At 48.0% G+C, this 71,513-nt stretch overlaps 1 protein-coding gene across 2 annotated transcripts; it reads right to left on the reverse strand.

Moving 5' to 3' along the window:
* Positions 1 to 6,950: 6,950 nt before the first annotated feature.
* LEP (leptin) lies at positions 6,951 to 20,971 on the reverse strand. Of its 2 annotated transcripts, XM_010378726.2 has the most exons (3): positions 20,950 to 20,971; positions 9,657 to 9,828; positions 6,951 to 7,413 (listed from the first exon to the last, which is right to left on the reverse strand). In XM_010378726.2, exons 2-3 carry the CDS (start codon positions 9,798 to 9,800, stop codon positions 7,054 to 7,056), a joined length of 504 nt encoding a protein of 167 aa, XP_010377028.1. In that variant the 5' UTR covers positions 9,801 to 9,828; positions 20,950 to 20,971; the 3' UTR covers positions 6,951 to 7,053. The 2 variants fall into 2 exon arrangements, with proteins under 2 accessions (XP_010377028.1, NP_001289857.1); NM_001302928.1 differs by lacking the exon at positions 20,950 to 20,971 and having other exon boundaries at positions 7,054 to 7,413; positions 9,657 to 9,800.
* Between the last annotated feature and the right edge of the window lie 50,542 nt (positions 20,972 to 71,513).

Below are 71,513 nucleotides of genomic sequence, written 5' to 3' on the forward strand. Positions count from 1 at the left end.
ATTACTTCCTCCCCTTCCCCAGATCTAGCACGAGGCCTAGAACGTTGCCATTTTGATCCCCTGCCCTGTTACCACTGGAGGGTTTGAGGGCTTCAAGAATTTCCTCTTTAAATAAATCATCCTCGAAGTAACTCTCCATCAGCCACTAATACTGTAAAAGGATTATGGCACTTGCGGGGATGAGGAGCATGGAGGAGGGAGTGGCAGGGGCACCAGGACCCCAAAGATCACCTCCACGTGTTTCCCACAGCTCAGGGAGCTTCTGTGTCCCGCTGTGCCACTGTCTGCCCATGAAGCTAGGAGCTCCTCTATTTGTTCAGTTTTGTTTCTCTGGAGCCTGGCACAGCATTGGGCACATAGTAAGCACTCAGAAATATTTGCTCATCTCCTCAATTACCATCATTTAATCTGCATGACCCAGGACCTGCCAGAATTGGCCAAAGGGCTGCCATTTGCACTCCTCCCCCCAGCATCCCCAACCTTGGCAGCACAAGAATGAGCATGGCGGCAGGGGAGGCCACAGGATTCCTCTAGAATCCTGTTTTTCACAATCTATCCAGCAAGGGATTTGGTAATTCCTTAAACAGCCAGTGTGCATTTGTGCATACACAGTTAGCCTGCAAACTCCCCAACATGTCATGAAAGGCATCCACCAAGCAACCCTCCTGGCCAGACTGGGCTGGGCAGCCCCAGACCTGGGATGTCTGAACCCCTTAGGGCTCTCTGTTCTGTGCCAGTGCCTCATTCCTCATCCCCGGACCCCCTGGCAGCAGCAGCTGGGCCCCGAGACAGCAGCTGCCTGCCTTCCCTTCTAGGCTGGGGACTCATCTGCATTTGGCAGTGCTCAGATTAATCCCAATTACCTTCCCTGCTGACTGAGCAGGAGCTGAAGAATTTCTCTGGCCCCCGCCCCCATCCCCTGGGAAAACACAGCTGAATGTTCCTGCAGCCAATGTCCTCACCAACCAAGAAGATTATGGCCGTGTCGGGTTCTAGGAAGAGCAAGGCCAGAGTGTGTTCTTAGGAGGGCAGGAGGCACCGAGGGATCTCACAGCTCCCTAAATGGGGCAAACGGAGTGAGGCTGTGAGTAGGAGTGACGCAATACAAACAGGCGGAGACTGGGGAGATGATTAGAGAGGGAATGCAGAGGGAGGAGGATGACAGCCTCTTGCAGGAGCTTTTATTTATTTCTATTCTCTTTGAAGTTAGACATCAAGTGGAATCGGGAGGGGAAAAGCAGTAAAGAAGCAGGGAAAGAAAAAATCAAGAGTCGGGCAGCTGGTATGCGCTTCAGAGACCTGTGGGGGGACTTACTTCATGCCCAACCCCGTGCCTGGGCAGAAGGCCAGGAACCATCCCACCTTCAGGGATGCAAACATGTGACCATCAGAGAGAGGCTGCCAGGGCAACATTTTCCTAGGAGACAGTACGATCCTGGAGGGCAAGGACCATGGCTTTCGATCACTTCTGTATCTGCAGTGCCTGGGACACAGCGTGGTATACAGTAGTTGCTGAAGAAATAATAGCTATGTGCTAGGAGCTATTGAAAGGCCTTTGAATGTTAATTCATCATGTCCTTTCACAAGGCTGTGAGACAGATACTACTATCTTCATGGTACAGAAGAGAAAATGGAAGCACAGAGAGGTTAAGTTACTTGCTCAGGGTCACACAGTTTGAAAGCAGCTGGGTTGGGATTCAAACCTGCTCAGGCTAATTTGAAAGACTGCTCTTATTCACCATTCTCTACCCTCTTGAAAAAAAGAGGGATCTTTTTCTACCCTTTTCTACAGACTCTTGAAAGAGTGAAAAGAGGCCGGGCGCGGTGGCTCAAGCCTGTAATCCCAGCACTTTGGGAGGCCAAGATGGGCGGATCACGAGGTCAGGAGATCGAGACCATCCTGGCGAACACGGTGAAACCCCGTCTCTACTAAAAAAATACAAAAAACTAGCTGGGTGAGGTGGTGGGCGCCTGTAGTCCCAGCTACTCGGGAGGCTGAGGCAGGAGAATGGCATAAACCCGGGAGGCGGAGCTTGATCGCGCCACTGCACTCCAGCCTGGGCGACAGAGCGAGACTCTGTCTCAAAAAAAAAAAAAGAAAAAAAAAAGAGTGAAAAGAAAAAAATTATGTTGGTTGTAGAATCAAAAGAGAGCATTTAAATCCAGTTTCTTATTTTATCAACTAAGGACTAGAGAGGAGAAGGGATTTGTCCAAGACCTTTGGCGCTAGCAGTTACTAGTGGAGCTAGGGTTAGAACCCAGGTCTCCCAGTGTCTACTCTCAGGAGCTTCCTACCTCACCAGTTTGTCTTGGAAGAGAGCAATCAGTGCCCTCCATGGTTTGTAAACTGACTTTTTAATGACATCAGTGTCTGCTGGGCTTGGGATCTGGTGGAAAGCAGACCTCTTCTTTACCTCCCCAGCCTTTCCTTAACCTGGTCAGGCTGGCTCCATAGGGCAGACCTGAGTTCTTCAGGCCTCGGCAGCCTGGCCCAGCAGGAAGACATTGAAGCTCACCAGGAGGCGAGCAGGGAGTGTCCCTGGGGGAAGCTGCTGAGGCCAGTGCTCAGGAACCAGGGCTCTGTCTGAGGACCAATTCCACCGGGGCCTGGTAAGGGCCATGTAGGTGTCCAGTGTGAATGTTCTGTGCTTGTATTTCCACCTAAATTCCCAGTTCTTTGGCAACCTGAATACTGAACATTTTCAGAGTAGTTTTTCTCCCAAGGCATTTGTTCTGGATCACTAATGTCTGGTATATATCATTTTTGATTCAACATATTTAAAACTCATTTTCCCCCCAGACAAGACAAATAGAATTTGTAGCTTTCCATATGGGCTTTTCAAAAAGATTGGCTACTGGGACACACTGGCTTCCCAGAGTGGTGTCATTTGATTAGCCCTGGTGTTCTTCCACTTATGGGGAGTGGGTAATTGCAGTTATTTCAAGTGGGAGATGGTGTGATTGGGTTTTTCTCCTATGGGGGAAAAACAAATGCTATCAGGTAGATGAGTTTCTGGCATTTCCTATTCTTCTTTGCTGCAGGATCTTCCAGAATAGAAGTCTTCCAGCAGTGCACATCCAGGAAGCATCCAGGCCGGGTCAGGCAGGGTTTAATAAGCACTGGGCCTTTCACCTGGATGCTGGGAAGGTGCTTGGACCTGTGAAAACCCCAGGGTGGTGTCAGGGTCCAATGCAGAGGTTTCCCAGAGAGCTCTGGGGCTGGGTCACTTCCCTGCTGGCCAGTCTGTCATGCTGAATGCCCAGGACTTCCACAATGAGTCCCAGAGGCGGGATGACAGGGTTGGAGTCAGGGCCCACTTCTGCAGGGGTTGCCATTTACCCTGTTTGTTAGGACACAGGCAGAGTGTTCGAATAGAGAGGACTGCCTGGAGGTCCCTAGGATCACAGCAAGGAGTGTTAGAGGGGTGGATTCTCGGCTTCCCAGAGGCCCTTCCATGACAGGAGGGACAGTGGAGATAGCACCTATACTGGTGACCTTGCTCTCTGCTTTTGTCCGGTAATGAGTAGACTTTATGGGTCACGTGGAAACCAAAGAAAACCACCAACCATCTCTTTAATCAGGATTTTCTGTGCGGGGTTCAGGCACGGAGAGAAAAGGCAAGAATGTGGAGGGAGAGGAGAGTCCCTGGAAGGAATGCCCGCAGCATATCAGCCTGGAGTTTCCATTCAGGAAATTTCCCCAGCCCCCCAGGCCCTACCAAACTTGCCTCCTCCCTCCTGACAAAGCCCCAGCCCTACCTGTAGCCCCAGCCACCAGCCCCTTTGAGGAGAGAAGGTGATGGGTGGGGTGAGGAGCTCCGTGGGAGGACTGAACCAAGGTGTGGGCTCCTGGGCACCTACCCATGGTCCAGGCCTGCAACTCCCAGACCTGCCTGTGGGTGAGCCTGCATGCTGACATGCTTGGCTGGGCTCTAGCCTTGGCTATTGGTGGCCCAGGGTATGTGTCTGTGTGTGTGTCCCTTTGGAGCTATGTAGTTTGTGTACCAAGATAAGAAGGGAGCTGGGGAGTTAGCCCTGATGAGCTTTGTAACAAGAAAGCCTTGTCTTGTTAAATAAATCAAGCCTTGAATAAATGCCTGCTTATTCCTTGCCAATATTTTCCTGCTACCTAAGGCAACATAGCTCTATACCTTTAACTAGTCACTTAACCTCTCTGGGCCTATTTCCATATCTATAGAAAGTGGATATAATACTATTTGTTCTCCTCAACGCTGCTTATTGTAGAGATCAAATATAATAACATGTGTGAAAGTGCTTTATAGATGGCAAGGTGCTGTTCTGCTGTAAGGAACCTTCTGATCATTATGCTTATTGTAAAGCAATCAGAACAGCCATCCCTACAACATAAGGTGTCAGCAACATGACTTCCATTATGAGGGAAGAAAAAAAGAACAAATTTCTCAGTGGAAAATAGTGACCCAGACAAAGCAGAAAGACCAGTAAAATAACCCCAATGAGAGGAATAACAATTTGGATGACTTAATATCAAGTCCCAATCCACTATAACCAATAACAAAAATGTTCTTCATTCTTATCAGAAGCAGTTGTCAGAGCCAAGGACAATCACTCCACCCTTTTCTACGTCCAGGGTCAAACATTATTTTTTATTTGATGCCGTGTGGTTGAAGTTAAGAGCCAGTCAGAGTTGGTTTTGGTTCTCAGTACAAAAGTAAAGGGTCAAAGGGAGTGAGTCTCTTCCTTCTCTCAGAAAGAAATCCAGACTGGGACGAGGTTCCAGAAAGCTGTCAGGAATCAGACAGGCCAGGAAAGAAAGGCTCAGAGCATTCCTGGAGGGAATCTGTTGTTTCTCCCTTCCCAAGACTCATTTCTCCTGCTTTTTGGTAACAGACCCTCTTTTCCTTTGGGAAACTACCCTATCCCCATTCTCATTCCAAGCACAATTGACCCCTTCCTTGCTTTGACTCAAATCTAACCAATCAGAGTACTGCATTTTCCTGGCCCCAGTGATTGCTTCAGCAATAGACATGTGATTCAAGCCAGACCAATTGAAGTCAGCTCTGGGACTTTTGCTGTAACAATTAGGAAGGAGCGCTCTTTTTCCTGGGGAGTTGCCAACCTGGAAGGTATAGGCCTGGAGTTTTTGAGGGTCGCCTTTGCCACTGTCTAAGAATAAAGCCAATGTCAAAGGAAGCAAAGCTGAGATGGAGAATTATTCCTGTTGACATGGTTTGAACACTGGTTCAACTGCATAGGAAAAGCAAGGCAAGTGAGGGTAAGCAGGTTTAGGATTGGCTAGTTTGAGTAATTTCAGTGGGCTCTGGAGCATAGAGGCTGGCTCTAGTTGTCTGGTACCTGGCCCTGGGAAGATTAGGGCAGGGGATAGTGGCCCTGAGAATGGCAGCCCAATAGAGGAGGTGGTTGGGGTGTGGGCTCTAGATTGGTTGGTCTGCATTTGAAAGATATGCACCCCTTGAGCTGTTTGGTATCTCTGGGAATTAGCTAACCCTGGGATGATTGGTCCCTGAGGTATCAGTGAGGTCCCAAGATGTCACAGCATCAGAAAATAAAGGAAAAACAAAAAAGACCAACTAATACAGCTGGGATGGCTGGGGCCTCTCTCCACAGGGTCGCTTATCCTCTTGGAGGCCAGTCTGGCTCTTTCGCATGGTGGCTGAAGACTTCCCTGCAGTGAGAGAGGACAAGCCCCCACAGGCAAGCACTTTTCCAACCTTTGCTTATGTCTTGTTTGCTGTTGTCCCACTGTGGCAAGCAGGTCACGTGGCCAAGCCCAGTGTCAGTGTTGCGGGGAGCCTACCTCGGGGGTGGACACCAGAAGGCAGGAGTCACACCTGGGCACCATTGCCACAGCCATTTGCCCACAGCCTGACCCAGTTGGCCCTTCTATCGGACAGTAGTTCTGATGGGGAGACTAAGTCAAAGCTTGCCTTCTGCCACAGTCCACCTGCTGATCCCCTAGCTCCCTTCAGTCTTGTCCACATGACAAGACTTTGGCAACCATGTCTGGCTTGCGATCCTCTAAGTCGACAGACTGCCCAGCATTCCACCTCCCCTCATACATCTTCTTTGTACCCAAATGCAAAGGGGACATGGGGCATCAGCTCTTGAGGTTAGAGACCCATTCAGCCAACAGGTTGTACCTACTTGGTGCCAGGATCTAGCCTAGGTGCTGGGGATCTAGCGGGAACAAAACAGACCAAAAGACAATCCCTGCTCGCTGGGAGCCTACATTCTTTTTTTTTTTTTTTTTTTTTTTTCCTTTTTTTTTTTTTTTGAGATGGAGTTTCGCTCTTGTTGCCCAGGCTGGAGTGCAATGGCACAATCTCGGCTCACTGCAACCTCTGCCTCCCAGGTTCAAGCGATTCTCCTGCCTCATCCTCCTGAGCAGCTGGATTACAGGCTCCCGCCAGCACGCCTGGCTAATTTTTTTGTATTTTTAGTAGAGACGGGGTTTCACCATGTTGGTCAGGCTGGTTCCGAACTCCTGACCTCGGATGATCCACCTGCCTTGGCCTCCCAAAGTGCTACGATTACAGGAGTGAGCCACTGTGCTCAGCAGAGCCTACATTCTTATTGGGGTAGATATTAATTAAACAAATGTACAAGTAAAATATATGAAAGTGAAGAAGAGTGGATGGGGTGAGGAACAGGAAAACAATGACTATGATTTTTTTTTCTTTTTTTTTTTTTTGAGATGGAGTCTCCCCGTGTCACCCAGGTTGGAGTGCAGTGGCAAGATGTTGGCTCACTATAACCTCTGCCTCCTGGGTTCAAGTGATTCTCCCACCTCAGCCTCCCAAGTAGCTGGGATTACAGGTATGCGCCACCACTCTTGGCTGATTTTTATATTTTTATTAGAGACGGGGTTTCGCCATTTGGCCAGGCTGGTCTTGAACTCCTGACCTCAGGTGATCCACCAGCCTTGCCCTCCCAAAGTGCTGAGATTACATTTGTGAGCCACCGCACCCAGCTGTCATGGTCTCCTGGAGACACCTAGAAGCCAGAGTTCCTTCCCTCAACGTAGTCCTTGCAGGAAGAGTGACCTTCAAGGCCTCAGCACCCAGGGCTGAGGTCCAGCTGCCACAGCATGTCCTGTAGAGACCCCTGCAGCCTGCTCAGGGCCACCACCTCCGTGGAGTAGAGTGAAGCTTCCAGGACACCCCCCAGGCTCTCCAAGGTCTCCAGGCCACTGGCCAAGGGCAAGTGGCAGCTCTTAGAGAAGGCCAGCAGGTGAAGAAGGTCCCGGAGGTTCTCCAAGTCGTTGGATATTTGGATCACGTTTCTGGAAGTCAGATTGATGAGGATCTGTTGGTAGATTGCCAGTGTCTGGTCCATCTGGGATAAGGTCAGGACGGGGTGGAGCCCAGGAATGAAGTCCAAACCGGTGACCCTCTGTTTGGAGGAGACCGACTGCTATGCGGGAGGAAGAGGGAGAACAAGTGCTCAGCACGCGGGAGGAATCACTCTCAGAGCCTTCCACCTTCCCGTGGGCATAGAGGGTCATTCTCTTGGCTGCCTCCTTCCACCCTCCCTCACCACTTTGGCTCAGGCCCTTGTATCCTGTGCCCAGGTGACTGCCAAGCCTCTAAGGTGGTCTCCAAGATTCCTGCTATTCCCACACCATCCTTCCCTCCGCCTCCCAACCAACTTTCTTAGGTCGTTCCTGTCTCTGCATGGCCTCTGCTGAAGAATTAGCCATGGTTTCCTGTGTCTTATTTAGTGGAGTCTGTTCCCCAGGGATCTGAGGTCCTGCATAAGCACCCCCACCCCCTGCCTTCTCTAGTCCCTTTCACCCCCAGCTGAGTCCTCTCTCCCAGTCAGCTTTTCCAGGCAGTCCCTCCTCCTTAGAGATCAAGGCTGTACCCTCAGTGAGGCCCCCAACCCTGCTCCAGTGACTCCAGTTCCGGGAGGGTTCTCCCCATCCATCTGCCCACAGCACTGAGGCTGACACCTCCGTGGTGACTACCCTGGGCTCCCGTGATATCGTGTATTGACACCACCCCAAGTTGGGGCACTCGGGAGCTATCACGTGCAGCCTTGCTGAGTGGCTAATATGCCCAGCTAATATTTTTTTTATTATTTTTGAAAGGAGACAAGAGTTTTTCTCTATAAAATGCCCAAGACTCTATCTAGTTCTGAGCCATCTTTGCTTCTGGGCACCTAACTTCTCCTTAACTGCCCAAGACCACCATGAGACACCCGCAATGACCAGGAGATGTCTCCGGAGAGCTGCATGCAGGGAGTAAGGAGGATTTACCTGCTTTAGCTAATTTAGGCCTCATAACAACTTTGTGAATAGTGTGTGATATCCCCATTATCCAGATGATGAAACCAAGGCTTAAAGGCATTAAGGAACTTGCTGAAGATCTCACAGACATCAGAAATGCAAAGATTTAAACTTAATCTTCCTAATTTCAAATACAGACCTCATCAGGAAAATGGCAGAAGGTCTAGGCCTGCTGGACCCCAGAGAAAAGACCAGGGTGGGCACTGACTGCTATTTGCAAATCAGTAGAGGGTTGAATGTGAAAAAGGGTAGACTCGCTCTTTTGGGTATCTTCGAGAGGTGGGGCCAGACATCAGCTGGAACTACAAGAACCCTAATGACAAGCACATCTAGAGATGGGATAGAAGCCCCGAGGAGACGCTGCTGGGGGTCTTGCACAGCCAATGGGCTGCAAGGAACTTCATGGCTCCCTCTAGTCATAGGCACTAAGATTTGAGGAAATGAAGTCAGGGAGGAAGGCGAGCGCAGAAGGCAGGGACAGAGGGGAGAGGAAGGAAAGAGATAGTGGCTGTGCCTGCATGTCGCTCAGCTAATCTCTGAGGCCTGGGTTTCCCCTTGGTAGAGTGAAAATAAGCACCCAAGGCCTCATGATATCAGAGAATCCTATGATTTTTTTTCTTATTTTTAATTTTTTTTTTTAAATTAAAGATAGAGGTCTTGCCATGTTGCCCAGGATGGTCTTGAACCCCTGGCCTCAACTGATCCTCCTGCCTTGGCCTCCTAAAGCTTACAGATGTGACCCATCATGCCTGATCAAATCCTAAGATTTTTATTTATTTATTTATTTTGAGACAGGGTCTTGCTCCGTCGCCCAGGCTGGAATGCGGTGGCACAATCATGGCCCACTGCAGCCTCAACCTCAGCCTCAACCTCCCAGGCTCAGGTGATCCTCCCATCTCAGCCTCCCCTAGCTGGGACCACAGGTACACACCACCATGCCCAGCTAATATTTTTTATTATTTTTGTAGAGATGGGATCTCCCTATGCTGCCCAGGCTAGTCTTGAACTCCTGGGCTCAAGTGATCCTCCTGCTTTGGCCTCCCAAAGTGCTGGGATGACAGGTACAAGCCACCACACCCAGCCCAAATCCTATGATTTTTTAAATGGAAACATGTAGCAAAGTCAAATGTTCTTGGGGTGGTTTAGAATTAGAACCACTCACCCATGGAATCCCAGCAGGCAGAGGGGCCAAAAGAAACAACCAGAAAGAGTGGAGCCCTGTGCTTTCAAATCCTACTCAACTTCCAGTAGGTGCCTGGCATTCAGGAGGCATTCAATAAATGTTTCTTGGACTATCTGGGTCCAGGCCCACCAGGAACCAGTGCTAGGCTGGCTGCAGTTCCACTTTGTCCCCGCAGACTCTCCTTACCGTGTGTGAAATGTCATTGATCCTGGTGACAATTGTCTTGATGAGGGTTTTGGTGTCACTTTGGACTTTCTGGATGGGCACAGCTTGGATGTAGAACAGATAGGGCCAAAGACACAAGAATCCACACAGGGGTCTCCAATACATTTTCCTTCCCAGGATGTGCTTCTTGGGCCTGAAAACAGAAGGAACCACACATTTCAAGGAGCTGGTATCTCAGAATACATCCATCTGACCCATTACCAACCACATTACTGGATGGGGATGAAAATCAGCTTTGCTTTTTGCCCTGGTTACCATCCCCTCAAAGTCAAAGACAATTCATTATCTACCTATGTATTAATGAAATACATCCTCTTAGGAAGAGGATTATTGTCTGGTCAATAAAACCACCATGAGGTATCCTGTAGACCACAGAGCTGTGAGGCCAGGGTGTGATCAAATGGACATGGTAGGGATGATGTAGATTTCATTGCGTGCTTCAAGGGAAAAACAACAGATTTTTAAGGCCTGGTTTGAACCCAGTCATTTACTCACTGCATAATTTTAAGCATATCACATAACCACAAAATACTCTACCTTCATCCCTGTAATATACCTATCTCTAGGCTTTTATGAGGATCAAATTAGATAATGCATGTGAAAGGGCTTGAAAGTGTTGTGAAATGTGCTCTATCATTACCCTATCATTAGCGATTATGCTACTCACCCGTCCTCTGCATTTCTCCCTCACAGCAGCCTGCTGATACTCTGTGATGTCCTTTACCACTTGCTTCCTTACTTCCTTTCTCTCCCACCCACTGGGAGCCTGAATCCCACTAGCACTTACTGACCTTCTAAATAATATGTCAGACACAGTGCTCGGCACCGAGGATGCAATATTGAACAACAGATGCTCTCTAGCCTCGAGTGGCTTACAGTTTAATAGGAGAAGCAAACAGGTCAGTGGGCCATTCTAAGCCAGGAGGAAAGAGCTTTGCCAAAAGGGCAGGTATGAGATACCACCAGAGCGCACAGGGGGCTCCCTGGAAGAAGTGTCTCCTGAGCTGGGGATTGGACTGAATATAGGCTACTAAGAGTAGAAAGTGGTTGCCATAGTAGCTGAGAAATCAGAGGGCATAAAGACATGGCAGTGGGAGAGAGCATAACACCATTCACCCAGAACGCTTGAAAATTCCAAAGTCTTGGAACTGTGAATTCTAAACTTAAAATAATACGCAGATCCTTGATTAAGCAGCAAAGTTTTAATGAGATACATGAGGCAAAAGGTAATAAAGTTAAATGTATGCAAGTCTGTGACCAGTGATCCATGCTAAGTATATGTGCATGAGCCTGAAATAATAATAAAATGTAAGTAAATATTAGGATGAAGGTTCTGGAGATGGTAGTAAAGTTAATCTCTGCTTTTCGTGTTCTTCGTCGTCTGGGTCTTGATGAAAACAGGTAATACATTTTCTGTCCATAGATGACAATATTAGTAGGTTTCATTTCTGGCAATACAATAAAAACAAGCAGTCTGTCTATATATTATTTACAATGTTTGATCAAAGCCATTTTTTTAAATCTGAATTTTAGAGAAGAGAAAAATATGGGGCTCAGGAAGAGGAGTCAACTTGCCCAAAGTCAAACAGGTCCATGACAGAGTCAGGATTCAGATCCAGAGAGCAGGAGTGCAAGCCACCCACCCCTCCAGCCCCTCAAAGATTTAAGGAAAAGCCCAAATCACACCCCAATTTCCAGTCAAGGGCATCTGCTGGGAACATGGCATTTGGAAATGAATACCCTGCTCTGGAATGAAGCTATGGTATTGTACCCCCATCTCAACTTCAAACATGAAAAGTACTATGTACCAAGTAATTTGGGAAAAGGCAAATTTATGTCTTAAAAAAGTAAAACTTCCTCTATTAACTACTTGTTACCTGAGTAATACACCAAATGTCTGTGTAACAGAGTTAAATAGTGCTCATCCCCAATACGATTTCATGAAACTCTAGCAGAGATGGGCGGGTGTAGTGATGAGGCTCCGAGGCTCCAGCTCAGGCTCCACTCTTGTTAGCTTTGTGTCTCTGGGAAAATTGCTTCCTTAAAGTGTCCTTTCCTTTCAGCAAAATGGAGCTAACACCACCACCTGGCTCAAAAGGGTAAATGAGATGAACCTGTGAAGCCCCTGGCCATCGTGTGCATGTCCAGAGCAGGGTGAGGGGAGTAAATTATTATAATTACCAGGCAGGGCTTGAAATGCTGGGCAACACTACCTGTAGCCAACTGTGAATCAAGTATTTGGCCCACTGCCTCCCACGGGCTATCTCAACAGGGCGCTGGTGTCTCTGGGTCTTCCCCATGCCGCACAAGATCAGCTTGCCTCCTTTTCTAAGATTCACATGTTGATGACACCCTCCTACTCAAGAGAATTTATTACCAGATTAACTGTGGTCATAGTCACTCTCATATAATGACCATCCTCTAATACCTAAGTGGAAAAACAGTTTTATAAGCCGCCTCTATCACCACGGATAATATGCTTCAGTGGATGCTGGAAATAAATTGTGGTTCCTTGAAAACATGGAGCTGAGAAGCTGCCGTTGAGTAAGGCTGCCTAATAGGAGAGGCCAGGTTTAGGGGAAACCCATGGGGGTCTGCAGAGAGAACTGGTAGCAGGTCCTTCTGAGAGCAAAGTGCTCGCAAGAATCTGCCCCACCAACACACAACACGTAACACAAATGCTCATACACACATCACATACACACATCAACACAGATCACCCCTTTAGTAGAGGCTGCTAGTCTTTCCCAGTATCTTGTCTTCCGTTCTTCCCCAGTCATAGAAAACTCCAAGTCTTAGGTAGGGATATGGCCATCTAGAATAACTACTTTACGTCTCAGAGTCTCCCAACTAGGTGTGGCCATGTGACTAAATTCTGGCCAGTAAAATATAAGCAGAAGTGTCCTGTGCCAGCTCTCAGGAGCCTGCCGTGTGCCTTCGTCTCTTCCTTTTTCATCCCTTGCTCCATTCTGATGCCTGGACTGTAGATATGATAGCCAACGTTCTACCACCATCTTGAACCAGGAGGATGAAGGCGTCACCTTATCAACAGCAGGGCAGAGAGCTGCAGGAGCTCGGTTCCTGAGGTTCATGGAGCTGAGATGCCATGCTGGTCTTGGACTACCTATCTCTGGACTTGTGCTGGGTGTGTGTGAGAGACATAACGTCTGCCTTCTAAAAGCCACTGTTCTTTTGGGTCTCTGCTAAATGCAGCCAAACTTAATGCTAACCGACTTAACGCATGCCAACATGGGCATCAGAAAAGAGTGGGCATTAAGTCTTCCTTGCTTCACCTGAGTCTTAGTACCTGGGTGGGGCCTGGCCATGGCCCGACAAGGGAAGGAAGAAGGATTGGGAGGAGGAGGAGCAGGGTTTAGGGACAAGGAGAGGAGGGATAATTCAAGGTAGCAAATAGTTGGTGCAAAAGTAACTGCTGTTTTTGCCATTACTCTTAAAAACCACAATTACTTTTGTACAAACCTAATACAACTTCATTGAGCATAGTGCCTGACATCCCATAATTACTCAATATAGGGTTGATGGTTGGCAGCTAACATGTATTGATCACCTACTGTGGGCCAGAAACAGACATGAAAAAGATATGGAACCACAGGAAAGTGGAATCAGGAGTGGGAAGGGATGGGGCAGAGGCTGATAGCTTTTCCAGGGAAGCCTAGGTAGCATACACAGTATTTGATTTTGTCAACTACTTACATAAGATATTTGTTTTTTTTTTTTTTTTTTTTTTTTTTTTTTTTTTTTGAGACGGAGTCTCGCTCTGTCGCCCAGGCTGGAGTGCAGTGGCCGGATCTCAGCTCACTGCAAGCTCCGCCTCCCGGGTTCACGCCATTCTCCTGCCTCAGCCTCCCTAGTAGCTGGGACTACAGGCGCCCGCCAGGTCGCCCGGCTAGTTTTTTGTATTTTTTTTAGTAGAGACGGGGTTTCAGCATGTTAGCCAGGATGGTCTTGATCTCCTGACCTCGTGATCCGCCCTGTCTCGGCCTCCCAAAGTGCTGGGATTACAGGCTTGAGCCACCACGCCCGGCCCTTACATAAGATATTTGTTAAAAATATAAGTAAAGAACAAAACTTTGCCCTTAAGCAACTGGTTTGGGAATTTACATATGTAACTTCAATGCAAGGAAGAACATTTATTTTTATTTACTTATTTTTGAGATGGAGTCTTGTTCTTTACCTAGGCTGGAGTGCAGTGGTGTGATCTCAGCTCACTGTAATCTCTGCCTTCTGCGTTCAAGCAATTCTCTTGCTTCATCCTCCTGAGTAGCTGTAATTACAGGCATGCACCACCAGGCCCGGCTAATTTTTATTTTTTTTACTATGTTTCCCTCTTGTTGCCCAGGCTGGAGTGCAGTGGTACAATCTCGGCTCACGGCAACCTCTGCCTCCCAGGTTCAAGCCATTCTCCTGCCTCAGCCTCCCAAGTAGCTGGGATTACAGGCGCCTGCAACCATGTCCAGCTAATTTTTTGTATTTTTAGTAGAGATGGGTTTTCACCATGTTGGCCAGGCTGGTCTCAAACTCCTGACCTCAGGTGATCCACCTGCCTCAGCCTCCCAAAGTGCTGGGATTACAGGTGTGAGCCACCATGCCCGGCCTCATTTTTTTGTATTTTTAATAGAGACAGGTTTCACCATGTTGGCCAGGCTGGTCTTGAACTCCTGATCTCAGATGATCTGCCCACCTCGGCCTCCCAAAGTGTTGAGATTACAGGCGTGAGCCACCGCATCGGGCCTGAGCCAATGCGCCCAGCCAAGGAAGAACATTTAAACAGAAGAAATACCTTGGGTGACTCAGCAAAGAAAGTCATGATGCTTAAACTGAGGAATGCTAGAGTTCCTCAGAGCTATGCTTGAATCAGAGCACAGGGCCCTAGGTAAGTGGCTAACCTCTCTGGGACTCAGTTTTCCTGGCTATCAGATGGGGATGATATGAATCATAATGCCACCTGTCGCTGTTATGTGGCTGAAATGAGATAAAGCAAGTAAAGTGCTAACTCCTTGCCTGGCACGTAGCCAACCCCAACGCCTTAGCTGTCATCACCATTATTTCCAGCAGAGGAATCAGGGAGGCATCATGGAGGAGGTGGCATTTGATAAGGGACCTGAGAATGGGTAGGAATTGAGTTTGTGAAGGTGGAGGAGAGGGCAGCCCTGGCAGAGGCAGAAGAACACAGGTGGGTTTAGGAGATGGTGGCTTCCAGCTGACACCAGGATGAGGAGTCGGGGAGGGCTTGGGCTGGGATCGCAGGGGCAGTGAACACCAGGTATGGAGACAAAGCTTTTCCTTCTACACCCTGAGGAGCAAGTGTTTTCAGCCTGGCTGACTAGAAGGATGGAGATGGAAACTAGGAGAGACATGAGGAGAGGTTTTGGAAAGAGGTGGCTGGGCTCCTGTTGATGTCCTAGTACTGGCTGGACATGTTGGTGAGCCTGTCCAGCTGCCGCTGGGAATTGGAAGTCTGAGCTCAGAGACAAATGGCTGCAAATGTAGGACCCAAGGGCCTGCTGCAACTGTGGCAGGAAAGCATGGGGAGAGCATAGGTTGGGGTGGAGGAAAGGCCGCGGTCAGCTGTCTGCTTGAGCTGTAAAACCTCTTTCCAGAAGTTTCCAAAGCAGTTTTGAACATTTAGGAGCTGCCATTTTCTTAGAGTTAAAAGATGAGCTGATGAAATGTTGATACAGCATCATTCTTTCCTCTGAGAGCTACTGAAGCAGATCCTGGAGAGGAGAGGGGTCTCTAGGCAGGTGGTGGGCTCGCAGTGGGCGGTGTGCTCATTTGGGACACAGCCTGCACTCTGCTGTCTCCCTCACAGCCCGCTCCTCTCTGCACTCCCTGAGCCACCTTCTCCACAGGCTGCCTTCCTTCTCCTTTAATCAAGGCCCTGCTGCCTCATCTTCTATCCTCATCCCTAGCCATGGGTGCCCTGGAGAAGAAATGAGAAAAAGTAGAACGTGGAGCCCCTGAGGCTGCATGGATGAAATGTGGCTGGGTGCGGTGGCTCAGCCTATAATCCAGGACTTTGGGAGGCCAAGGCAGGAGGATCGCTTGAGCCCAGGAGTTCAAGACCAGCCTGGGCAACACAGCAAGACCCTATCTCTAAAAAAAAAAAAATTAAAAATTAGCTGGGTGTGGTGGCAAATGCTTGTGGTCCTAGCTACTGGGGAGGCCAAGGTGGGAGGTTTGTTTGAGCCCAGGATGTCGAGGCTGCAGTGAGTTATGATCACACACTGCACTCCAGTCAGTGTGACAGAGTGAGACCCCATCTCTTAAAAACAAAAGCCAAAAAAGATAATGAAACAATCTCAGTAAACAGGGCAGCAAGAGAGGCTTATATAATGTGCCATCCACCCCACCACAAATTCTGCTGTCTGCCTCCACCTGGGTCCTCTGCACCGGCCTCACTATTACTCATCCTCAGGTGGGCCCTCAACCCCATCCCCACTTGGCGGTTGTGTGCAGGGCTTCTACCCCACCCTCCCCCTCCTGCCTCCCTAAGAAGCTGGTAGCTTCTAGATCTGAGCTCCATCACCTTCCCGCCATTGCAGGGCACAAGGCAGATAGAGGCAGACCCTCCATCCTGGGGACCTCAGTGTCAAAGTGGGAGTTGAGATGGGCAGAGATGTCTGCTGCTCTCTAGATCCAGGCTGGAGGGCCTCCTGAGCCCAAATCAGGCCTGCCCACAGCCTTCTGATAACAGCAATGGGGAGAACAAAGCGAGTCTTTGGTATGGTACTGTGAATTAAATTCAGGTAACATGGTATTTACTATTAATTATGAGGGAAAAGCTTTAGCTAGTCTGAGTCCTCTCCCTATACACATTCTCCCATGGGACCCCCTCCTGTTCTTCCCTCCTACCTTTCCTTCCTTCCTTTCTTCATAACTTCCTTTCTTCCATCTCCAAGTTGGAAGGGACTTGGGGATGAGGAAAGAACAAAGGAGGAAATAAAGACAGTAAAGTTTGGATCTTCGTTCTCCCAGTTGCTCAGAATCTGGTGGAACAGACAGAAGCTTGAACAACTCATTTTAACACAACCTGGTGGAGCTTATGAGGGAAGAAGCACAGAACCCAAAGAACAAAGGGGAAGAGGGACTTTAGGGACAGCAGAATTTGTGGTGGGGTGGATGGCATATTATATAAGCCTCTCTTGCTGCCCTGTTTACTGAGATTGTTTCATTATCTTTTTTGGCTTTTGTTTTTAAGAGATGGGGTCTCACTCTGTCACGCTGACTGGAGTGCAGTGTGTGACTTTAGGGACTTTTGAAAGGGAGGCAGTATGTGAATTGAGGCCTGAAGGACAGGCATTCCCCAGGGAAAAGAGGGGAAGCAGGGCATTCCAGTCCAAGCTCCGGAGTTGGGGAAAGCCATGGTTGGTTTGGGAGAATTCAATATGGTAGAGGGGTGGAGTGTGTGAGGCTGGAGAGCTAAAATTTGGGGGACTAAAGTCTGTTTAGTAGGGACCTGCTGGGAGATCTAACCTACCCAAGGCACACACACACAGACACACACACACACATACACAACCCTTGGTGGCTATGTTTGCATTTACACTCCAGCCCCCTTGGCTACAACTGCCAGTGGTAAGCAAGAGACGAAGAGGCTCTTCTCTCCTCCCTCTCCTCCTCCATTCCTTCTCCTGACCCTGATTGGGTCAATCAACTGCTCTCTTAGGAACTTAGAGTGGGGCTGCAGAAAGTCCAGTTCATCTCTGTTGAGGGCTCAGAAGCTCTAGGGTAGCCACATTTGGCCTCATGTGCATGGGACAGCTGAGAGATACCAGAGCCCACATAGCCACCGAGAGCCGGAGTATGGTCACCACCTGTGCTCCTTCCTAGCCTTCTTTGTGGTTCCTGGGTCCTCCTGAGGCCTGGTGGCTCTCCCTGTCCTTAGCCTTCAGGGTGAGATACTCTTTTCTTATACTCACTTGGATAGATTTCAGCTTTATAGATCTATTTTTCATTTGAGACATTAAGATACATGTAAGAGAAATAAGTGTCAGGAAATAAAATTCACCCTTACCATGGGTAATGCACTCTTGAGAGTCTCGGCTCTTTTTTCAAACGTTGATCACAATACACAATTTGAAAAACACAGGGCCAGCATGAGCGATTTTCTTTTGTTTGCAACCAAAAGCCTCATTTGAGAAATCGTGCTAACATATGTAACCCTCAGACAGGGTGTGAGTACAGGGGTTACATTCTTTCTGTTCATCAGAAAGATCTGATCTCATCAGAGATAGAGACAGGTTTCTACTCCTGTGTCAGCTCTAATCTTGTGTGTGTCTGTGTGTGTGTGTGTGTGTGTGTCAGGGTCTTGCTCTGTCATTCAGGCTGGAGTGCAGTGGTGTGATCAAGGCTCACTGGAGCCCCGACTTCCAGGGCTCAAGCAATTCTCCCACCTTTCAGCCTCCCGAGTAGCTGGGATTACAGGTGTGCACCACCACATCCAGTTAATTTTTGTTTATTTATTTTTTTATAAAGATGGGGTTTTGCCATGTTGCCCCGGCTGGTCTGGAACTCCTGGGCTCCAGTGATCCACCTGCCTTGGCCTCCCAAAGTGCTGGGATTATAGCCATGAGTCATGGTGCCTGGCCTCTGATCAGTTTTTGAGGCTCCCTCGAGCTCTGTGTGAGGGGCATCTGAAGCTCCAGCGAGACTCAGAAGGAGAGGCTGCCCTGATCAGTTAATGACATGTGTACCTGTTCCAGCATCTACCACAAGCCTGGACCACAGCAAGACTTCATTAAATATTTGTTGCATGAATAAATGAAAGATTTCCCATTCTCGATCTGCATTGGCTAACTAGGGTAACCTACCTCCTCAATGGTTCACTTGCTCCCATCTTAAAGTCACATCCTAGAATTCACTTTGACCCAGCAGGAATTCTTATGAAGTTGTCTTAATAAAGACAGAAAATGCTTCAGTGTCCAAGTCTCCCTTTCTTGGGGACCTTGGTCTGCTTCCTGCACTTCCTATGTGCCCTCTAGCACTCAGGTGGGCCAGGATTCCCTTCAGCTTCCTAAGCTCTGCTCCATCTTGACTGTCATCCCTAGGTACTCCCTCCCATGGACCCATTCGTGAGCCTGGCTCCTGCTCCTGCACTCTGGGACCCCTGCCCTTCTTAGAGACCCCTGCTCTGCCCTCCTGTCTTCTCTGCAGTTTCTCTTCTCTTCCTTGGCAACTCCCCCAGCCTGGAGCACCCCAGAGCAAATGTAATGTACACCCAGATAGAGACTAAATCTCCTATGGTATTAGTGAAATGTTGATATGGGCATTGATTATAGATTCCATTCCAGAGAGCTAAAAAACTGAGCAGGAAAGACGGTAGCATGCTGTCTGCTAAGCAACAAGGCACATCAGCCGTCACATGTGGAGTAAGTGCAAAGGAGTCTGTGAGCCCAGACACCAAGTGTGTTGTTTTCAAGCAGAAACAACCTCTCTGTTTCTCTGAGACAAGTGTGTGGACAAAGAATTTCAAGACTTTCTGCCGACTGGCCAGAATGGAGCTGCAGCTGCCAGACTCCTACCCCGGTGGGGATGGGGTAACTGCCTGCCAGAGAATTTGGCTCAATTTTCCTTTAAATCACACCAGTGCTGTTCACAGATGCACAAGACACAAGGACTCTACCTTCCTGGAGCCCCTCTTCTCTCCTTGGCTCCCACGCCCCTGGGGGTTCTAAGTGGGGGTGGGACATTGACCCAGGTTCCGTGGTGGCCACCTCCGTGCTCTGCATGGGCCACTCAGATGCGTGAGGCATCTGCCTGGGGCTGTGGGGCAGGAATTCATTGCAACTTCCCTGGCTCTGTCCTTGGCACTTGGAGCCATTTCCTGGAATGGAGGGGGAGGAAAATATTTCCCCAAATACCAAGAAGAGTTATTTTGGGCATAAAATGTACAAAATATGAGGAGGATGCTCCTTTAGCCAACATGGAAAAGTTCCCCTCAGCCCATTGTCCACAACTGCTTGGGAAGGGAAAGAACCTGAAAGCATCCGCTGTTTGTCTCTTGCTTTGTCTCCCTGCCTAAGTGAGAGAGATGATCAGTGTGGCCTTATTTCTAAGGGCATTAGAACAGGAGCACTCACGTTGCTAGAAGCCTCCATATTTGGTTCTGCAGACAATCCTAATAGGAAAGAGATTGGGAACACTCCCCAGTTCCAGCTTCCCATGGCCCAGCTCAGAATCCTACAGAACAAACACAACTCCAGCTGCCAGAGGTCATTCTGCACTGCAAAGGAAGAGCGCTTGTGTTCCTGGAACGGTATCACCAAGTCTCTGCTCTTCGCCCACCTCCCCAAAGATCACCCTTCCAACAGAAATTAATCACCTCTTCCAAGTTGCTATTCTGAAATGACAGCCAGGCTACTTGTCTCACTTGGACCTAACTGTATTTAAGGAGTCACTTTCCCAAAACACCACCATCTTTAAACTATAGAAACAGGAGTATAAAGGCGACGGTAACCACAGTGAAATCCAAACCAAGCGCAGACTGAAGGAAGGCTATAGGTGAGAGTGGTGGGCCAACAGCGCGTATTTAGTAGTCCTGGCTAGAAGTTCGCTAATAACCAGTTCTGAACCCCAGCCACACGTCATTGTATGGATTGCAAAGAAGGCAATTTGCATGGCTTTGAGGACAGATCTGGTGAGACCCTGCACAATTTCTCTGGAAGATTTTTGAGTCTTCCTGACACTTGTTTCCCCCCACCTCTACTCATCATTGCCTTCCTCCTAGGCATTGGCCTTATACAGCTTCTCCCATTCAGAAGTCAGGAACTTCCCTGGAAAATGAAGCCTGAACTCCTACTCGCAGAACAAGGCAATGCCTAGGTCTGAGACTGACCACTTGCATCTGCGTCCCTCCTACCCCCAAGTTTATCTCCTCCAGACCGGGGTGGGACATCCTGATCTTTGGGGATGTGCCCAAGGCAATTTCCAGTGCATCTTAGCTCTGCGAATGCCACGAGGTTGGTGGGTCTGACAGTCTCCCAGAGACCTGGCTGGTTCTGCAAGGTCAGAGTCCTGCCTTCTGGGCACCGGCACAGTCCAGCAGCGAATCCAACGCTCTCCCAATCCCAGTAGCCTTCTCTCTGGCTAGAACTCGGTACAAAGCTTTCATAGTCCAGAACTAAGCCATCCCTCCTGACTCAGTTTCCCCGGGATCCAGAGTGGGGTGGGGCGCTGTGGCCTGCCAAGAAAGACCAGCAGAGAAGGAGGAAGGAGCGCGCCGGGGCCTTACCTTGCAGTCGCTGGCTCCGCGATTCCTCCAGGGCTCCATGCCTGCCCGCCCCTCTTATAGCGGCCCATCACAACTTGCGCAACTGCCCTGCAGGCCCCGGGGCACTCCAAACGCCAGCTTCCGCCCCGCCCCTCAGGGTAGCGACGTGCGGGGCGGCTGCAAGCCCTGGGCCCGCAGTGTGCGCCTCGCGGGGCCTCGAGGGAGGGCCTCGGCTCGCCAGGAGCCACGCGCGCACCCTCGGGTACCTCCCAAAAATTTGGGGTTGGCTAGCAGGAGCGAGAAGTCCTCGATGTCCCGCCAGAGGCTCTGGCGCGACTATGGCGCAAGGATCGGCCCCTCGGGAAGGTGCTTCGAGCCGCGCGGTGCGCGGCCGGGGCTGGGGTGACTGTGAGGGGCTTCGCGGAGCGGGCTGGGGCATCCGGTGGCGCCCTCGCTGGCCCGGGCGCGGCTTCGGGGTGGGAGCGAACCAGGACTCAGCCCCGAGGGCCCTGGAAGCCCGGGAAGCCCAGTGTTAGAGGGAGCGGCCGGCCTGCGCCAGGTGCCCCCACCCAGAATGGGGGGTTGGGGGTTCTGCAGTCCCACCCCTTCTCTGGCACGCGGAGAATCGAGTTCCAAGCCTCAGGGCGAGTTGTCTCTGGTTGGCACCCCAGGGAGTGCGTGCTCTCTGGAGGGCTCCAGGCGGGCACTGCGGCCTTTGGGGACGCTCTGGACGCACTGTGGGTCTCCATCCTCAACCCCGTATTTCCTGTGTACAAAGTGGGGGTTGCGGGGGTGGTCCCAGATGTAGCCAGGTTTTCCTCATCATAGCCTGTGAACGGGGTGGCAGGCTTGGTTCACCTGCATCGTTTGCAGTTCCCCGCTTTACGTGATGGGTTCGTTTGTTTTGTTTTGTTTTATCCTTGGGCTTCAGGGATGAGGAAACTAAGCTCCAGGGAGGTTAAATGACTTCCCTTAGAATCTGCAGCTGGTAAGGAATAGCGATGGGCTGGGAACCCAGGCCTATTCTGGTCCCCACTGCGCAGAGCAGCTCCAAAAACAAATCTCTCCATTAAGAACCAACCCAGCAGGGCGTGGTAGCTCAGGCCAGTAATCCCAGCACTTTGGGAGGCCGAGGTGGGTGGATCACCTGAGGTCGGGAGTTCCAGACCAGCCTGGCCAACCTGGTGAAACCTCATCTCTACTAAAAATACAAAATTAGCCAGATGTGGTGGCAAGTGCCTATAGTCCCAGCTACTTGGGAGGCTGAGGCAGGAGAATGGCTTGAACCTGGGAGGAGGAGGTTGCAGTGAGCCGAGATCAGACCATTGCACTACAGCCTGAGCAACAAGAGTGAAACTCTGTCTCAAAAAAACAAACAAACAAAAAACAAAACAAAACAAAAACAAAAACAAAAGAACCAACCCATCATGTAAAGCAGGGAAGTGCAAATGATGTCGGTGAACCAAACCTGCCACTGCCGGGTTTGGTACTGCCCAGAAGCTGAGAATGGTTTTTACATTTGTAAAAGTTTGAAAACAAAAAAAATCGAAAGAAGAGGCCGGATACAGTGGCTCATGCTTGTAATCTCAGTATCCCACGTTGGGCTCCAGATATTGGGGGAACACACCCCCAATATTTCAATGTAGGTTCTATTTTCCATAAGTGTTGGCCAGCTAAGAAATAAAGAGAAAGAGTACAAAGAGGAATTTACAGCTGGGCTGCCTGGGGTGACATCACATATCGGTAGGACTGTGATGCCCACCTGAGCCTCAAACCAGCAAGTTTTTTATTAAGGATTTCAAAAGGGGAGGGAGTCTAAGAACAGGGAGTAGATCACATACTTCAAAGGGCAAAAAGGAGAATTACTGATAAGGGTCTGTGTTCAGTGGTGCATGTATTGTCTTGATAAACATCTTAAACAACAGAAAACAAAGTTCAATAGCAGAGAACTGGTCTGACCACAAATTTACCAGGGCAGAGTTTTTCCCCACCCTAAGAAGCCTGAGGGTACTGCAGGAGACCAGGGTGTATCTCAGTCCTTATCTCAACTGCATAAGACAGACGTTCTCAGAGTGGCGGTTTATAGACCTCCCCGCAGGAATGCATTCCTTTCCCAGGGTATTGATATTAATATTCCTTGCTAGGAAAAGAATTTAGTGATATCCCTCCTACTTGCACGTCCATTTGATATCTCTCCTTCTTGCACGACTCTCTGCAAGAAGAAAAATATGGCTCTTTTTGCCCGATCCCACAGGCAGTCAGACTTTATGGTTGTCTTCCCTTGTTCCCTAAAAATTGCTGTTATTCTGCTCTTTTTCAAGGTGTACTGAGTTCATATTGTTCAAACACACATGTTTTACAATCAATTTGTACAGTTAACACAATTATCACAGTGGTCCTGAGGTGACATACATCCTTAGCTTATGAAGATAACAGGATTAAGAGATTAAAGTAAAGACAGGCATATAAAATTATAAAAATATTATTTGGGAACTGACAAATGTCCATATTAAAAAGAAATCTTCACGATTCATGTTCCTCTGCCACAGCTCCAGCCAGTCCCTCTGTTTCGGGTCCCTGACTTCCTGCAACATCTCAGCACTTAGGGAGTCTGAGGCAGGAGGATTAGCACAGCCCTGTCTCAAAACAAAACAAAAGAAGAATAGTTCTCATGTGAAAATTACAGGAAATTTACATTTCTGTGTCTATAAAGTTTTGAATTCTGTCAATAAAAATTGTGGAAATTGTTTATTCTTGTTGTATAATTACCCATGTAATATCCTCGATTTTGCCTTGGCTTACAAAGCCTAAAATGTTTTCTATCTGGCCCTTTAGAGAAAGTTTGCCAGCCCTTGAACCAGGAAACACACATACATTGCACATTGGTTCCTCCAGTTCTTTTTTCTTTCCAGTCCCTCTGTGGGGATGCCCAACTACACATCCATCACTTCTCCCAGAAGAATCTCCCCATTCCACTAGGGTCTCTCCATCATTAAAGAAGCTTGTCCTGGTTACCTTTGCAGCTAATTCCTGTCTCTCAGTCTGGGTTGGGTGACCCGTTCCATCTCCTCCCTTAGGTTTTAAGAGGACAGGGATTGAGCCATCTACTATTTAAGTCCTGGTACTTTTTCAGTGCCAAGAACACAGGGGTGCCCAGGAAAAATTTGCTGAATTGAACCCCAGGAACAACACACACCATACAGATGATTTTTATGTGTTATATTCATGTGCCACTATACAGGGATTCCTCGAGATGCAAGGCCACTGGGAGAGTAAATGTTTAAAACGGGAAAATACACCTGCAGTGATGATGTGGAGGGAACAGGAAAAGCCAGGCTTACACAGGTCCTGGAGACCCCAGTCGCGTTGCATTTGAGATTTTCTAATGGAAACATATTTCCCAAAGAATGTGCATTCTTTGAGTTGGTAGGGGTCTATTGGGTCATTGCTATGCTCCTAGCTCATAACCTGGTGTCTAGCTCAAAGTTTTTCATTTTTAAAACATATTTTTAAATGAAAATTTTAAACACACAGAAAAGTGTGCAATAACATAATGAACTGCAATATACCCAACACCTAGATTTAACAGTTATTATTTTCCATATTTGCTTCATTAATTATTTTGGCAAAAATATTTTAAAGCATATTGCACACATTATGACATTTTATCCCTACTTTTGTGCTTCCCAAAAAATAAGGAAGAATTTCTCTGTAACTGTAGGGCCATTATCACACAAAAATAACTCCCTTACATCATGAAAGCTAGTCTATACCAAATTTCCCCAAATATCTCCCTCTTCCACTATAGACCTCCTTAAATAAAATAATGAAAAATAAATAAACCACAAATTTTAGTGGATGTTTTCATACCTCCATCAACACATCAATGGCAGTATTTGAGAAGTTTCAAAAGGTGGTCTTTATGGCATCTCTTCCTCCAGTCAAAAAACACACAGTCTTATATGTTTGTGAGCTACATAACACACTATGCCTAAAGCTTAGTGACTTAACCCAACACTACTTATTTAGCTCATAATTCTGTGGGTCCAGCACTATGGCCTGACTCATGCCTATGGTGGCTGGCTGGCTATCAGCTAAGATGATGAGGGTAACTGGTCTAGCCTGGGCTTGTTTAATGGTGACAGCTGCTGGATTCCCAAGAGCATCAAAAGATGGCAAGCCAGAATGAGCAAGCACTTTTCAAGTCTCTGCTAACATCCTGTTTCTTGTTGACCAAAGCAAGTCACATGGTCAAACCCAGAGTAACTGGGAGATTACCCAACCCAGCAATAGAGGGAGGCACCACCAGATTGGGACCTTATTGTAATCCGCCCATCGCGGGAAAGGGTGCCACACTGAACTTATGACAAGCTTAGCCAGCAGCAAGCACCAGCACAGGCAGCTAAGTGGCTACACAGAGAAAAAGGCAACTCAACAAGGGCAGGAAAGGATACAGAGGGGCCAGGTCAGCTGGAACGGAGCTTTGGGGAGTGGGAGATAAAATCCTTGCAAAGAAAGGTAACAAGGGGCTGGGTTTTGAAAGGCCTTTGCAGACAGTGGGAGCCATTAAAGGCACTAGAGGAGATTCATGTGATCGAGTCACCATTTTGGAAGATTCAACTGGCAGAGACATATAGGAAGGATTGCAAGGAATAAAACAAGGATTGCAAGAAATACAGGAAGGATTACAAGAAATAAAAATCAAGGTGACAAATTATTAAAACTTGCTTATTTGCCCATTTGTTCACGCATTCATTCATTGAACCAAGAGGCATACATTGAGGGCATACTGTGCAGTGGGTACTATGCTAGATCCTAGAGATTCCAAAATGAGAAAGGTACAGCTCTGGACCTCAGCGGTGGTTCAGGAGCATGAGTGAGGCGTAGTGGTGAGACAGAAAAGACAGATTCAAAAGAAATTTTGAAGAAAAGAACACCAATCCTCTTTGCCCTAGGGAAAAAGCAGTCATATTTCCATACACTTTCCCATCTACAGCTCAATGCTGCTAGTAGAGACACAGAAGGAGTGGGTGGGACTAAGATGCTTCATGTGAACATGGTTGCCGAGGACACCTGGCTGCTGGTATTCAGCAGTTAACTGGGGCTACAGTCCAGGTAAGGGACCAAGGATAGAGACACGATCCAGGCACACTCTGCAAGGACACAAAAGATGACTTCTTATGAAATCAGGCAGGCTCGGGCCAGTGAAACATTTTGTAATCTGCAAGGTTTTGAGCAGATCAGTACATAGTGAAGGGTGTGGAAAGGACAGAGTAGAGATGGGAATTTGCTGGAGTGAAGATCAGAAAGAGCTCGGTGGAAGCCACATGCAATAGAGGGCGCATTGGAGCTTAGCAGCCCATATAAGTGTGGTAAAAGAGTCCTGCAAGGGACAGAGCAAGAACAGTGACTTTCCCCTCCCTGTAATTATTTAATTGCCCAAATAATTATGTGCATTGCAGAAAATTAGAAAAGGCAGAGAAGCAAAGCCATGAGAAAAAGTCATCCCTCATCACACCACGCTGAGATAACCCCTGTTAATATGTTTGTGCTGATCTGCCCAGACTTGGTAACAGCCTCTTACATCCTCGGTTGGAAGCCAGCCTGGAAACCCTGAAGAAACAAATGACAGCCAAGAGGTCGATGGCAACCAGCTCCCCCTCTGGGCGGCATGCTCTTTCTCTCAGTTGGTTGATCTTTCCCATTGGAGCAGAAGGACTCGAGCCATGATCTTTTGTAGAGCTGGACCCTACCCAGGTACCCAGGGCTGTGCAGGCATTTGGAGAGATGTTCTGGAGAAGCAGCAAGAAGCCTCGAGCCCTGCAGAAAGCTCTGATCTGACACATCCCGAGGCATCCCAAGTCTCCAGCCCTACATTTGTCCCTAAAGAGGTGTTTTGCCAGACTGCTTGCATAAGCACCTGTAGATAAGCCTCTAGCAGCAAGATTACGGCTCAGTAGGATTCACCACTTGCACCTGCAGGTGGAGTAGGAAAGAAGAGGGGCTTAGGAGCTGAGAACACAAGCCCCTGGGAAGGCGCTGTGCACTCAATGCTCTGCTGGGCCCTGGATGGGCCCATGGAAGTGAAAGTCACAGTTCATGCCTTCGAGGAATCCATAGTCTTCCAGCAGAAATTTGGAAACAACTCAGAATCACCATGGAAATGTGACTGTGATAGCAACTGTCTGCCAGGGGGCTGCATGGTATGGTGTCTCCTGGGCTGACCCTGGGGCCGCACTGCCTGGGTTTGAATCCTGGCTCTGCGTGGGACTTTGGGTAATCGCTTGTGCTCTCTCTGCCTCCGCTGCTTCGTTTGTCACAAAAGCATCACAGTACCCCCTCATAGTGTTGTCGTGAGGATCATTTGGGTTGTTACAAGTAAAGTACTCTCCAAGTGTTCATTATGAATTAGAGCAGGGGCTTCTGAAGCACACGGCATAGTGGAGTTAGTCCGGAAGGCTGCCTGAAGAAGGCGCCTGCTTTGCATGAGCTACGCAGTCCAGCGGGGAAGGAGTTTGAATGTGCCTGCTCAACTGGGTGGAACACAGTGACCAGAAAAATCTATCCACCCTGCTTTTATGCAACCATCGGGCCTGAGGCCTGGTTTGTTCTATTATGGCCTGTAATGGAGCTGAGGAGTCAGAGGATCTATTTGCCCAGGGCCGAGGCAGCTTGTTGCATAACCAGGGTTGCTGTATGTCACTTTGCAGAGGAGGGCATGGCTGAGAAGTGTGTCCCAGCAGCCAGGAGCTCAGGGCGACTCTCCTGGCCTAAGCAGTGCAGCTCCCCAGCACCCAGCACCCACCTCCTACCCGCATGTGCCTCAGATGGGAATCATTGTCCTGTGCCAGGAGATGCCATTTTCAAAAAATAGAGTGTTTTTTTTATTCTGATTAAACAAATAATGAACATCACAGAACACATCCAGAGAAGAGAATTAAAATTTCTTATTAATCCACTACCCTGAAATCATAAATATTTTATATTTTTGATACATGACTTTTCTCTCTCCCTTATGTCTCTACATTTGTATATATATTTTTTCTATCAGAAATAGGATCATGTAGTACACACTATTTTGCAAATGCTTTAAGTTTCTTTTCATGTCATTAAATATTCTTTCATGATGTAGTTTACAATTCCTGCATTGTGTGAATATGCCATAAATTATTTAGCCAAACTCTATGATTGAAAATTTAGATAATCTTCAATGATTTTTTCCCTTTTATAAATAAGGCTCTCACGCATAATCTTGTAGATAAATCTTTGCAAATACTCATGCTTATTTCCTTAAGATCATTTCTGAAAGCTGGGTTCACAGGCATGCAAATTTTTATGGCCTTGGATGCCCACTGCAAGGGCTCTCGGATGAGACTCTCACGGATGGCTTCCTTGCTCGATGACCTGAAAAGGCACAGCCTTGCAGGAAGCTGGGCAGACCTCTTCAAGCACCTTGGAGATTCCTCCAGTGCTGAAGTTAAATAGCTGGGACAAAGAATGTGGGAGGGAGTACAGTCAGCCAATGCGCAGCCAGGAAGCTTAGATGCCTTTTGGAGAGTCAGGGAACCCAAGGATTACTGGTGAAACCCTGTGAATAATTCCACTGAGGTGAATGAGGTGCCTCAAAGAGGGAGACTCCAGAAAGGACAAACTCCTTTCAGCTCAAAAACCTGCTTGTCAGCCAGGCTCGATGACTCACACCTGCAATCCCAGGACTTTGCAAGGCTGAGGTGGGAGGATTGGTTGAGCCCAGGAGTTTGAGACCAGCTTGGACAACACAGTGAGACCTGGTCTCTAAAAAAAAAAAAAAAAAAAAAAAGCTGGGTATGGTGGCATGAGCCTATGGTTCCAGCTACTTAGAAGTGGGAGGATTGCTTGACCCTGGGACTTTGAGGCTGCAGTGATCTGTGATCTTGCCATTGCACTCTAGCCTGGGCGACAGAGGGAGGCCGTTTCTCAAAACAAACAACACCTTCCTAAAACTTTCAAGGGAGCCCTAGATTTGCCTACACTTTTGGGCTGTGGTCTATCTCTGCCAGTAGGCTGAGCTCCCTGAGGGCAGGAATGTGTCCATTCTTCATCTCTGTACACCACGCAGACAGCGTGATGAAAGACAGGTGATGAAAAATACTTGTTGAGCTAACAGGACAAACTCCACTCCAACTCACAGCTCCTGCATCTCTCCTTCCTGCATTTTCAGACCAAGGCTCCAGGCATCTTAATGCCTGGCTAAGTGTACATTGGAGCATCCTTTCTGGAGGACACTTGGGCAATGTGCAGCAAAGACCTTAAAACATGCATACCTGTTGACCAGCTATTTCACCTCTCCTAAAAATAATCCAAGATCTCCGGGAACTGCCTCCTGCCTCCTTACATCCTGGGCCTTGGCATCCTTGACATTAGGAGAAGGGCATCACCTGCCCCATTACCCACACTCTGATCCTCCTCGATGCAGTTAAAATATTCCTTCCTCTAGCAAGCCTGCCCCAACTCCCAGCCAGACCTCTTCTCTACTGTGTGTTAGAGTTAGTTACATGCATGACCTGTCTGAACTTCCAAACCTCAATCTACTTGAGGGCAGGCAGGCAGAATCCATGTCTGTTTTATCTTTATCCCTTTCTGCACCTTGCTGAGTGCAGAACCAATAGCAGTTCAGAAAGTTTAATGAAAGGGCATACTTGGAGAAAGCCTCTCAGTCACACCCTGAAGGGTTATGAAACTGCATCTTCTGCCTGCTGATGACTGACATTAGGAATGAGCTATAGAAATGCACAGTCTTCATAGCAGCAACAGGATTTTCAACCCCACTTTTCAGAATCACAGTCTAAAATTTAGTGGAGCAAATGGAGGCTGGAAGGGGTGAGGGGTGTTAGCCAAACACACACAGATGCTCTGGAATCCACATGATCTGACAGTAAGTTCCAGGCTCAGTACCTGAGCTAACTTGCCTTTTATTTATTTTGTAATACAAATGTTATTATTTCTTAAAAAAATGCATTATTTACAATAAGATGTAGCATGCAGAACTTTGGTTTTTGGGGTTTATTTATTTATTTATTTTTTGAGGTAGAGTTTTGCTCTTGTCACCCAGGCTGGAGTGCAATGGCACGATATCGGCTCACTGCAACCTCCACCTCCTGGGTTCAAGCGAGTCTGCTGCCTCAGCCTCCCGAGTAGCTGGAATTACAGGCACCCGCCACCATGCCTGGCTAATTTTTGTATTTTTAGTAGAGACAAGGTTTCACCATGCTGGCCAGGCTGGTCTCGAACTCCTAACCTCAGGTGATCCACCCACCTTGGCCTCCCAAAATGTTGGGATTACAGGCATGAGCCATCATACCCAGCCAGTTTTTCTCTTAGAAGAGGTCTGTCTCTCTGTTACCCAGGCTGGAGTGCAGTGGCAAGATCACAACTCACTGCCTCTTCGACCTCCCAGTCTCTGTCCCTCTTCCCACCTCAGCCTCCCAAATAGCTGGGACCATATGTGTATGTCACCACGCCTAGCTATTTATTATTTATTTATCTTTGGTAGAGACGGGGGGATCTCCCTGTGTTTCCCAGGTAGTCTTGAACTCCTGGGCTCAAGCAATGCTCTCACCTTGGCCTCTTAAAGTGCTGAGATTATAGGCACAAACCTCCATGCCTGGCCAAAGGCTGTAAATATATGCAGAGTTCCTATGAAACTCCCCTGAGTTTCAGGGAGGATTTAATTAAGTACAATTTGATTCAAAAGAGTCAGCATCCTGAAACAGGATTTTATGAGAGATGGAAAAGAGCCACAGTCCTGACACTTGTCAAAGACTGGGAGGACAGGCGGGCCCTGGCATCTTCTTTTTCACATCCCCCCAAAACAGCACCTTTCTATTGATAAGAACTGAATTCTTATTGGTAATGTAGTTAATTACTGATAGTAAATGTCCACTTTCTGATAAGGAAAACTACTGAGAGAGCTAATGGAGGCCATCCTGGTGGAGGACGCCAGCTGCAGTCAACCCTGCATGGTGGGTTGCAACACTCCAATGTTGGAAATGAGAAAATTGAGGCTCAGAGAGGTGAATCAACCTGCTTACAGTCACCCAGCAGAGCCCAGACTCTAGGCTTAGTTAGTCTTACTGAGAAGTCAGGGTTCTTTCCCCTGTCCCAGTGAGTCTCATTCTGGCTACCCATTAGAGGCTCCTGGTGCCCAGGTCTCAGCCCAGCCCAATAAAACTAGAATCGCTGGGTTTTGTGACAGGCATTCAATTTTTTTTTTTTTTTTTTTTTTTTGAGGCAGTGTCTTGTTCTATTGCCCGGGCTGAATTACAGTGGCTTGATCACGGCTCACTGCAGCCCCGACCTCCTGGGCTCAGTTGATCCTCCCACCCCAGCCTCCTGTGCCACCACCCTCAGCTAATTTTTGTATTTTTTGTAGAGATGGAGTTTTACTATGTTGCCCAGGCTAGTCTTGAACTCCTGGGCTCAAGGGATCCATTCACTTCGGCCTCCCAAAGTGCTAGGATTACAGGCATGAGCCACCACGCTGGGCCAGCATTCATATTTTTAAAAAGCTCTCTCGGTGCTATATTGAGCATCTAAGGTTGAGAGGCCTTTACCTCTAGGCTTCTGAACTCACAGGGAGCGCTGACTGACAGATGTGATAGAAACTCCCACCCGGGAGCTGTTAAGGCAGATGCTGCTCTGGGCACCATCGTGCCTCAATTAAGACAGAAACGCTGGGGGTGGGATCTGCACATTCACATATATACTTTTAAGCTCCTCTGGTGATTCTGAAATGCAGCCAGTGTTGAGAATTAGAGTTCAAAGGCTTAAACCAAATTGCTTCTTCAGGCCTTCCCCTTAGGTACCAACTAGCCCCCAGCCTGACTAGGGCAGAGCCTGGGGTCCCATTAAACTGTGGGGAGTGAGGGTGGAGGAGAAAAATAATCAATATTTGACAATCCAGTATGCAAAGATGTCATCAAATGCTCAAAAACAATTCCTGATCTCAAGTCAATTGAGTGGCTCCCAGCAAGTTTGTTGATAAATTTACTTGACATCATCTTCCTTTGCAGAAAAAGCAAAATACACTTCAGTCTTTGCTTAGGAAAGTGATTTTTGAAAATGTCATGAATGGAGTCCAGATGAATGAGGTTCACTGCGGGAACAAAGGGGACTCGGCAGACAGGTAGAGGATGGAATCTTACCGTGCATCTATTACACACAGCCTCTGTCCGCAAAGCAGGCAAGAATTGCTGAAGGGAAAAACAAAAGAAGTTTAACAGTCGATGCATAAAGGAGGGCAGGTGAACCCAGGGCAGAGAGCCCGGGCAGGAAGACTGGCTGGGGGCTGGGAAGCAGGGGAACTATCCAGGATGGATTGAGCCTGTTTCTTCTGGATGATGCCCAGGTTCCGCTATACCAGCAGTGTCTGACCTTGGCAGGGCCTGCATGCCCCTCCTTTCTCCTCCCTCCCTCCTCTGTCGGTGGTGCCACCTCAGCCTCCCTCCTCCTGAAAGGCCTGGGTATCCTCTCTGTAGAAGAGCACGAGAATTGCTGGGGAACGAAAATTACAAACAAAATCTTCTCTCAACCCAGAAAACCTCTTCACAAAGGTAGAAGAGAAAGAAAACAGTTGTATTATTGCATAAGCATTCAAACAGAAAGGGACACGCATGCCAGGCGATCTGCAAAAATATTGCAAAGACAGAAAGGAGTTTTATATTTTGTCTAGCCAAGCAGCTCCAATCTGTTACATACATGTTCTCACGTTAAACAATAACTAGTTTTCAGGGGACTAGTTCTATTTGTCACACTTAGTTCATCCTAAAGTCACCTGGTTATTAATTTGCCTTTATCCAGAGGAAAAACAAACTTCTTATTTCTTTATGGCAAGAGGTAGTTTTGCAAGTTGGAGCTGAAGTTAGGCTCCTATGCTTCTCCAGAGACTAGAAGATGGGGAGCTATGTTCCTTGGTGATTACCTTTCAAAGAGATGATTCCCAGGTCCTTGGAGAAAGACATACCTGGGTCCTAAAGTTGGCAAGAGGCTTATTTAGCTTTTTAAAAAGATTTACATACATTTAAAAGAGACAGAGAAAGAATTACTAATAACAGGTTTCCAAAAGTAAAGTGCTCTAGGAAAAGGAAGTGAGATGGGCTGGGAGAGTCTCTTCTGTTATTTTCTTTTCCTTCTTTCTTTTTCTTTTTTCTTTTTTTCTTTTTTTTTCTTTTTCTTTTGAGACAGAGTCTCCCTGTGCCACCCAGGTTGGAGTGCAGTGGCCCTATCTTGGCTCACTGCAACCTCTACCTCCCTGGTTCAAGCAATTCTCCTGCCTCAGCCTCTGAGTAGCTGGAATTACAGATGCACGCCACCACGCCTGGCTAATTGTTTTTGTATTTTTAGTAGAGATGGGGTTTCACCATGTTGGCCAGACTGGTCTCGAACTCCTGACCTCAGGCAATCTACCCACCTTGACCTCCCAAAGTCCTGGGATTACAAGCATGAACCACTATGCCCGGCTCTTCTGTTATTTTCAACAGGGAAAATTAAGCCTCTACTTTGGCGGCTGGGTGCAGTGGCTCATGCCTGTAATCCCAACACTTTGGGAGGCTGAAAAGGGTGGATCACTTGAGGTCAGGAGTTCAAGACCAGCCTGGTCAATATGGTGAAACTCCATCTCTACTAAAAAATACAAAAATTAGCCAGATGTGGTGGTGCATGCCTGTAGTCCCAGCTACTCGGGAGCCTGAAGCAAGAGAATCACTTGAACTCAGGAGGCAGAGGTTGCAGTGAACCGAGATCATACCACTGCACTGCAGCCTGGGTGACAGAGCGAGACTCCATCTCCAAAGGAAAAAGTAAAATAAAAAATTAAAAAATAATTTTTTAAAAAAAGCCTCTACTTTCTTTGTTTTAGAGACAGTGTCTTGCTCTGTTGCCCAGGCTGAAGTGCAGTGGTGCGATTTTGGCTCACTGTAGCCTCGACCTCCTGGGCTCAAGTGATCCTCCTACTTCAGCCTTCCAAGTAGCTGGGACTACAGGCACTTGCCACCATGATCAGCTAATTTTTAAATTTTTTGTAGAGATGGAGTCTCACTGTGTTGACTAGGCTGGTCTCAAACTCCTGAGCTCAAGAGATCCTCCTGTTTTGGTCACCCAAAGTGCTGGGATTACAGGCGTAAGCTACCACACCACACCTGGCTGCAAACCTCTTTTTTTTTTTTTTTTTTTTTTTTTTTTTTTGAGACGGAGTCTGGCTCTGTCTCCCAGGCTGGAGTGCAGTGGCCGGATCTCAGCTCACTGCAAGCTCCGCCTCCCGGGTTTACACCATTCTCCTGCCTCAGCCTCCGGAGTAGCAGGGACTACAGGCGCCCGCCACCTTGCCCGGCTAGTTTTTTGTATTTTTAGTAGAGACAGGGTTTCACCGTGTTAGCCAGGATGGTCTCGATCTCCTGACCTCGTGATCCACCCGTCTCGGCCTCCCAAAGTGCTGGGATTACAGGCTTGAGCCACCGCGCCCGGCCTAAACCTCTTATTTTTAGTGTGAATTTATCCTTGCTGAATTTAGTTTTGGCCTTTATGGAGAGGGGATTGAATGTTTGGTCCCAGCAGTGGGCGTCAGTCCATAACATGAGAAAATCCAAGGAGTAGCCTTAAACTGGATTTGATCTTGCGACCTTGGGAGGGAACTGGGATGGTACAAGCATGGAGCAAGCACCTTTAGGAGCCTCCAGGGCTTGGATAGTTTCTGAATTTGACTGGGATGTTAGTAACGGAGGTGGTCCCTCCAACCATTGACTGGGATGTTAGTAACGGAGGTGGTCCCTCCAACCACAGAGCTCCTGACCCCTCCCCCTTCCTGCTCTTCCAGATCTCATCCCACACCCTGTGTCCCTTTCATCCCATACCTAACACTCGGTGTCATCTTTGAGCTCTCTGTAGGGAAGGAAGGCTGTTGGGGATGCTGGTCTGGTAGTGGGCCTGGGCTGTGGCTTCTTTCTTCCCTCCTCTCGGCAGCACAGCTCATGGCTTCTGCTCTACTCCAAGTAGACTCTAACCCACTGGAAACTGCAGCCAGTTCTGCAGAAAGTTCAAATCTTTAGGGACTTCATAAATTAGCCTTTACTGCTAAGTTCTCTGAAAAAAAGAATTGGGGAGTGGGGGCAGGGGGAAGGGTTGCAAAGCACAACATAATCACTGCTTCCTCTTCCCAAACTCTGAGTGTCCATGTTGCAACCAATCAGAGAAACACCATCAGGAAGGGGCCATGAGGGTGGCAGGGTTGGTGCAGGGGATGCTGACTGGCCAAGAGGCACTGGACGACCCTGCGCAGATCGGGAGTGTGGGCGGGAGGGATAGTGCTGAGGTACAGGTGCTGTGACAGCATTTGCTTTGTGTTGGCACATTCTGAGCAACACCTTGAATTTTTTCTGTTTGTAAGCATGTGAGGCATGTGCCCTTTTATGTTTATGTTAGGGAATTCAGAGCAGGCTCCTGCATTTCTGCTCATGTGTGTATCTCTTAGGATGTTTTGCTGTTGCCAGTTGTCATCAGGCCTTCAGCTAATTGGATGGAGCCCACCCCACATGGTGGAGGGTAGTCTTCTTTACTCAAAGCCCACCGGTTTAAATGTTAATCTCATCCAAAACACCCTCACAGAAACACCCAGGATAGTGTTTGACCAACTATCTGGTACTGTGGCCCAGACAGTTTGATATAAAATTAACAATCACAGTAAGGGATGTAGGGAAGGGGAGGCAGATTGCTGAGTCCCAAACACTATTTCAGCTGTCCCAGCTCCCTTCATAATGAAACAGGAGTAAAATGGAGCAATGGATGGATGGGAGGATGGAGATGGATGGGCAGATACATGGATTGGAGGATGGATGGACAGGAGGATGGGTGGATGAGAGGATGAATGGATGGATGGATGGATGGTGGATGGATGGGGGAATGGGTGGATGGATGGAAGGATGGATGGATAGAAGGATGGATGGATGAGAGGATGGAGATGGATGGAAGGATGGGTGGATGGATGCAAGGATGGATGGATAGAAGGATGGATGGATGGGAGGATGGAGATGGATGGAAGACGGGTGGATGGATGCAAGGATGGAGACAGATGGGAGGATGGATGAATAGGAGGATGGATGAATGGGAAGATGAACAAGTGGCAGGATGGATGGATGAAAGGATGGATGGATGGGAGGATGGATGGATGAAAGAATGGATGGATGGGAGGATGGAGATGGATGGAAGGATGGAGACGGATGGGAGGATGGATAATAGGAGGATGGATGGATGGATGGATAGAAGGATGGATGGATGAATGGAAGGAAGGATGGATGGGAGGATGGAGATGGATGGAAGGATGGAGATGGATGGGAGGATGGATGAATAGGAGGATGGATGAATGGGAGGTTGAATGGGTGGGAGGATGGATGGATGAAAGGATGGATGGATGGAAGGATGGATGGATGGGAGAATGGATGGATGGGAAGATGGATGGATGAAAGAATGGATGGATGGGAGGATGGAAGGATGGAAGGAAGGATGGATGAATGTGATGATGGATGGCTGGAAGGATGGATAATAGGATGGATGGATGGATGGATGGAAGGAAGGATGGATGGGAGGATGGATGGATGGGAGGATGGATGGATGGGAGGATGGAGATGGGTTGGAGGATGGATGAATAGGATGATGAATGAAGGAAAGCATGAATGGGTGGGAGGATGGATGGATGAAAGGAGGGATGAATGGAAGGATGGATGGAAGGATGGATAATGGGAGGATGAAAGAATGGATGGAAGGATGGATGGATGGGAGGACGGATAGATGGGAGGATGGATGGAAGGATGGATGGATTGGTGAATGGATGAATGGGAGGATGGATGGATGGAAGGATGGATAATGGGAGGATGGATGAACAGATGGAAGGACAGATGGATGGGAGGATGGATGGACGGGAGGATGAATGAATGGGAGGATGGATGGATGGAAGGATGGATGATGGGAGGATGGATGGATGGAAGGATGGATGGATGGAAGGATGGATGATGAGAGGATGGATGGATTGGATGGATGAACATAGACAGATGGGTGGAGGGAGAGGTGTCTAGGTAGGAAATAGGGATATACAGACACTAGTACTGGCAATTTTTCAGACACTATTAGATGGAAATTTTCAAAAATACAAAATTGGAGAATGACAGAGCAGAAAGGCCAACTGTCCCAACTCTAAATTTCCACATGAGGAAAATGACACCCAGAGAAGAGTGACTTCCTCAAGATCACACAAGAGTTAATGGCGGAGGTTCTATTGCCTCCTGGCCTGGTTAGTGAGATTAGCATAGGAATGAGGTATGTACACACCAAATCAGGTGAGGCCAAACTGCAGGAGCAAACTACCTCTGAAATCTCAGAAGCCTTGCACCTCCCAGGCTTCTTGCATGCTTTCACAATGCTTCCAAGTCAGCTTGGAGGAGGAGTTCTATTCCACATCCTGCCCTGACACCTTGGCATGTGGCCCCTGAGTGGGCATGTTAGGTGTCAGCTCCTACACACATCAGCCCAGAAGTAGCATCAGTCACTCTTCTATCAGCCACATGGCCCCCAACTAATGGGAGAGGGTCAGAAAAGTGGGTGGGTACATGGATATTTGATGAGAAATAAAAGTTGCCCCAAAAGAGTAGTTTTTCATCTCTTTGTGGGACCTCAGTGTTTCCTTTTCTACATTTTTTTTTAACCAAACAAGTTGCCCCGAAATCCAGGGGTCTCCTCTGAGCTCTTGGAACCTCCAAGGAGTCTAACTTGACTTTGCACATAATGCCTCCACCTTTCACTGTAGAATTTGGTGTGCTTTTTTGTATGTGAAGGCTAAACTATTTACTGACATTTTCACCTAAAGCACAGCAGTATCACCCCAGGGACACATTGTGTCTTGTCTCTCTCTCATGCTACTTATTCTGCTTTAGAACGTTGGCTGTCCAATTTTCAGGCTTTTAAAACTTGTTTCTCCTAGAATGTGGTTTGTTAATAAGTATTGATCAAGCGTTACGACAGTTACAAGAACCTTATAGGTTCGCATCGCTAGAACCCACAGTTTATTTCCTTTGAGTCTCCTTGCCTGTACTTGAAATAAGCTGCCACATGGAGTCAGGCAGGTTTGAATTGCTTGGCTCCCCAATGGCATTAGTAATGAAAGCATTGTTTTCTAATGGCATTGGTGTTCTCTTTTTGTTTTGTTTTGAGATGAGGTCTCACTCTGTCGCCCTGGCTTAAGAGCAATGATGTGATCAAGGTTCATGGTAGCCTCAACCTCCCAGGCTCAAGCAGTCTTCCCACCTCAGCCTCCCAAGTAGCTGAGACTACAGGGGGTGCCACCACGCCTGGCTAATTTTTGTATTTTTCTAGAGATGTGGTTCCACCATATTGGCCAGGCTGGCCTCAAACTCCTGAGTTCAAGCAATCCACCTGCCTCAGCTTCCCAAAGTGCTGGGATTACAGGCAAGAGCTACCATATCTGGCTACTGTTCTTTAAATAAATTTAAATAGAGCTTTCTATTAAAATAACAAAAAACAAAGAATAACAAATATTAATTTAAAATAGGATATACAGTTGGAGTTAGACCTAAAGAAATACAAACACCTAGGTATAAGCCAGTATCCTCATTACTGGTGCTGTCATTCTTTATTCGGTTTAATCCTCAGGCTTATGTAGAATTAACAGACTCTGAGTCTTACATTTCTTAGGTGTGTATCAAATCTGGTCAGATTTGTCAAGAGTGTCCTGGTCTCCAGCCTTGATATTCAACTTCTTTCTTTTTTTTTGAGATGGAGTATCACTCTTGTCGCCTAGGCTAGAGTGCAGTGGTGCCATCTCGGCTCACTGCAACCTCCACCTTCCGGATTCAAGTGATTCTCCTGCTTCAGCTTCCTGAGTAGCTGGGATTACAGGTGCGCACCACCACGCCTGGCTAATTTTTTATTTTTAGTAGAGAGGGGGTTTTGCTATGTTAGCCAGGCTGGTCTCGAACTCCTACCTCAGTTGATCTGCCCACCTTGGCCTCCCAAAGTGCTGGCATTATAGGCATGAGCCTCCGCGCCCTGCACGATCTTCACTTTCTAATAAAGAATTCCCTCCTGACCTCTTACAGCTTCCCCCAGGAAGGCTTTGGTTTCTTCTGGGCATCTTTATCTCCATCCTGCTGCATGCCCTGCAGATAGAAAGAGAGTAAGTAGGGAGTAAATAGAGTAACATGTGATGTTTCCAGAATGTTAGAAACTTGTGAATGCCCTTTTTCTGAATCAGCAGAGGATTTTCCTTACCTGAATTCCTTTCTGAGCCTCAGCTCTCTGCTGAGTGTGTTCTTGCAAATCTCTACAGAAAGGTCCCTTAGCCACCAGGTCTCTGATAAGGTTAGATTGCAAGTTGACCCTTTATTTTGCCTGACTCTGCAAACCCTGCTCTTTTGTACGTATGAAGCAGGCCATTCCAGAACATGACTTTTTTTTCTTTTTGATTCCTTTTTTTTTTTTTTTTTTGATAGAGTCTTGCTCTGTCACCGTGGCTGGAGTGCAGTGGCACAATCTCGGCTCATTGCAACCTCTACCCCCAGAGTTCAAGTGATTCTCGTGCTTCAACCTCCTGTGTAGCTGGGATTACAGATGCACGCTACCATACCTGACTAATTTTTTTGGTATTTTTAGTAGAGACAGGGTTTTGTCATGTTGGCCAGGCTGGCCTCGAACTCCTGACCCCAGGTGATCCACCCGCCTCAACCTCCCAAAGTGCTGGGATTACAGGCATGAGCCACCGTATATGGCCCAGAACATGACTTTTAAAGTACTTTTAATCAGAAGGTGACACAGGGACACAAAGTGACTTCTACCGGAGCCTCCTGCTCAGCAGGATCCCAGGGGATAGGAAAATAGGAAAGTGTCAAAGGAGCTTTCAATCATTGCAGACAGAAGTTCCTGGAGAGCTGGGTCCACAGCTTCATGGCCCAAATGTCACAGAGCTGACTTGATGAGACGAACTCCCAGCATCATGGGGTTCATCATTCCTGGGCTCAGACCCCTTGTGAGCCACACCCTGTTTCCTGCAGTTTATGCACATGCTGCAAGTATGAAGTCTCCTGCCAGGAGTCAGGGCTGGTGTCCACTCCCACTATCTCACTAGGTCACCAAGTGCTCTTGCTCAAGCGCAGGAAGAGAGTTGGAGCTCGGTAAAGACACAGAGCCGAGTCCTCCATCAGCCTGTGTGGTAAGGAGGATGGGAGAGTCAGGAAGGGTCACGCTGCTGGGTTGTGCTGTGTTCTGGCAGGGAGTCATTCTTGGGGGAGTTCAGGCTATTGAATCCTGGTTATTTGGGAAGGGTTTGGAGAAGCCTTTGGCATGAATGGAGCTCTCTTCCTTAGTAAGGCTGAACCAAAATGGTTAATAAAGTTACCCAATGCTGTTTCTACCAACGGTGTCCAAATTATGCCTCAATTCTGTGGTCACAGCTGCCCTGGGGGGTGGCGTGAAAACTGCTTTAGGAACTGCAGATGTAGAAATCGTTACCATGTATTGAGTGCCTGCTGAAAGCCAGGCTCTCTGTGAAACTTTTACTTGATTATCTTATTTTTTAAGACACACAATATTCTCCAAGAAGAGCATGTTCTGTGAGGGAACAACCAAAGGGAGAAAAATTCAACAGGGGGAAGGTCTTGGTCCCAGGAAGAAACTGTCCTAGTGAGGTGACCTGCTCCCCACACTACAGGTCACCTGGAGAGGAAAGACCTTGCCCTCTCAGGCACCCTCCCCATCCCCCCATGCCTCCTCCACCCACCCAGTGCTAGGGCAAGCAGAGCCATCTCTAAGTCAGGTTGTCCCCAGGCCTGCTTCACTTCAGAAGAGAGTGCTCACTGAGCACTGTGCTATGTGCTTATTCTTCCATGATCTTGTTTTATCGTCACCATAATGCTGTGAGGGAGAGTATTTTTGCCTCCATTCTACAGATAAGGACACTGAAGCACAAAGGCTTGCTCATGATTCTGCAGCTAAATGCTGGCAGAGCCAAGTTCTACACATGTTCAATCTGACTGTCACCCCCTAAGGTAACCTGCCAGGTTCTGACTCAGTCTCCACGACCCCACCCCTTGGCATCACAGTTGGGTGACTGGGCACATTGGGAATCTCAGGCAGGGTTAGGAGAGCCTGAAGAATTGTAGAGGAAGGTCAATTACCCTGTAAAACTGATCAATCAACAGACAAGAACAGAAATAAGCAATCTGAATTGCAGATGGAATTAGCCAGCTAGGACAGCCATAACAGAATACCATAGATGGGCTGGCTTAAACAACAGAAATTTACATCCTCACAGTTTTGAGGCTGAGAATCCAAGATCAAGGTGCCCACAGACTTAGTTTCTGGTGAGGCCTCTCTCTTTGGTTTTCAGACATAACCTTCTCACTGTGTCCTCATGTGGCCTTTTCTCTATGCATGCTCATCCCCAGTGTGTTTCTGTGTGTCCACATTTCCTCTTTTATAAGGACATCAGTCAGATTGGATTAGTGTCCCACCTCATTTAACCTTAATCACCTCCTTAAAGATCCTATCTCCAAACACAGTTACATTGGAGATTAGGAATTCAATATATGAATTTTAGGGGACACGGTTCAGCTCATAACAGATTATTCAAAGCTCTCTTTGTCCCTCCTGCAGCAGCCCCCACAGCGATGGGCACAGTCAGCTGCAATCCGGGTGTCAACCCCTCTCTACAAAGATTGGAGGCCAGATGCTCCCTCCCTGGAAGCCACATCAATGAGAGATCACTGCTCTACTGAGAATTCAATAAAGACTTTCTGTAGAACATTATTACAGCTCTTTTTACAGACTCTTACAGTGCTATACAACCCAACATTTACATGTAATTTTCACTTCAGCAAAATCTTTTACATTTAAAATCTCAGCATAGTCACTGAAGCCACAACTCCCTATCTAATGAAAGTTTCTGTCAATGTTAAAAGTTGGTTGTTGATTTTTTTTTTTTTTTGAGTCCTCAAAGCTGTCTGTGATTCTAGGGGGCTATGTTCTTCATATACAAAACTGATTCCCCTGATCCCATCTCTGGAATACTTTTTCCAATGAAAGAATGGTTTTGCGAGAAGACACACATACCTTGGTAAACTAGCTCTCACAAAGAGGGAGGAGGAGGAGGGGAGGAGGAAGAGAAACCTTGATTTTAGGGGTTTACCAATTTCCATGGTATAAATATTTGCACCATAATAGATTTCAAGCTACTAATGATTTTAAAAATTGGCTTACAAAGTTCCAGAATATTTTACACCTGGCTCTCACAAGCCACTATGATTCTGCTCCAACACATCACTGCTTGTGTCTCTCAGGGTCACAGAAACCCATTTTATAGATTTTAATCTGGGTCAGGGGTAAAATCTGTGATCTTGATCAAAATGAGGTCAACTAGCCCCACCAGGACTCAATCTCACGATCCGGTTTCCATTCTCGCCATACTTTAAACCCTGAGCACAAGTTACAAATCCATGTTCATCTAATACATGCTTCTGGTAAACCTCCCAGTTAAGAGGGACCACACATTTGCTGGAAATCAGAGTCACCCCACTGGCCATGGACATTTTCAAGGGATCTTGGTCGGGGTGGAAAAGTGAAGTCAGTCAGGTGCGCATGTGTGTGAATACGTGCAGGGAACTTTCATCCCAGAGGCAGAATTGAGGCCTCTGGGACAGGCCATTGAATGTTCAGAATTCCAAGTTCAAGGCTAGGATGTGGTATTTAAGAGGCAAACGATGATCTGGGAGCAGACCTTGGAGAAAACTGGGATTGGAGGTAACATACTCTACCAAATTAAATGTAAGTGGGAACTGCAGCAGGCATCTGACCTGGAACTGGAGGTTTCCAGAGCAGCTGGCATGGTGAGGAGAGGACACACAGAACTGGAACTCCTCCACCCCCTTCTCTGACTGCTCTTGCTCCTCCATCAGGCAAGGCTTATTGGGAAGCAGGAGGAGGCAAAGGACCCCTCAATCCCCTCCTGCCTTGAGGATATTCTCTTTCTCTCCCTTCCTCTGTAGTTCACTCTGCAGCTCATTTCCGGGTCCTGGGTGAGCTAGCTGAAGTGGTCATGATAATACTAATAAGCTGATTTCAGAGAAGAGTTTAGTTCATTGTGCCTTTGGGAAAGACCTTGGCTGGCACTTTGCTAGGATAACAACCTTCAGTGAAACTAACAGGACACTAACGCATTCCACTGCTATATTCTTATTTTATATGCTGAAGGTGTCAATAGTCACTACCATAAGTAGAATCTGCTTTTCCTCTGGCAGTCAAAAGGCTAAATTGTAAATGGTATCTTCAGGCCTTCTCTCCCTTCTAGGGCTTCTCTAAGTTCAGGGGCGGGTTAGCACAGATGACTTCACACCTTCCCCTACCCTTGGGGTCTCTGGTCAGTGTTCTCCATAGCGTATGATGGCATTTGAAACATCAGTAATGACTACCCTTTCTCTTACTCCCATACCCTCTCTTTACTCATAGTATTATTTTGAAGAATACATGAAATTATAATCATTATAATTGAGCATCGACTATTTGCCAAATCCTGTGCTAGATATTTTAAAATATTATTTCCGAACCTAATAAAAACATCTTGCCATTTTATAGATGAAGAAACTGGGACTCAAAGAAGCTAACAGATTTGCTCACAGTCAGTGAGTGTTTAGATTTTAGCTCATGTCTTTTAATCTCTATTTTTTAAGTTGTTATTTTATTTTTTAAAAAAGTAAAATAAAGTGGAGTCTCTATGTTGCCCAGGCTGGTCTCGAACTCCTAGGCTCAAACCATCCTCCCACCTTGGCCTCCCAAAATGCTGGGATTACAGGCGTGAGACACTGTGCCCAGCATTTTAAACTATAAAGCTCACATTTTTCTACTACACTACCATGTTATATAAAACATGCCATCGGTCAGCACAAAATTAGGTTGTGCTGCAGTTATAGGCAGCTTCAAAATCTTGGTGGCTTACAACAACAAAGTTTTACTCCATCCTCATGTGCAATGCATGATACACACACCTCACAGCTCATCTGGGAGCTCGGTTCCCTAGTATTCCAGGATTTGGGCTGGTGATGAAAGAGCCGCCAGACTGTTGCCAGTTCCCATGCTAGAGGGAGAGGAAGCTCTGGAGGGTCTAAAACTATCAGCAAAATGCCCTGGCATTGAGTTGGCACATGTCACTTCTACCCATAACCCATTGCCAGAATTTTACATTACTCTTCCAAACCACAAGAGGGAGGAAGTGTAATCCCCCTGGCCAGCTGAGAATAAAAAGTACATGGCGAGCAACACTAAAACCTGCCACGAGTGTCTGGCACTGGGCTTGGCCCCTACATGATTAATAAACGCCATTTCATGCTGCCTTTCCTTCCCCAGTTATGAACAGATTATGGTGAAATCATTCCTTTTGGACCAAGAGACAGGCATAATGAACAGGCCCTCCATTCTGTACTCTGTCGAATGCTCTCTTCCTGGTTTGCACCTGCGTCATAGGATGCTGGCTCAGATTGCTCCAGGGCCTGAGTCTCCACTACCTTGATGTCCAACCACATCTCAGGGGTTTCCATCAGTCATTCTCAAATGCTGTATTGCAGATGATGAATGACGTTCACACGCACGACACGACACCCTCCCATGGGCATCCAACAGGGTCAGGGCTACAGGCAGTCTCTGTTTGACAGCTGTAACTCCACCACTTCTTCCTCTCAGGGAGGCATATCAGAATGCAACTAAGCAGCAGGGGCATTACTCTTGGACTATATTGAATCTGTTCTAATTGATTAAAAATCAACATTTTGAGAACCTCAACAGTTCATTATCCATAGCCAACTGCCTAGGACACACCTCCTACGTGCTCCAGGCATGCGATATGTCAGGATACCACCATTGAAGAAGCACTGGTCAAGACGAAGCCGGAGCAACCAGTTGTGAAATGGAAAATGGTGCCAACTAACTGGTTGTTTTGTCTACAGCGTGCCAAAGAATTGATTGGAAGAACATTTTGTCCATACTCACTGAATTAGCTAGTGGTCTTGGTACTGTGTAGACACAGCCTGAGTATTAAGAATATGAGCATAGTATCAATGATCAAATCACAGAATGTTAGACTGGAAGGAATCTCCAGACATATTTTTCATACTTTCCCCTCATGTCACAGAAGAGGAAACTAAGGAACAGTCAGGCTAAAAGATTTGCTTAAGGACACATAGCACAATTGTCAACTGTTGTTTTAGAAAAGAGGTTAATGTGGGCACATCTTCACCCACTGCATTTTTAACATTTTCTTTAGCTATTTCAGAATCAAGATGCCCACTGAATGTCATTGCGTACTTTTTCTAAAAGTAGACAAGAATTTGAGAAACACCCCATGATGCAATGGTTCATTGCTTAAACTTGCTGCTGACTCATTTGCCCTCCATCATTTTTTTTTTACCAACTTCTCTCGTGGCATCTGGCATTTCCACTGGTTCTTTTCTCCAGCTTGTCCCATTCTCCTGGGCTGGGCTGGGCAACAGAATGCAGTGACATCACCTCCACGCGTCCTCATTGGATGGTGGGCAGGGCTCAGAGGTGAGGTCCCTTGGTGAATTGTCCTGGGCGCCTGAGTAGGCCTCCCGGCCTCCAGCCTGAAGCAAGCCACCTGCTACCCAAAGGGCAGACTGTTCTGGGCCAAAAAGAGTTTGTGGAACAAGGACACCGAGATTTTCGCAGTTTATCATTTTCCTTTTTGGGATATGGCCTCACTGTGTCTCCCAGGCTGAAGTGCAGTGGTGTGATCTTGGCTCACTGCAGCCTCATTCTCCTGGGCTCAAGAGATCCTCCCACTTTAGCCTCCTGAGTAGCTGGGACTACAGGTGTGCACCACCATGCTTTTTGTTGTTGTTGTTGATACAGGGTCTCCCTATGTTGTCCAGGCTGGTCTTAAACACCTGGCCTCAAGCAGTCCTCCTGCCTCAGCTTCCCAAAGTGCTGGGATTACAGGCAAGAAACTCACACCCAACCAGGTTTCATCTTTTTGATAAAGGACAAACGCCCCCCTCCAAACAAACAACTCCTGTAGGTCATGCTTCAAGTGTTTGCTGGGGGAGAAATCCCATCCAAAAATAGTCTTTCTGTTAGAAAGACAGAAAGGAGTAGTGGCTCACTCCTGTAATCCCAGAACTTTGGAAGGCCAAGGCAGGAGGATCGCTTGAGCCCAGCAGTTCACGACCAGCCTAGGTAACATAGCAAGATCCCATCTCTACAAAAAAAATTTAAAAATTAGCCGGGTGTGGTGGTGTGTGCTTGTGGTCCCTGCTATAGGGAGGCTGAGGCAGGAGGATTGCTTAAGCCTCAGAGGTGGAGGCTGCAGTGAGTTGTGATTGCACCACTGCACTCCAGCCTGGGTGACAGAGTGAGACCCTATTTCAAAAAACCCTAAAAAACAAATAAACAAAAAACACAAAAATAGTCTTTGGGTCAGGGCCCTCCCTACTCTCGCTTAACTGTGAATTGCACTTTTTCATTCACTTCAGGTTCCTGCCTCTTGAAATGTCTTCGGTTTGAGCCAGGCAACTTTGTGGTGGTTCGTTTAATCCCTGTCCCTACGATCCCCTTTTCTCAAGTCAACTTCAAAGGCCTTGGAGTCTCCTGCTTCAGGGCCTGTGAGGAAAGGAATGCCAGACAAGTTCTGCATGGTCCTGGGGCTGAGGGATCGGGTCAGTGGCCAAGATCTAGGCTCTCCACTGTCAATGCCCAGTCTAGGATTTTGGCAGCTCTCCCAACCCCACAGGCCCAGATGCAGGAGCAGTCTTTGGCATGGACAGAGGGCTCTTAGGCCTGGGGCCAAAAGTCAGCCCTTTACCCCAGATGAACACATGGGGCTGCCTCTCCTCTGCACAGAGCACCTCTTTCCCTCACCCCTGGGTTTACACAGCTTAGAGAAGTGTCTGGAGTCTAGTGGATTTGGGGAGCAGGGAAGATGGAGCCACAGAGTAATATCCTGGGGCAACTCCCTGTTGATCCACAACAAATAAGAGGGGGAGGAAAGGACCTATAGCTTGAAAGTAGATTCTGGGTCACACTGGTTACCCCTCTTTCCTGGGTTTGATGCATCATTTAAAAGATGCTATGGAAAGTCTTGTCCTTCCAGTTATTTCTTGTTGGCTTTGGTCCAAAGCTACAAACACAGACACACACACACACACACACACACACACACATACCCGACTCCATCCTGTAACACACATACCAGTCATTTCTTCTTGGCCACTAGGTCAAATTCTGGAAAACCCTAGTTGTAGAAGAATTTACGGCTAAAGAATTTAAGGCTTTAAGGGAAAGTAGAATTAGGAGAACAAAGGTCGGGAATGAACTAGAGAAAATCCTTATAATTGGTTTTGCATTCAGAAGAGAGCCCAGTCCAAGAGCACACTGAATAAATAACATTTTCGGTTGTTTTGTCTGCTGCTGGCACAAGTGTGAACTGGCTCAGCCAAGCTAGCGAGTAAATTGACAGCGTGTCTAATAACTGGAATGCATCTTCTCTGCGGCCCAGCAACACCACTTGTAGGGGTCTGCTCTATAGAAGCGAGTTCAAGGATGTCCACTACAGAATCATTTGTGATGGTGAAAAACTGAAAACAGCTTAAATGTCTGTCAGTAGGTGAGTGGATGGATTGTGGTATCTTTGTATAGTTTCATGTTATTCAGCAGTAAAAATGAACGGCTAGATCTTCATGCATCAACATGGATCGATCTTGGAAACACAGTGTTAGCTGAAAAAAGTAGGTTCCAATAATGGTGGGTTTAGTGTGACATCACTTGCATAAATTAAGAAGCACTCAAAGCATTGCTAGGTGTAATTTATGAGTAATACATATATGGTAAAGTATGAGCACCAGTGTGAGAATACTTACCAACTTCACGACAGTTGGAGGAAGGAAGAGAGGCACAAAGACTTCAACTGTGTCTATAAGGTTTTCTTTCTCTTTCTTTCTTTCTTTCTTTCTTTCTTTCTTTCTTTCTTTCTTTCTTTCTTTCTTTCTTTCTTTCTTTCTTTCTTTCTTTCCTTCTCTTCTCTTCTCTCCTTCTTTCCTTCCTCTCTTCCTTTCTTCCTTCTTTTCTTTCTTTCTCTCTTTCTCTTTCTTCTTTCCTCTTTTTCTTTTTTTTTTTTTTTTGACAGGGTCTCACTTTGTTGCCTAAGCTGGAGTGTAGGGGCATGATCATGGCTCACTGCAGCCTCAACCTCCCAATCTCAAGCAATCCTTCCATCTCAGCCTCCCGAGTAGCTGAAACCACAGGCGTGAACCACTACACCCCATTAATTTTTTATTTTTTGTAGAGATGGGGTCTTGCTATGTTGCCCAGGCTGGCCATAAACTCCTAGGCTCAAGCAATCCTCCTGCCTTGGCCTCCCAAGGTGCTGGGATTACAGGCATAAGCCACTGTGCCTGGCCTGTCTTATTTCTTTTAAAAAATGATCTGACATAAATGTGGCAAAATGGTAGCACTTGCTATATCTGGTGGTAGGTACAAAGCTTTTGTTATATAACTCCTTGTCTTTTTCTATATGTTTGAAATATTTCACAATTGAAAAAAGGAAAGAAAATTCCAGTGGCATTTTGCATACCTTTACATGAGTAGTAATGAGCACTTACTAAGATTTTCCATTTTCACCCTTCCCTGAAAAACACTTCGTAGGATTTCTCTTCCTTGTATCTTCAATGAAATGCTCATGGCTAGGCATAGTGGCTCACACCTGTAATCCAAGCACTTTGAGAGGCTGAGGTGGGAGAATCCTTTGAACCCAGGAATTCAAAACCAGCCTGGTCAAGATAGTAAGACCTTGTCTTACCAAAAATACAAAAGTTAGTCAGGCATGGTGGTGTGCACCTGTAGTCCCAGCTACTGGGAAGCCTGAGGCAGGAGGATTGTTTGAACCCAGGAGTTTGAGGTTGCAGTGACCCATGATCGTGCCACTGCACTCCAGCCTGGGCGACTGAGTGAGACCTTGTCTCAAACAAACACACAAAACAAATGCTCATAAATGTGTTTTTCTTTGTTACAGAAATATGCACCCAAAGGAGCATTTTTCCAGCCAATTATCCTGTGTCCTTCCAATCTCACGACTTGGAATGAGATTGGACGTCATTCCAAGATTGGACGTCATCTCCCTCATCTGGATACATGGAAAACTGACCTATTTGACATTGGCTGCATTCAACCTACTCACCAGATTCTCTCTCCTCCTTCCATTCCCTGGGGCTGCAGGTCTCATCTCCATCAGGGCCTGGTTTACTTTCTCTCTTCTTTCTTTACCTTTTCCAAAGTTTCCTTGTGAAATCCTACTCCTTGGGCACCCCCCGCATTCCTTTCTTTCTTATGATTTCACTAGATCTGGCCCATGGGAACAGCGATTCTCAAACTCGAGTGTACATCAGAATCACATGAAAAGCTTATTAAAACACAGATTGCGGGATTCTACCTTCAGGGTTCTGGTTCAGTAGGTCTGAGTAGGGTCCGGTGGTGTGCTAGAAACTGTTTAACAATGGGCTTTCAGAAAGAAAAATGAGCACGGATTTGTAATGTTCCACAGTGTAAACACTCCCACGGTGGTTGATTTCAAGCCCCCAGTGTGATTGTCACTAAATGTAGAGTTAGGGAAGAGACATGTGCAATTGGTTCTCCTCAGATGATACAAACCGTCTCCAGCCACCCTTGTCGCTGGGACCTAAGAATTTGCATTTCTGGTTTTTTGTTTTGTTTTGTTTCGTTTTGAGATGGAATCTCGCTCTGTGGCCCCGGCTGTAGTAAAGTGGCGCAACCTCGGCTCACTGCAACCTCTGCCTCCTGGGTTCAAGCGATTCTCCTGCCTCAACCTCCTGAGTAGCTGGGACTACAGATATGCACCACCATGCCCAGCTAATTTTTGTATTTTTAGTAGAGAAAGGATTTCACCATGTTGGCCAGGCTGGTTTCGAACTCCTGACCTCAAGTGATCTGCCCGCCTCGGCCTCCCAAAGTGCTGGGATTACCAGTGTGAGCTACCGCACCCGGCAGAATTTGCATTTCTAATAAGATCCCTGGTAGTGCTGAGCTGCTGGTCTTGAAGTGGTTCATACTTCGAGAATCACTGCCTTGGAGGGCTGAGCATAGGATTATGGAGTTTGGGAAGAGATTTCTGGATTGTGTGAATGATTCTGCATCTTTGACCTGAAGAATCTCATCTCCCTAGGAGCCTAGAAAGAGATTTCCTGTCTCACGGCAAAAGAGGCTTATGTCACAGGGACCAGCACAGGCTACATGGTAGATAAAACAAAACAGGACTCTATTTTGGGCTGGTGCACTGGCCTGGAAGTTCTGTGCCCTACCCTGAATGCCCCCCTGACCGCAGACCACTAACCACACAGCTGCTGCCTCAGTCCAAAGTCCACTCCCACCTTCCCTGGCTCCAGGGCCTGCAACTAAGGAGCACAGCCAGACAGGATGGGTGCACACGAATCCCAGGGGGCTTTCCCCCTTCAAGAGAACGAACCATATCTCTGAGAGTGTTCCTGGCAGAACAGAGCATAGACGCTGGGGAAGAAAGGGAAGGATACAGGAAAGGAAGAATGAGAGAGAAGGAAAGAGTTAGGGGCAGGGGTAGGTGGGGAGAGAAGAGGGTCCTGAACACAGATGTTGATGTGGGGTTGGCAACTTCCAGGGGACTTAAGATGCATCCAGATTAGGCAAAAAATGAAAGCACCAAACTACACCTGTCCATCCCCCGACTAACGCCATGCCAGCTTCATTCCTTGGGCTCTTTGACTTTCACTTCCCTGGTCACCTCCCCCAGGTCCAGCCCGATGAGGCCACCTCTGTGAAGAACAAAGGAGGCTCTGTAGGCTCTGCCGGGATGAGAAAGATCATCCCAGGAGGCAGGCAGGGTTAACATGCGGCAGTGTTGCCACACACATTTGTGATATTATCCTGTTGGTGTATAGGATTATATGTCATTAGGATTACAGGGTGTAATAACTCCAGGTGCATTTGACATTTCTATTCAAATTGTGCTTTGGGAAAAACCTATAGGTTTTCCTTGCTGGTAATTTATCTGGTTCCTTCCCCCGAGAGCCTGGTGTTCCCATCCTGCCTGCTTCCCCACCTGCCGCCCCCAAAACTCCTTCCTGTGCCCTTAGCGGCTCCCACTCTCAAGGACAGCTGTTGGGGCCCCAGTCCTTGCTTTCCTGCCAAGTGTGGGGTGGGCCTGGTGGGAGAGGAGATTGTATCTGATTCAGCACATTCCTCTCATTTTACAAATGCAGAAACCCAGGCCCAGAGCAGGATGGAGACTAGTTCAGGCCACTCTCTCCAGGTGGCCCAACTTGGATCAAATCCCGGTCTCAGCCTCCTGGGAGAGGGGACACCTTGCCGAGGTGCCCCTCCTGGCACCTCGAGCAATCAGAGAGGGTGACATCAGCCACCTGGAGAGACTTCTCATTTTGTCTTCCACGGTCCCCTCGCCACTTCCTTTTCATTCCTGCCTTTCACTTTTCTGTGCCACTTCTCCATCTGCTCCCTCCCTCTCCAAAAGGCCATGATGGCCTGCAGGTCAGGACAGCCCTTCCCGGCCTGAGCCTCTCCAGCTTTGGGAGTTCCAACCCCACTGCCAGTTCTTTGAGAGCACTGAGGGGACCTGGCTCCCCCTGGCTTTCCTAAGCCTCTCAGCCCACAAGGCCCAGGTCCTTCTCACCCGTAAGATCTCTCCCGAGACCACACAGCTAGTGCAGGAGGGACCTGAGATTAGCATCCAGCTCTGATTATTCTGAAGTCCAGTTTCTCCCTCTGCTCACTCCAGGTCTGGCAGCTGCTCCTCGCCGTGACGCACTCAGCCTTCAACGCACAGCGGCAGGCTCTTGGCAGGTGAGGAGTCTGCTTGGGAGGGGTAAAGCTGGGGGCAAAATACCATGGTTGATTTCAAACAACCGATTGCCAAGTGCCAGATGCATCCACACAACTGTGGAAAGACAGCCACTGATGAGCAGCCAAGCAGATGCCCCTCAGAGCTGATACCCCTGGACACAGAGTTGGGGGCCTTGCTTTCTGTGGTAGGGACCATCCATTGTCTCGACATTATTTCACTGACTAGGACCCACCGCCCTGTCAGAGGGGCATGATTTTCCCTGTTTTACAGATGAGGACACTGAAGCACAGAGAGGGCTAAGGACTTTCCTGAGGCCATATAGCTGGTGCAGGGACAACCTGAGATTTGAATCCAGATCGGATTGATTTTGAAGTCTGGGTTCTTTCCATTAACATTGGGAACAGGAGCCCTTTTGGAATAATGCTTCTCCCAAGTCCCTCTCCCTCTGGAGGGAATAGGTTCCCCAGGGTAGCAGGGATTTGAGTTGCAATGTGAAAGTCTTATGCAAAGAGTTAAGTCATCAAACGCCTGGGATGTGGACCCAGAAGCCACTTTGAAAGGTGCCCTAGAGCAGCCTGGCTGTAGACACGCTCACCAAGGGACTCTAGCAACCCTCCCCCTCCCACCTCCCCTCCCTCTCTCCTTCTCTTCTCCCCTTCCCCCTCAGGCTCTGCACCCCTCGGGACTGCTCCTCACAGAAACTCTGATTCTGTTAGGAAAGATCTTGCAGTCCTAGAACAGAGTCTGACACATAGACTCACAATTCCCCGAGTGCCTCCGCAGAAGGAAGCTCTTTGGAAGCTGTGAGGTGCACTACCCAACTATGACCACACGATGCCACCCTTGAGCTGTACACACATCCCCACCCGCATGCTGGCAGCAGGTGGCAGAGCAAGAGCTGCTTTCCAGCTGGGCGGGATGGGGAGGGTCGGGATAGCATCAGCGGCAGGAGCTTCCGTGGTCACACGTATCATTCAGCCCTGCCGTTTTGCCCATTGTCATCGTCCCTTCTCCCACTGCTGTCTGGCTGTCACCTGGTGGGGACTCAGTTTGCCTCACAAACCCAGTAATTGTTCCTGGACCCGTAAACCCCGCCCTTCTTCCTGAACCTCCACAGCAAACCCCAAGCCCCACTCAGGATCCTTTAGCACCTCTGAACTCGGTGCAGGTGACACACCAGCTCACATATTGCCTTAAAATGGCCTCCAACAGCTTCTGCTTAGGGAAGGAATTTCCAGGGGCCTTGTTTCTTGAGGGCTGTGGCTCTGCAGCATAAAGGCCTTGGGGAGTTCTGATGCCACGCCCCTTACCTTGGGCTGTCTCGGCACAAGTGGCCACCCCAGGGTCGAGTAGGAGGATTCCAGATAAGGAGGATCTCTGGCTCCTGGCCATTGCCTGGCCTGAGAACACCATGGCACTCAGCACTCAGCACTAGGAAGCCTGGTCATCCATCTCATTGTCAGTGGTGGACAACGAGATGGATGTCTGTGTGTTCATCCCCGACCTGCTGTGGCCTCACCATGGCTGCAGTGTCAGTCCCCCAGCTACCTGGCATGAGGAGGAGGGACTGGGAATCTACAACCACCTGTAATTGGCATAACCTGTTTTCTGCCCCATTTATTTATTTATTTAAACGGAGTCTTGTTCTCTCACACAGGTTGGGGTGAAGTGGCGCAATCTTGGCTCATTGCAACCTCTGTCTCGTGGGTTCAAGTGATTCTCCTGCCTCAGCCTCCCAAGTAGCTGCGATTACAGACGTGCACCACCATGCCCAGCTACTTTTTGTATTTTTAGTAAGAGTCAGAGTTTCACCATGTTGGCCAGGCTGGTCTTGAACTCCTGACCTCAAGTGATCTGCCCACCTTGGCTTCCCAAAGTGCTGGGATTACAGGTGCGCCTGGCCCCTGGCCCCTTTAGAGGTGAGGACCCCACTTAGCTATGTTTCAAATCTCTCCATATCATACAGGTCCTCCTCTGTCCTTTATCCCAACATTGCTCTCACCTTTGGGGAAGTTTCCTTAGGCCCCCAACCCAACTCTTGTATATGACCCCTGCTCTCAGCTCTGCCCCCTGTCAGTCCCCTGTCCCTTGGGGGCTAACACCCGTGGGGCCTCCCCCAGGGATGGTAACTCACATCTTCCTCTTCCTCAGGGTGTGCAATTCCACCTCCTCTCTCTAGAGGTCTCTGGATCCTCAGCAAGCAATATTATCAACTCTAACAAGCAATCAAGGACTTTATTTGAAGGATTTGGGGGTGGTTCACAGAATGAAAGGCGAGGTGGAAGATCCAGGCCAGGGCAGGGCAGACATTAGGCAAGTCAGTGATGCAGGCAGCGGAAGCTCGTCGTCTTCTCACCGTACAGCTGCTGGGATCAATCAGCATCAATTATTTTGTTCCCAATCTCGTATCCTTCACAGATTTCAATTCTTGTGTCTACCCAGTGGGCAGAAGAGGGCAGGACCTCTTGAGTGACAACCCACCCAGAAGTGTCCATGGTTTGGAAGGGGTCATCCCCAAAAGGATCTCAGAAGGAGATCGTCTGTATACAGAGGACAGAATGCTGGGAGAGCCGCGCGGCCTTTGTCCGCCAAAGTGGTTTTTCCTGGCCTGTAATTGAGCCTCTCTTTTATTTTTCTTATCTGTGGAGTCTCTCACTTGACATTGCCCACTGGTAAATGAAGAAAAGAGTGGCATAAGTGAGGCCCAGAGAGGCCCAGTGCTGGACTTAAGGTCACTCAGCAACTCTAAGAGAGAGCCGGGAGACCCCAGTTCCATTCACTGTTCTTGCGTTTGATGTGACTCACCTGGAGCCCTTGGGGCGGCCTCCCCTGTGGACAAGGCCTCCCGCAGATACTTTTTGGGGTAAGGGCTTCCTGACTACTGTTGAGAGGAACAGCAAGCCCAGACCGCAAAAAGATCCAAAGGAGACAGCAGCCACCCCACGGCAGGGGGCCTGGAGGGGAGGCTGTGGCCCCTCCAGGGCTCAGCTCGCACCAGGAAGACCGAGTCAGGGAGGCGGAGCCGGGACCTGCGGGGAGGAGGGCAGTGGAGGAGCAGGGGAGGGGAGGAGGAAAAGAGTCCTGGGGAGAAGAGAAAGCTGAGAGCCCCAGAGACAGGAGGCAGGCAACAGGAATCCCAGCTGTAATCCCCCTCCACCTCCCAAAGTCACAACCTCCTTCTTATGAAACAGAAGTGGCCAAGCTGTAGCGCACTCCTGGGAAGGGGCAGTTTGAACCTGTGCCTCCCCTTCATTTTCCCCTTTCATCTCCTGCATCCTGCGCCTCCTCAGAGCCCCCTGCTGTGCCTGGACTTCATTCAGATGGTCTGGCCCAGGGTCTGTCTGCGGCCTTGGCGCTTCCTTCGTTCCCCAGTGTCAGCACACCCAATTCCCACAAGGGACTCGCCCAGAGTCCCAAAATGCTAAGTGCCCCAAGAAGAAGATGCCATCCCTGGTTGAGACCTTGGGGACAGACATCTTTGAACTTGCAAGTGTGGGCTCTGCTCTGCTTTCAGCAGAATGCTGCTATCATGGAGAAGGCAGGGGTCCCAGGGCCAGGTCAACTGAGCCTGATTAAATTGTTCCTGCCCGTCTCAAATGAGCCATTTCTCCAAGGTGGCAGCTAAGCCCCACATCTCACAGTGGCCTCCTGCTTCCATAACATGAGGTCAGCAATGCTACACAGAGGTCCCTGAACCAGCTTGGCCTGGGTCTTACCTGTCTTAGAGGCTGCAGCCCTGGAAGGGGCAAGGAGATCCCAGAAGGGCCAACATTGCAGGTTTGCAGAATGGATGGTGTCCGCCTCCGGTTCCCTGCAGAGCTCAGGATGCGATGGTTTATCTCTTACTTTTCCTGAAGGTGTGGAGGAACCATCGAGACCTGCTGGAGAGGGGCCCTCGTGCCTTCCCCAGACTCCCAACATGACACAACATGGGCTTGTCAGCAGGGGCCAGCTGGAGGCAGTGTCGACAGGGGCCCTGCTCTGCAATCTGGTCCAGGGAAGAGACCCAGAATGTGAGTGTGTAGCCATGGATGGGAGGGTGTGGCTGCAGAGCAGGCTGCAGTGGAGAACTTGGGGACACAGAGACTCTAAGGGTGCCTGTGCCGGCACAGGCGTCCACCTGCCTTCCCATGGGTGGGCCTGGGTTACTCTCAGGAGTAAGACGAGAAAACCCTTTCTTGCCCATGGAGTAGGCCTCCCCTTCTTAGCTGCTCATCTTGGAGCCCAAGCCCCCTGTACCGGGCAGCAACTCTGGGGCAGCAGCCAGGTATCCCTCGAGGGGGCACTGCAGTCTCCCACGGAGTGGAGAATTGCCCACGGCCAGCTTTCCGTGCTGGCTGCCCCTGGAATCACTGGGTCCCGCTCCTACCAGCATGGTTCTCATGAAATCTCTTGGAACTCCAGTCCCTGACTGCCTCCTGCCCCACCTTCTTTGCTGCAGCCTGGGCCAGAACCAACACAGGGACAACATTGATTGGTGGTGGTGGGGCGGGGACACCCTCCTGGTGGGCTTGAGCTGAGCCACAGGGGCCAAAGAGCCTGGGCCACTAGGCAGGGCTAGTGAGGGCAGTGGGGAGCATAGCAGGTCCCTCTGGCACCCACACAGGGGCCTGCCCCTACCGAGGACGCTCTCTCCTTGGCATCCCCGGCTTCTCCTCTTCCAAGGCTTCTCCTCCATGGATTCTGTATGTCCAGCACTTCCACGTATCCAGTGCTAACTTGACGCACAGTGCTGTTTGCTTTCCCTGTGGAATCTCGCCTGTTCCTACATCAGGAAATGAAAGTCCTACTTTCAGCTTTAGGGCAAAAACCTCGGAGTCCTCCCTGGCTTCTTCCTGTCACTTTACCTCTCCTTCGTCAGCAAGTATTGTTATGTCTCTGAAAAGACTCTAACCTGCTCCTCACCCTCTCCACAAGCCACCATCTCTTACCTCCAAACAGCTCTCCCCTTTCCAGGCTTGCTCCTCACAGTCTAGTCTCCACACAGCAGAGTGATCCCTTGAAAACAGTGTCTTCACGCCTGTAATCCCAGTGACTCAGGAGTCTGAGGCAGTTGGATCGCTTGAGGCAAGGAATTTGAGATCAGCCTGGACAACATAGCAGACCCTGTCCTTGCAAAAAAATTAAAATTAAAAAGTTAGATGGGTGTGATGGCACACACCTGTGAGCCACGGTCACACCATTGCACTACAGCTTGGGTGACAGAGTGAGATCCTGTCTCTAAAATAAATAAATAAATGAAAATAAATAAAAACAATGTCAGACCCAGTCTCACCTCTGCTTAAGGCCTCCCTCTCACCCGTCACCCATCAGGTTCACTCCTCTCCAGACACACTGGCCTCCCTGCTGGGTCTCACATGGCCAAACATGCCTCTGTCTCAGGGCCTTTGCGCATGCTGTTACCACTGCTTGAATGCTCTTCTCCTATGGATCCCAATGGCTCAACCCCATGGCTCACCCCCACTCCTCACTAGGTTACTTCTCAAAGTGACACCTTCTCAGAGAAGCTGTGATGGTGAATTCTAGGTGTCAACTTGACTGGGCCACAGGGTGCCCAGGTATTTGGTCAAACATTATTCTGGGTGTGTCTCTGGGGGTGTTTTTGGATGGGATTAACATTTGAATCAGTAGACTGCATAACACAGATGGCCCTCTATATTAGTCTGTTTTCACACTGCTATAAAGATACTACCTGAGATTGGGTAACTTATAAACAAAGGAGGTTTAACTGACTCACAGTTCCGCCTGGCTAGGGAGGTCTCAGGAAAATTACAGTCACGGCGGAAGGGGAAGCAAGTATGTCTTACATGGCAGCAGGTAACAGAGAAAGAGAGACAGAGAGAACAAGAGCAGGGAAAACTGCCTTAAAAAACCATCAGATCTCTAAGAACTCCCTCACTATCAGAGAAGAGCATGGGGTAAGCCACCCCCATGTTCCAATCACCTCCCACCAGGTCTCTCCCTGGACATGTGGGGATTACAATTCGAGATAAGATTTGGGTGGGGACATGGAGCCAAACCATAACACCCTCCCTAATGTGGGTGGGCCTCACCCAATCAGTTGAAGGCCTGAACAGAGCAGAAAGGCTGAGTAAGAGAGAACTCTGTCTGCCTGGCTGCATTTGAGCTGGGACATTATTTTTTTCCAGCCTTCAGACTTGAACTGAACATCAACCCTTCCTGGGTCTTGAGCCTAGCAGCTCCTGGGACTCATTAGCCTCTATATTTGTGTGAGCCAATTCCTACAATAAATGTCTTTATACACATGTGTGCACACATGTGTGTCCTCATTCTCTATGCCCTCACCTACTTGGTTAGACTTCACAGTTCTTTTCACCAGACACTCTATTTTATAATTTTTTGCCATGAAGCAGGACCCCATCTGTCTTCATCGTTGCTACATTTTCTGTGCCTAGAAGTGTGCCTGGCACATAGTAGGTGCTTAATAAGTATTTACTGAATAAACTCACAGATGAAATGAACCTAAGGGTGAGACTGTGCTTGGCAAACACAGAGAACACTCACATGTGTGGAACAACTAAACATCAGCCTCATTCTCTCCACCCCCCACTTCTTGGACCATCCACATAGGCTGGCTCAGAAGTCAGTGGCTCACATTTCCAGCTGCATCATTAACAGAACCCAGCCCGTGTGTGGGTCTCCCTGCTGCAGAAGTCTATGCTTGTTGAAAACAATTCACAGCCTTTCCTTCCAAACCAGCAACCCTCCAGAGCTTTTCTGACCAACACTTGACCCAGTCTGGGCATTCATGGTAGGAGGGCTTCTCCCTGTAAGTGACAAGGGGGCCATAGGAAACCTCCAACTCTCACTCCTCCAAACTGCTCCCTCCCTCTTCCTCTTAATAGGGAGGAAGCTTTCCTTGCAAAGATAACAGGAAACAGAGCACGAAGCATCCTCCTATGGAGGTGAAAATGGCTGAGATGGAGCTTTTCCTCAGAACTCACTGCATGTCACTGAAGTGGGAGTGGGGAGGGGGAAACAGGCTTTGGAGCTTTGAAATAGGAGGCAGGGGAGTAGGAGGGGCAAGGTAGGGTAGGGGAGTTGGGGAGGGCAAAAAGGGGACCAAAGCAGGGCCTCACTAGCCCCAACAGAGCCTTCGTGCAAATGAGAGAAAGGGGACCCCTCTCCCAGACCTACCAGTGTGGCCAGCCCATAGCCAGAGCTGGTTTCAGTCCCAGCCTGTCCCCTTGGCAATCACCTCTGTTCAAGGACAGTGGACACAGTCACACACCTCCCAGGCTTGCTCCTGTCTGCCAACTGTGATTCCTTCCTCTGCCCCTGTTTCAGATCAGTCCTCAGGTTTTGCCTCCACAAGCCTCTCGGACCCCCTGCCACCAGTCCCACCATCCCAACCTCCCAACTGTGGCTTGTCGCCCCTCTGGGAATAAGCTGTGTACTTGGCTGAGATTCCCACCTTCCCAGTGTCCCTCCTGGGACTTGGCAAGCATAAAACATGAGCTGGCGCAAGGACAGAGGTCTTCAGCTTCCCTCTCCCGCTTTCTTCCCATGCAGGCTTTTGGACCAGGTTCTGAAAAGGACTTTCCTCATGCCACTCCCCTGCAGAGGGTAAGGGGTGAGGGACCCCGAGAAGTATCTGAGATCGCACAGGGCACAGGGTGGTGAGGTGGGATCTCCTTCTGGCTCAAATGTGTGTCCTACCCTGTCCCCCTAGCCCTTCTGCCTGGCACTCTCTGTGCAGACAGGACCACCAGATCCTGCACTGTCCCAGCTTACCTCCCACCCCTCCTCCAGAAATTCCTTCCTCCTTCCTCAGAAAGTCTTCACCATCCACCCTCCTCCTCTCTTTCCCCATCCAAACCCTTGCCTGCTGAGTGGAGATAAATCAATCTTTCCTTCTTCCTGGAACTTCCCTTGGTACCTTAATCCCTTTCCCTGAATCCTTGCAGCTGGTGCCTCTGGGCCCTACATCTGCTCCTCAGTTGCTGGCTTGGCAGACATCAGTGAGTGCCCGTGCAAGTCTTGCTCTGCGCTGGGAGCTGGGGATGTAGAGACAAGCCCACCACAGACCCTGTCCTCCAGGAGCTCCCAGATTAGAAGGGAAGTGTGGACATTTCTCCCTGGGCGCCTGGAGCCCTTCCAACTAAACATCCTGCAGCAAGCGCATCAGCCTCTCCTGGAGACTGATCTTTCTCTTGGGCCACTTCTTCCCATGGCACCAGCACAAATAATGATGGGGCAAAATCAGCGGTCATGGGGACTGGAGGGGGGTCCCAGTGCTGCAAGGCCCAGAGAAGAAGACTCTCCAGGCTGAAAGGGGTGAAGGGGAGGAGACAGGGAGCCTTCACCAAAGAGGTCATATTTGAGCTGAGCTGGGAAGGATGGGAGGGATTTTAATTTCTGAGACGAGGAGGAGGAGAGAGAATGGCAGAAGCCAAGGCTCAAGGACGAGACATACACAGAGAGGCTGGTTTGTAGTACAGGAAGGGGAGAAGTGAGAGAAAAGGTGGAAAAGGATGTTCAGGCGAAGCTTGGTGGTCCATGCCAGGCTGAAGAGCCTGCATTTCCTCTACAGGCAATGGGCAGTCTCTGAAGAATTTGGGAAAAACCTGTGAAATTGACTGGATGAGGGAGAGGCTGCTGCAGGTCGGGGAGAAAACAGAGGCTTCGCAATGCTGCTGAGAAGTAATGGATGGAGGCTGACCCCGAAGGACGGACGTAGGAGAGGAGGCAGCAAATGTATGAGAATATAAGAGACAGGAAGGGATAAGGCACAGGTCGTCCGGGAGGCGGGGAGACGGGTCCCGGAGACGAGGACGAAGGGCAGCTGCAGGAGAAGAGCGAGGTTGCTGGATCATATGCAGCATGCGGTCCAACGTAATAAATAGATGTCGGAGACCCACCACGTAATGGTTCTCTTTCTGCTCTCAAAGTGTAGGACTTGATAATGACGACGATCTGTGAAGGGCAAAATAGGGACAGAGGGAGGCAGACATAGAAGCTGGCGGAGGAAGGAGGCGCACAAGCTTGGGGGCCTCGCTGAGTCCTGCACACCTCCGCTGTGGTCCAGGCTGAGCGCTCCCTGGCACTGTACCTGCAGCCTGGCCAAGTGGCGGGGGTCAGCGGGCAGCCTGCGGGAGCGGACCCGGCAGGAGCCCCGCCCGCTTGGGAAGGAGGCGGTGCAGCGCCCGGGGGAGCCACGGAGCCACGCCCACCCCGGTGGGCCCGGGTGGGGCGTGGCCTCCAGAGGCCGCAGGGACTGGACCCCCTGCTCTGAGCCGGGAACTCCAAGCGGAGGTCAGGCGGCCGAGCGCCACCGAAGGGTGGACACCTGGCACAGGTAGAGCCCCTGTGTTCAGTCCCAACTGTGTCCGCTGCCCGGATGACTTTGGGTGGCTCAGTGCGTCTGTCTCAAAGGCCAGCGCTAACGCCTTTTAACTGTAAAACAGGAGAGTTTCAGACACAAAGGAGGGGGTGTCCCTACCTCAGTGAAGGGAGCCTCCATCCTCCTGGCTGCTCCTGCCACCGCGGCCACCTCCACTTCCTCACCCCCCCGTTTCTCAAAAGTCTCAGGTTCCAACTCCTAAACGTCTTCTGAATCTACCCGCGTGTCTCCTGCCACCCTACTGCCCTGCCCTGTAGACGACCACTGTGCTCTCGCGATCTTATTGGCCACAGTGGCATTCTTCCTGGTCACTCCAAACCCACACTTGCCCCACTAATCCATGCCCTTCTCTGCATCCTCAGTAACTTTTTAAATTCTTTTTTTTAAAGATGGGGTGGGGGTGGGGTCTCCCTATGCTGCCCAGCCTGGACTCCAACTCCTGGGCTCAAGGATCCTCCTGCTTCTCCTTCAGCCTTCTCAGTGGCTCTAATTTTTTAACGCAAATCTGCTTAAGCTGCTCCACTGCCTAAAAAACCTTTAAATCATTTCCTGCCGCTCTTAAAATTAAATCACGCCTGATCACCTGCCTACTCCTCGGCTCCTCCTGTGTCCGTCTTTCTCTGTCTCCCAGTGCTTTGGCAATGCTGGCTTCCTTCCAGCTCCTTGCCTCTGGGCCTTTGCCCTTGCTGTCCCCTCTGCCAGGAACACCCTCATTCCCACTCGGCCTGGATAACTCCCATGCAGCCTGCCACGGGGAGCTTAATTATCATTCCCCTGAGAGACATTCCCAGCACCCAGATTCAGTCCACCCTGTTAGTCGGTTACATAGCACCCTGTACTTCTTCCTAGCACTTAATCTCCTTTTGCAAATACATATGTACTACTGTGATAGTTTTGTTTGTTTAATGTCTGTCCCACTGGACTATAAATCCATGAGGACAGAAGTGTCATCTTGTTAGCTGCTATATGCCCAGTACCCATAGTTAGTGTTGATGGAATGAAAGAAGGAAGCCAGGAATTAAACAAGGAGAGAAGGATGGAAAGAAAGGAGGAGGGGAGGAAAGACGGAATGGAGGAGAGAGAGAGGGACAAAGGGAAGAGGGAGGAAGAAGGTAAGATGGAAGGACTAGAGGCAGGAAACTGGAGGTCATCTCTGGATCCAGAGTCTTCAAGTATTCTAAGATTCAGGTCAACAGAAGGCGGGAGATTGGTCAGTGTCTGTGGAAAACGGATCTTAAACAGCTCCATCAGGGGACAGAGGCAGAGCAGAGGCCCTGGGCCCAAGTTCTAATCTGGGTGCTTTCCGTCCACTCCTGCTGCTGCTTCTTTTTTGTTTTTTTTTTTTTAGGAGTCTCAGTCTGTCACCCAGGCTGGAGTGCAGTGATGCGATCTTGGCTCACAGCAACTTTGCCTCCTGGGTTCAAGTGATTCTCCAGCCTCAGCTTCCTGAGTAGCTGGGATTATAGGTGCTTGCCACCACACATGGCTAATTTTTGTATTTTTAGTAGAGATGAGGTTTCTCCATGTTGGTCAGGCTGGTCTGCAGCTCCTGACCTCAAGTGATCTGCCTGCCTCAGCCTCCCAAAGGGTGAGGCCTCATCACAAATGCTGATTTTGGACGTGCATCTTGTTCTACGAGCCACATTGCTGCCACTTACAGAGGATGACTGTTACTGCTCTTGGGCCCTCTTGAGTGGCAGTGGGTTTTGCCAGCAGTTACTGAGCTCTCCCTTTAAAGTCTCTGTATTCCTGTTATAATTGTTATGACCTCAAATGACCTTCTCTTTCCAGACATCTCTGGGAAGGGGTCTCTTCAAATGGGCATCCCACCTACTACTGCATACTACAGCTCCTATTACACAGTAGGCATTATAATACTGTGACTTTACCACCTGGTGAGTGACTTTTTACATCTTTCTTCATTTTCGTTTCATATTTCTTGATTTATCACCTGCGTGAGAACAAGCTGTCCCTGGTAATTTTCTCCATTTAGTGTTTATCATCCTTAGTTCATGTTAAAACAGAAATATTTCTCTTTTAATCTTTTTTTTGGGGGGGTAATGGAGGGACAGAGTCTCATTCTGTTGTCCAGGCTGGAGTGCAGTGGCGTGATCTCTGCTCACTGCAGGCTCAACCCCCTGGGCTCAAGTGATCCTCCCATTTCAGCCTCCTGAGTAGCTGGGACTACAGGCACACACCACCACACCCAGCTAATTTTTGCATTTTTGGTAGAGATGGGATTTTGCCATGTTTTCCAGGCCAGGCTCAAACTCCTGGGCTCAAGTGATGTGCCCGCCTTGGCCTCCCAAAGTGCTGAGATTACAGGCATGAGCCACTGTGCCCGGCAAAACAGAAATATTTCTTATTCAAGTTTTACTCAATAATTTGTAGGCCACTATTTATACTCTTTTTATCAGCTCAGTAATAATATTTTCTGGGTCTATTGTAAGTTCTTATTGTCTTCATAGTTTTATTAGCCATAAAATGAAACTAAATAGAGTAACAGTTGTTTAATTTAACATCTGAATCTTATTCTTGTTCAGGAAATAATTTAGATAAAAATAACTATTGTATACCCTGAATGGTGTATGAATCGACATATGGCTGTTTATAGAATTCCATTCTATTAATAATTTTAGAGTTTCCTGGTTTCTTTCTGATGCTAATAGAAATCCAACCTCCCACTCCCTCTCCACCCGTCTAAACTTGCTATATCTGGGAATTTGGGCTGTGAGGTAAGGGAGGGGCCTCAAAATCTGAAAGCTGTCATCCTTCACTGGGGGGATCTGACCTCAAGGAGAAACAACTTTTCTCAGAGGTCAAATATTCACACGTGCAGAAAGAACTCTTCCTTACTGCAAGTGAAGCCCAGGTCTGGAGGCATCATCCCCTGAACTCGCAGGGAGCAAGAGGCAACACAGAATGGTGCAGCTGGTGAACACACTGCACTCTAGGCGTGGCCCTGGGAGCTGTGCTATTGCATCTAGGAGTGGCCCCAGAAACTGTGCTGTTGGAATGTAGGGGTGGCCCAGGGAGTTGTGCTGTTGCATCTGGGAGTGGCCCTGGGAGCTATGCTATTGCACCCTAGGAGTGGCCCAGGGAGCTGTGCTATCGCATCCTAAGAGTGGCCCCGGAAACTATGCTGTTGGACCCTAGGAGTGGCCCAGGAAGCTGTGCTGTTGGACCTGCCTGGAGAAACCCTCAGAGATGTTCTGGAGGCTCATAACTGTGGGCAAGAGGATGGCCAGGTAGCTGGGAACTGGCTCAAACAGATGCAAGCAAAGGAGCTGGTCTGAAGAGTGTCTGGGGACAGGAAGAGGGGAGCAGAGGATCTGGGCTGATTTTCCAGCTCTGTCCAGGAGGCAGCCTGCTCTGGAGGAGGCATTCACTCTCCAGGCCCTGCCCACCACATAGTGACTTCATCTGGGCTGGCGAGAAGGCCTCCAGCGACCCACACAGCTTCCTGGGTTGTGGTTCCAGACTAAGCCATGGGCAGCTGCTGGACAAGAACGTAACAGCACCTGGAAAGTTACTCCTGATCTCCTTCTACCCACAGTCAGGAGGCAAAACCCACCTTCAGATTGTCTCTACTATTAGCCACCCAGGGCCCTGGACCCTGGCACATCCCTAGGGGAATAGATGTGAAGTCACAATTCTGTCTCTGCAAAGGTTGTACCCAGACTTGGGCCCCAAAGCACAAGCCCAAATGAAGCCCTGAAGAACAGCCACCCGCTGCCTCTCCCACCCTCTTCTGCCTCACCTCCCCGCCTGCTTCACTATTTTCCTTTGGATTTCCCTCTCTAGGTCTCTGTCTTCTTCTGTCCCTGCCTTTGTCTCTCTGCCTATCTCCCCATCAGACCCCCATTGCTCTCCAGTAGCAATCTGACTTTCTTCTTTCTAGGGCAATAAATAAAGCCCAAAGGAGGAAAAGCAATGAGAAAAGTGAAGGGGAAGGTGTTTTTCGCCCAATCCCCATGCAAAGTCTGCAGGATGGGGAGACCGAGGCACACTGGGGCAGAGACTTGAGGCAAGTGAGGCCAATGAGTGCCAGCCATTTGCTGGGTGCCACAGCACAACTGTGTCATGAGGGAAAGAGAACCTGAACTCACGGTGCGGAAAGTCCATTTGGCATTGGAAGTAATTTTTACCACTTAGCTGGGGCAGAGAAGGCAAAAAGCTACAGTTGGGCTTTCGCTGCTGGCCATGTTGGAGTCACTAGTACTGGACTTGCCCTCAAGACCTGAACAACAAAACATACAGAACAACTGTTTCCAGTCACTGGGTCATAGGCAGCACCGGACTGGAATTGGTGTTGGTTTTTGTTTTCCACACAGCAGAGCATTTCACCGAAGGACTGTAATTGTTGAGAAAGAGGAATACATGAGGTGAGGCCTGCATTTGCCTTACATTTCTACCCATAGCACTTTCTAGATGGCAGAGATCAGATTGCAGACCTGCTGAAATGGCTGGAATTTGAAAGCCAGTATACCTGTTATGGGCTGAACTGTGTCCCCCCAAAATACGTATGTTGAAGTTCTGACCCCAAGTCCCTCAGAATGGGGCTATAGTTGGAGATAAGGCCTGGAAAGAGGCTATTAAGTTAAAAATGAGATTGTCAGGGTGGGCCCTAATCTAATCTGACTTGTGTCCTTCTAAGAGGAAATTTGGACATACAGAGAGACAACTTCATTTGGTACTCCTAGCCTCTTGAACTGTGAGAAGGAAACTGTAGCATCTACAGGGGTTCCTGGTGGGCGATTGGCTAAGGGCTAGGTTGCTATGCACAGGGAAAGACTTCACAAAGCCCAGCAGAGAGTGGCTGCTGTGAGCTGAGAGCTGAACAGGGTTACCACAGTTCGTGCAGGGCCCAGAGACAAAGTTCTAGTCCAGCAAAGAGAAGTGAGACTTCAGCGAGCACTTCAAGCATCTAGGAGTAATCTCAGAAAAACCGCACCTTAGGAGTAACAACCACGCCCTACAGTAGGTGCCATACTCTGGGACTGAGGAGAAAACACATAGCAAAGAAAAAAACAAAAAAACAAAAACTAGTCTGGCAGGATCAAGATGATCCACCTGTAATTTAATGTGTACCAGAACAAAACTCGATACCTTTTAAAGAAAGAAAATATAAACTGGATTCCCTACAATGTTATCATCCATAATATTGGACATATAATAAAACATCTTTAGACATGAAAAGAAGCAGGAAAATGTGGCCCATGATAAGCAAAATAGACCCATAATTGTTTATTGTAAGCTAATAAAAACAGGCCCCCAAATAACAGAGATGTTAGAATTAGTAGATAGAGACTCTTAAACAGCTATTATAAATATGGTCAGGGATTTAAAAGAAAAAGATATACATAACGAGTGAGCAAATGTAAAATTTTAGCAGAAAATTGGAAGCTATAAAAAAGATACAAATGGAAATTCTAGAACTGAACACTATGAGATCTAAAATTAAAAATTCACTGGAAAAACTTAATATCAGATTGGAGCCTACAGAAGAAAGGACCTACAGTAACCTTGAAAACAGATCAACATAAATGATCCAGTCTGAAGACTGTAGAAAAAAATAATTTTTAAAAAATTACCAGAGACCCACTGACCCATGAAACAATATAAGTTATCGATATGGTTTGGCTGTGTCCCCACCCAAATCTCATCTTGAATTGTGGCTCCCATAATTCCTACATGTTGAAGGAGGGACCTAGTGAGATATAATTGAATCATGGGGGCGGTTTTCCCCATACTTTTCTCATGGTAGTGAACAAGTCTCAAGAGATCTGATGGTTTTGTAAGGGTTTCCCCTTTTACTTGGCTCTCATTTTCTCTCTTGCCTGCTGCCATGTAAGACATGACTTTCACCTTCCACTATGATTGTGAGGCCTCCCCAGCCACATGGAACTGTGAGTCTATTAAACCTCTTTTTCTTTATAAATTACCTAGTCTTGGGTATGTCTTTATCAGCAGCAAGTGAATAGACTAAAACAGTTATCTAACATATATAATTGGAGAATCAGAAAGAAAGGAAGAAGAGAATGAGCAGAAAAGAATATTTCCAGCAAAAAATGGCTGAAAATTCCCACACATTTGGTAAAAAACATGAATCTACAGATCTAAGAAACTCAGGGACCTCCAACCAGGGTCAATACAAAGAAAAACACACTAGCCACATCATAATCAAACTCCTGAAAACTAAAACACAAGAGAAAAATCTTAAAAACATCCAGAAGTGTTGGGAGGGCAAGAAGGACACATTAAGAACTACAAGTGACAGCTGACTTCCCATAAGAAACGATGATGAGGAGACTATGGAACAACATTCTTCACATGATAAAAGAAAATAAAACCCTGTCAACACAGAATTCTATATCCAGTGAAAATGTTTTTCAAAAATGAGGGAATACAGTTTCAAAAAGTCAAATAAAATAAAGGCTAAGAGAATTCATTGTCAGCAGATATGCATGCAAGAAATGATAAAGGAAGTTATTGAAGCTGAATGGAAATGTTACTACATGGAAACTGTGGTCTGCAGGAAGAAGAAAGAACATTGGAAAATAAATATGTGGGTAAATATAAGACTGTCTTTTTTCTTTTTTAATTATTATTTATTTATTTTTCAGAGTGAGTCTTGCTCTGTCTCCCAGGTTGGAGTGAAGTGGCACGATCTTGGCTCACCACAACTGCCACCCCCTGGGTTCAAGCAATTCTCCTGCCTTGGCCTCCCAAGTAGCTGGGATTACAGGCACCTACTACCACACCCAGCTATTTTTTTGTATTTTTAGTAGAGATGGGGTTTCACCATGTTGGTCAGGCTGGTCTTGAACTCCTGACCTCATGTGATCCACCTGTCTTGACCTCCCAGAGTGCTGGGATTACAGGTGTGAGCCACCATGCCCTGCCCTTTTTAAAAATTATTTCAAAGAAAACTGTTAAAAATATAACATCATGTTGGGTATATAACATATATAGAAGTGACATGTATGACAATAGTGGCACAAAGGATGAGGGAGCATGGAATAATTCCATTGTAAATTCTCACATTTTTCATGAAGTAGGACAATATTAGGCGATCAGACTTGATGCATTAAGGAAGCAAATTCTACTTTCTAGAGCTCCAGTGACAGATGCATCATCGTGGAGGGATCTCAAAAGCATGCTAAGTGAAAGATGCCAGACATAAAATACTATATCCTATATGATTCAATTTATGTGAGCTTTTTAAAAGTGTAAAACCATAGTGACAGGAAGCAGATCAGTGGTGGTTTGAGGCCAGGAATCTGGAGAGGGTATCAACTACAAAGGGGTGTGATTTTTTTTTGGGAGGGGGACAGTTTTGCTCTTCTTGCTCAGGCTGGAGTGCAATGGCGTGATCTTGGCTTACTGCAACCTCTGCCTCCTGCATTCAAGTGATTCTTCTGCCTCAGCCCCCTGAGTAGCTGGGATTACAGGTGCCCACCACCATGTCCAGCTAATTTTTGTATTGTTAGTAGAAATGGGGTTTCCCCATGTTGTCCAGGCTGGTCTCAAACTCCTGACCTCAGGTGATCCACCAGCCTTTGCCTCCCAAAGTGCTGGGATTATAGGTGTGAGCCACTGCACCCAGTCAGTGTAAAGAAATTTTTTAGTGAAATGGAACAGCTCTGTATCAAGATTGTGGTTTTAAAAATGAAACATACAGCATGCATTACCAAAATTCATCAAACTGTATACCTAAAGTGAGTGGATTTTATTGTTTATAACGTGTACTTTGACAAAACTAAAATATTTCAGAAACACAAAATTTGTGTAAAAATACAAAGAACCCAGAGTATCCGATTTGGAAAAGGAACTAAAGTTGGAGAGCTTTTACTATATTATTTCAGCATTCTGGGACTTAGGACTCACCCTGGGGAGCAGTATAGTAACCAAACACTGGGAGGGGAAGCTACAGTCAGAATGAAAGGGTGAGGCCTTTCTCTCAGGCTCTCCACGTGGCATGCATCACCAGCCAGGCTCATGTTTGCAGCAATGGCTTCCTATTTTTCTCTGAGTCACACTGAAATTCTTATAATAGCCTAGAAGACCATGTTGTGCTGGCTCATGTTCTCCCCAGCCTCCTCTCCTCCATTCTTCCCCTCCATCATTCTTTTGCAACCACATTGGCCTTCTTGCTGTTCTTCAAACTCACCAGGCATGTTAAAGCCTTTGCTCTGGCTGTTCCCTCTGCCTGGAGTGCCGTTCTCCCAGATATCCCTGGGTCACTCCCTCCCTTCCTTCCAGTCTTTGCACACATCTCACCTTCTCAACAAGGCCTGTGCTGATGCCCTTATTTAATACTGCAAACCACCTTCTGTCTCACTTTCTCTACTGGCTTCTATGCCTCTATTTTTGTTTTTGCTATGCACTTTAACCTTCTAGTATACTTTACACTTTACTTATTTCTTATGTCTGTTGTTTATTGTCTGTGTTGCCGTGCTGGAAAGCAAGCTGCATGAGGACAGAGAGGTTTATTAGCTTATTTATCAATATACCCCAGGATGTAACAACACTGCACAATACACAATAGGCTTCAATAAATATATGCTGAACAATGAGCAAAATTTCATGTCTTTTGTCCATTGCTCTTTTCGTTATCTTTTTCTTATTGATTTGTAGAAGGTCTTTATATATAATTAGCTGCATTTGGCCTTTGCTGGTTTCATATGTGACTGATATTTTCTTCCAATTTGTGACTTTGACTTTTTTCACTCTCCTTATGATTCATTTGATGAACAGAAGTTCTTAATTTTAATGTAGTCTGATCTACCAGGTCTCTCCTCTATTGCTTATGTTTTTGTGTCTTGTTTAGAAACCCTTCCTTGCCTGAGATCATAAAGATAATCTCTGTTATCTTCTAAAAGTTATACAACTTTGCCTTTTAAGTTAGAGTATTGAGTATACATGGAATTGAGTTTTGTGAAGAATGTGATGTATGGGCACAGTTTTATTTTATTTTCTATATTGAAAACCAATTGTCCCCACACTAGATATTGAATAGCTCAATCTATCCCAACAAATCTGCAGTGCCCATTCTTGTCATGAATTAGATTTCCACATATGCACTTCTCTTTATGTATTTGTTTGTTCCTATATTAAGACACAGTCTTAACTACAGCATTAAAATAGTTCTTGATTTCTGGTAGCACAAATCTTCCCTTACAAGTTCATTTCCTACCTATGACATGTTTTAAAGTTTTTATCCAATGCATAAATTGCTTACATTTTTAAAATAAAATGTATAGGTATAGTAAAATATCTAACTAGGTGGAAATGTTCATGAAACATAGGTTTCAAAATCAGGTTACAAAACACTTTGCATAGATGGTTTTAATTTGAAAAAATTAAAAATTGTTTTTATATTCAGCATAAGTTTTTAAAAGAGGAAAGGCCATCTTCCTATTACTAACAGTGATTCTGTCTCTCTGGTTGGTGAAATCGTGGGTACTTTCTATTATCTTCTTTGTCTTTATCTCTATTTTCCAAATTGTCTATCACGAGCATGAGAATTCGCCATGAGAACAAAAATTAACTTTATAATTATTTTTAGGTAATGATGTGTAACAGGAAGAACAGAAACGCAATGTGCAGGAGGGGGCAGGGCTCGTCTGGGGTGGGGGCGTGTGGGCGGGCAGGAGGCCTCGCGGCCCAGATGTCCCTTGCGGTGCCTGGGAGGACAGAGCCACCGTCACAAAAAGAAACCAGAAGGAGGAGCTAATTTTGGGGCAAGGAGAAAATGTTAATCTGGTGCTTGGACTTCTTGAATTTGAGGGCCCGATAAGGCGGCAGGGGAAGAGTCCGGCCCAGAACCAGAGCCCGAGGCTGGAGCTCCCAGAGCGTCTGAGTTAGGGCGGGAGGATTTGAGGAGCTGAGAGCACAGCAAAGAGACCACTAAGGATGGAGGGGGCAGGAGAGGGGGTCCCAGGACAGCCCGCTGGGGACTGGACGGGGCCTGGGGATGAGGAGGAGCTAGAGATTGGGAGCAGGCTGGTAATCCGGGGTCAGATTAGGAGAGTGTAATGGACGCCAGGTGGGAAGAGGACGGAAGAAGAGGGGGATGGTGGGGAGGAGGGACGGTGCCAGCCAAGGAGAGACGGCTCTGAGGAAGGACGTGAGCAGCCACGGGACCACAAGACAGCAGCTTCAGGGAAATAAACCCCTGCAGAGCCCACAGTCGGGGCTTGACTAAGGGGAAAGGGGGAAGGCAAGGAGCCCAAGGGGTTTTGTTTTATTTAGAAGCTTCCTGGTCAGGGGAATGGAAGC

The sequence above is a fragment of the Rhinopithecus roxellana genome, chromosome 6, assembly GCF_007565055.1.
Source record: "Rhinopithecus roxellana isolate Shanxi Qingling chromosome 6, ASM756505v1, whole genome shotgun sequence".
Classification (NCBI taxonomy): domain Eukaryota; kingdom Metazoa; phylum Chordata; class Mammalia; order Primates; family Cercopithecidae; genus Rhinopithecus; species Rhinopithecus roxellana.

Excerpts from the sequence above, each read along its gene's own strand:
- LEP (XM_010378726.2), bottom strand. The coding sequence starts at position 9,800 with ATGTATTGGAGACCCCTGTGTGGATTCTTGTGTCTTTGGCCCTATCTG. Across the intron at positions 7,414-9,656 it reads TCAATGACATTTCACACACG|CAGTCGGTCTCCTCCAAACA; the intron begins GTAAGGAGAGTC and ends CCTCCCGCATAG.